General features: G+C 48.9%; 5 protein-coding genes across 5 annotated transcripts in view; 1 reads left to right on the top strand and 4 right to left on the bottom strand.

Moving 5' to 3' along the window:
- LOC131592207 (active regulator of SIRT1-like) overlaps window positions 1-330 on the top strand; it is a 2,465-nt gene extending 2,135 nt beyond the window's left edge. Inside the window, exon 4 of the mRNA XM_058863574.1 lies at window positions 1-330. This exon is cut by the window's left edge and continues 344 nt beyond it. The gene's annotated coding sequence lies outside the window, so the exon portion shown is untranslated.
- A 7,858-nt stretch (window positions 331-8,188) lies between these two features.
- LOC131591936 (cyclic AMP-dependent transcription factor ATF-4-like) lies at window positions 8,189-11,259 on the bottom strand. The gene is made up of 3 exons (XM_058863070.1): window positions 10,819-11,259; window positions 9,656-9,970; window positions 8,189-9,126 (listed from the first exon to the last, which is right to left on the bottom strand). The coding sequence occupies exons 2-3, from the start codon at window positions 9,870-9,872 to the stop codon at window positions 8,279-8,281; spliced, it is 1,065 nt and encodes a 354-aa protein (XP_058719053.1). The 5' UTR covers window positions 9,873-9,970; window positions 10,819-11,259; the 3' UTR covers window positions 8,189-8,278.
- A 10,892-nt stretch (window positions 11,260-22,151) lies between these two features.
- On the bottom strand, window positions 22,152-30,532 carry LOC131591750 (mitochondrial dynamics protein MID51). The gene is made up of 5 exons (XM_058862772.1): window positions 30,379-30,532; window positions 28,958-29,106; window positions 28,644-28,824; window positions 26,387-26,649; window positions 22,152-25,290 (listed from the first exon to the last, which is right to left on the bottom strand). Exons 2-5 carry the CDS (start codon window positions 29,099-29,101, stop codon window positions 24,484-24,486), a joined length of 1,395 nt encoding a protein of 464 aa, XP_058718755.1. The 5' UTR covers window positions 29,102-29,106; window positions 30,379-30,532; the 3' UTR covers window positions 22,152-24,483.
- Window positions 30,533-30,544: 12 nt separating this feature from the next.
- Window positions 30,545-30,921, bottom strand: LOC131591751 (mitochondrial ribosome and complex I assembly factor AltMIEF1-like). The gene has a single exon (XM_058862773.1). The coding sequence runs from the start codon at window positions 30,770-30,772 to the stop codon at window positions 30,560-30,562; it is 213 nt and encodes a 70-aa protein (XP_058718756.1). The 5' UTR covers window positions 30,773-30,921; the 3' UTR covers window positions 30,545-30,559.
- Window positions 30,922-38,712: 7,791 nt separating this feature from the next.
- On the bottom strand, window positions 38,713-62,148 carry LOC131591988 (beta-1,4-mannosyl-glycoprotein 4-beta-N-acetylglucosaminyltransferase-like). The gene is made up of 2 exons (XM_058863170.1): window positions 61,905-62,148; window positions 38,713-45,427 (listed from the first exon to the last, which is right to left on the bottom strand). Exon 2 carries the CDS (start codon window positions 45,424-45,426, stop codon window positions 43,918-43,920), a length of 1,509 nt encoding a protein of 502 aa, XP_058719153.1. The 5' UTR covers window position 45,427; window positions 61,905-62,148; the 3' UTR covers window positions 38,713-43,917.
- Window positions 62,149-69,565: the final 7,417 nt, after the last annotated feature.

Genomic DNA, 69,565 nt, shown 5'->3' with positions numbered 1-69,565 from the left:
CTGAGGTGTGTTTTCCTTATAATTATCTTCCTGCAGCCAGCATGTCTTGCATTCTTGATATAGAAGGGTGGACCAAGCCAAATAAAATCCTTTTTCCCCTTCCCCAGGATATAAGGCTCCTGCTACCAGTGTTATTTGGCAGGGAGCATTGAAAATACTGTATCTGAATGGAGAAATGTTTTGTACCAGGATTAAGAAGGGAAGGATGCTTTGAAAGACTGTTAAACTTGAGTAACTCTGCAGTTTGGGTTCTTATTACAGCCCCTGTCAGGTCAGGTCAGTCATTGCAAAAACTTTTTGTATGTCATTTGATTAAATAATTGTTGCAGACACTGTCTCTCTTTGCCTTTGTAGTAGGGATCATTATGACAGTTGATGAAGATGAGCCATGTCACTTCTGTGATCCAAGCATTCCTCTCTTTAGGATGACTCAGTTGTGTGAATGGCCTCTCCAATTCATGTTAACACATGTATTAAATCATCTCTCTGACATGCTTAGGTCTTTAAAGAGTGCAGGTTGGAATGGAGATGACTCCTCCATTCTGGATACTTACGATCTTCCCTCTCTCCAAGGAACAGCTCTCACGTGGAGAAAGTTGTCCTTTGAATGTTTATAGCAGAATGTCCCACCGAAATTTAGCCAGGCTAGCAGGGCGCCACTGCTGAGTGTTGCCAGGTCCTGTAGCCAGGAGGGCTTGTGACCCAGATGTTAGGTGTTGGCATCAAATTAAAATCTGAGCCTGAGCTTATGGTGCTGGGTTGAAGGGAAGTTGTTTTCCCTCAGACTACCACTAAATTCCCAGCTGTAACAAACAGAAGGCCCAGCAGGTGGGAGTGTTGTTCCAAAAGCTTCCTCGCTAAGCCACTCTAAATGTGTCTCTGGCAAGCTCCGCCACTGCCTTCTCCTGCCCCTTACCTAAGAAGATCGGTAATGTGTTCCCTTGGGAAAAAAAACAGGTAAGGAGAAGGACTAATGCCAAGCTTTGGTTAATCTCAGGAGTTGATTACAAGGGGCCTGTCTGACCTGAGCAGCAGATGCTTGATGCCAGCACAGGCAGGAATTCACTTATCCTTTCCCTGCCCTCTGATTACAGTTACTGGCGCTGTCCTCTTAAGTCTGTGCCTCCTCTGCTGAGTTCTTTTTCTCTTGTCCCCATAAGAGGGAAGGTCACTTGGACATATGAGATCCAGAGAGGGGAAATAAGCAGTGAATATACAGAAGTGTGTGTACTGGGAATTGGTAATAGCATGTGGGAGGGGATTTCTTGTAATAGGATCAGGTTCAACTATCTGCAGCCAAAGAATATAGAAATTGTTCAAGGAACAATTCCCTTTTTTCAGTTTGTTCTTGCTTCCAAAAAAAAAAAAAAAAGCTTCTTAAAAGAATGGAAGCACTATTGTTTGAAAAAAAAAGTTTAGCAAAATGTGTATTCAGCACATGTCTCCCTAAAACTTCTACACTATGTGCCTGCTGCAGTGCATGTGAGCTGGCCTAACACAAGCAGCTCTGTGTGGAGCTGTCATGAGAATAATTAACTGTGTGGAAAAGCTGGCTGTGCCACAACTGGACTGAAAGAGGTAGATTTCTGGGGTGTTATTTTGTTTAAAGCCTTCATCCTCAGTATTTGGCATTTCCTATGACCCCACAGAAGTCCTTCAAGTCCTCTCCTGCTCCTCCTCTACCCATTCCTCCTACGCACCCTTGTTTCTGTGGTTGTTCAGCTCCTGGGCCCTTCTCCCACAGGCTGAGGGAAGCAAAAACATCCTTCCTTGCTCCAGAAAAGGGCAGGAGGGTAATGTGGTTCACTCTCTTTGTACAAAGCCCAGCCTGTTTGTTTGCAAATGTAAGCAACAGGAAAGCTCTTCTTTCAAAGTTAATGAGGAACTTTAAAGTGGGGCCCAGAGCAGTTCTCCACGGGGATAATAACACCCAGATCAGTGGAGTTTCAGAATTGGGTGGCGGCTTCATTACTGGCTGGAAAGACTATTAGGGCCAATACAAGTAATCAACATACTTCTTCAGGCATTATGTTGTTAAGGAGGGTAAAGCTACCTGACAGACTGAATTTTGCCATTTGAAACTAAACTTAACTGTAGAGTCAACAGTATCCTTAAATAAATTAAACTTTATTTTGTGGGAAGAAGGAAAAAGAAGCAGAAGTGAATGGTGGTTCTAGAGATGCCATCTTGCAATGGCAACGATCTAACATGTTGCAACCTTGACTTTCCCCCTCTCTGGCAGGGCATGAGCTCCTAGGAAAGAAGAGCAATGCCATCTGAATACTGGGTAGACAAGGACAGGTGGTACCCTGTGAGGAGAATGTCTTCAAAGAAGGAAGAACAGGTACCGGCCTGTTGCACATGCCTGGTGTTAAGCTAAAGCCAGGTACCTTCTCAAACTCCCAGCAGTCTGTCTAGCCATGCCCAGAGGATCCCAGCTGTTCTGGGACACCAGGAGATGGCTACCTTGGAGAAACCTGCCCCATCCCTGTAGGTGTTTGAGGCAAGGCAGGATGGGGCTTCGAGCAACCTGCTCTAGAGGAAGGTGTCCCTGTCAGGGGGATTGGAATGAGATGATCTCTAAGGTCTCTTCCAACCCAAACCATTCTATGATTCTGTAATCTCTGTTCTTTGTAGCCAGACTTCTCTGCCGGATGGAAGAGACAAGAAGGGGTTAGGGAAACAGCAGCTGCTGTAAAGCTTTTCCTAGCTGGCCTCCAACCTGTTTCCCATGCTGGAAGCTGACAGGCTGCAGGCCACAACAACCTTTGGACCTGCTGGACAGCATTTCTTTCCCGCACATCTGCAAGCAGCAGCGCAGGGACGTGTCCCACTGCTGCCGGGCCAACGCCGCGTGCTCGCTGAGCTCATCAGGCTGCTGGCTCCCTTCCCAGCTCTGCGACACCAGCTGAGCATCCTGCAGCAGAAAATAGAGGTAGCTGAGCTAGGGAATTGTGAGGTGCCATCTTACAGGGCATCTCCACCCACACGCAGCAGGGAGTCAGAATGGGCAGCAGAAGCGGCAGCTTTAATACAAATGCAAGTAAAAGCTCTGGAGTGTTATTAATGTGGTAGAACCTTTCCAGGGAAACTGTTTAGGATAGTTCCCAGATGCTCAGTCATGAGCTCGCTTAGTGTGAATAAGATTCATCAAGCCTCTTAATGGCCTACTGCTTCCTTGTTATGTGAATGGAAAGCAAAAAAAGGAAATTTGTTCCAGTGGGTACAAACTAATGTAAGTCCATACAGCCTCTACTCTATCAGCAAGTCTCCACTTACCTCAGAAAGCAACAGCTACTACCAGAACTATGTGTGTGTCAGAGAGGGGAAGGCTGCAAAAGTAAACCAAGAAAACATGTTAGTTCAGGACATCTACTTCTTGCCTCTGAAATGATATAGCAGTAACAAACCTGGCTGCCAATGAACTTGCACAGGCAAATGAGACTGAAAACATTGAAAAAGCTGTAGGGGAAAATCAAGGGATAGGGGAGGGTCCTACAAACCTTAGCCAGTTTTACCCTCTGAGGGTTTTTCCATGACTGCCTTACATTTCAGTCTTACTGATGATCAACACAGCATCAGCACCTACAGCACTTACAGGTTCCTGACCACCTCAGGAAGTTACAATGAAAGGAAGTCCCTCATTTTGAGGCATCCATTCAGGTCGAAACAAGGAGTGTGAAAGAAGGCAGACTGCCTACTGTCTGCTAACAGCTCAAAATGTGGAACTCCAGCCAGGGCAGGCTGCAGGGTTGGTAGGCTGGAGAGGGATTAAAGGTTTGCGTGTCTATCTGCAGTTACGTTAAATAGGATTAACAGAGCCAGCCGCTATCTGGTGGGGGCAGGGGACACAAAAAGCATGAAGGTTGCTCTGCAGCTGTCTACAGGGTTACACACACCTTTTTCTGAAGGAATAAGCTGTTGGCAGGGCTAAGCAGTAACATAGCCAAGCTGGCCTGTCCCAAGCTGCACCGTTTGCATGCCAGCAAGATGATTTATCTCCTTTAATGGGAGGCAAAGACCAGGGCTCTTTCTCCAGCGGCCAGCACACTGCAATGGAGATGCAGAGGAGTTTCAGGACTAGGAGATTGTCTGCCCTATATAAATTAAGCTGACACATCTGCTGCGCCTGGAACTCACTTCTGCCGTTCCTTAATAGGGTGTGTGTGTGCAAAAGAGAGGAAGAGAGCAGCTGAAGGAGAAATGAGAGGCAGCTGGCCATCACTTGGAGAGTATGCACCTCTGTAACAGGGAAACTGGAGCTTGTGGGTGCAGCCAGCTTCCTTCATTTGATGACTTCATTCACTTATGACACTGCATGAGTGCACTGAAAATAATGCAAAGGCAGCATACCTGGGATATCTGAGCAGCCAAAGTAGTATTGTCTAGGTCAGGGGACTGAATTCCTCTGTTAATTCACAGGGCCTGAAGCTTTCAATGGGAAAGTCAGCAAAGGTGAGCACTTCTGGCCTAGCAAGGGATGTTCATGGTAAGACCCCAAGATGGCCTTTGCACTGGAAATGAAATGTAACAAGAATTTATGTGCAGCACTGCATGGCAAGGCTGTGAGAACAGCAGGACAGAGGAAAGAAGGATAGTCCCAGAGGCTACTTGGACCATACTGAGAAAAAATTAGTATGCATAAGATGAAAATGATGCCTATAGGAAGGACAATTCAGATCCTGTTTGGGTTTTTTGGGGTTTTTTTGTTTTTTTAGTTTGGGTTTTTTTTCTGAAGGCCTAAGTCTATGGGAAGATAAAGAAAACTGGTATTCTTCTGGCCAAAAATGTATAGATTTCCCACCCCCCAAAAAAGGCTATGAATGGACTACCACTGTGTGAAACTGTTTGCATCAGAATAAGCCACATTTTCTTTCTATAGTCCAGCCTGGTAGCACTGGAAGAGCCTTCATCTCCCAAAGGACAGCCTGTCCTTGCAGCTATTTCTGGGCTTTCTGCCAGGGCAAAAGCTATTTGAAAGATTTTATCATCATTCTTTCTTCATTCCCCAACACTGCAGCTCTGGATTTATTTTTGTAAGCGTGCTGCAAAGGTGCATCTAGTTCTCCACAAAGGTGTGTGAAGAAGTCGTCAGCAGTGATGGTTTCTCCTTTTCCTTTTGAAAGAGAAGGGCATGCACCTGGGTCTCTCTAAAGGCAGGGTGAAGAGAAAGGTAGTTATAAATATTGTGATAACAGCAGAAACAAGCTTGTGAGACGGGGCTTTGCGAGCAGTGAACTGTAAGAGGTTGCTTGGTTATGTGGGGGAATATCGGACTCCTGTTTACCACGAAGCACAAAATTGGCTGAGGGATTGGAGACTGAGGGTCACGTACACTGCGTGTGAAGTCTACTTTGCTGCCCTTAATTCAGAAGAAAAATAACTGAGACAGAAATCCCATCAGCTGTGCCAGCTTCAGATTCAAACAGCTTTTATGTAACTCAGATTGGGAGAATTCTGCTGTTTCCAAGGATGTAGAAGAACTAGGCTCTTCTGGGGATAGGTAAAGCCTGCATTTCATGCACTACAATGTAATTCTGGACATGGTATCATGCTCTATGCAAGCTGCAAAGAATCAGTTGAAGCACATTTTTTCTGTGAGGCTGTGAGAAAAATGAGAGGCTCCTGCAGTTTTGCAGTTTGAAAAATATAAAATCAGTTATTAGGCAGGAGGCTATCAGACTTTTTACCCTTGTGGGATGGAGTTTGTGACTGTGTCCTGGGTGTTCCTTGGCTCCTGCTGCAGGCTGGACAAGCTGCTGGGCTGCAGAGCCAAGTGGCGTGATGCTTGCTGCGCCCAACTGAAGCCTGGAGGGAAAAGTCTACATAAAAAATGCAGAGGAAGAGTCAGCCCTGATCTCCAGCCCCTGTGAAATCTTAACTAAGTTACTAAGTATGGAACACAGCGTCATTTCAGCAGGCGTTGCATGAGATTGCCATATGGGCTGCCTCTGCAAAGCCACAAGCTCAGAGCCTCGGCAAGCACTGACAGCGCTGGCTGCTCTTTAAGGGCAGGTTTCTGACTCTCCTGCAAGGAGTTCTATAAAGCACAGCTGCAGAGAGCAAAGCAGCATGGATGTGTCATGCATTCCTTCTTGCCTGCTCCAGCTCTGATCTTCCTTCCCTGGTGTGAGTGTAATTTGGTAAATTGGACCTGCATGCCCTCTGCAGGGCTGTAGAAACCAGAATCATGTACGTACTGGCCAGCTCAGATACTGCCTCGTCTGCCTGCAGAGCATGAACGTGAAGAAAAATTTGTTTTAGCCACAAGTAGCTCACAGACAGCCCTGCCATGGGGTGGGGAGGGGAAAAATGTGCTGACCATTTTTCCAGGCTTCAGGAGAACTGAGTAAGGGCAGCAGAACACAGGAGGTGCTCCCTCAGCCCTGGCTGCTGCCAGAGGCTGCCAGCAGAAGCTGCTATGGCTCTAAGGGTGGTTGCCCTGTGGTGGGAAAGGGGGATCAGTATGAGGAGGGTTTTCCCTAGCACAGGGAAGCCACCAGCTCATCGACTCATAGCAGTTACTGTGTTTTCTGTGGCTCAACTGAAATGTCATCTCAGGTGCAAATTTGACCAAAACCTTGGGGGTTTTCTGCCTCTAATTATCCCCATCCCCAAACTGGCAGATGTAGCTGATTCAAAGGAAACCTATTGCATTGGTCTACCTCCAAAACCACAAGAGTTCCTTGTCCCTGCTTGCAGTCTCCAGTTTGCATCCAGAACATCCCATTCACAGTCAACGGTGCCCTTACCCAGGAGGTTTGAGACTGCTCAAATTGTCTCATGATACCAAGGGGAGGGTGTTACTTATCCAACCCCCCCTCAGCATGGCACAAGCCCTAACTCCTGACAGGGAGCCTTCTTGCTGCAATTTAAATAGCACCCAGCCATGCAGGCACAGCTGTGGGCACAGACAGGTGCCACTGAGGGCCCTCTCAGCCCCCCCATGGCAGCAATCAGCTCCTGCTGCCAGCAGCCACCCGCACCATCCATGGGCTGGAGCAGCCTTCACACAGCAGGTCCCTCAGCTGCTATCCCACATCAGGTAATGGCTTGGGCAAGGAGCAGGGATGAAGACTGCAGCCCTAACTTGAGGGCATAAGGAGCTCAAATGTCAAAGAGACCAGGACCCCCAGCAGGCTGAAACTGGAGAAACCATTCTCCAAGGTTCCCTTAAGGACCTTTTCCATCCAGCACGGGTTGCAGCCCCGATGCCACTGCACTGCGTGTGTGTGCCAGCCAGGCTGGGCTGCCCAGGCACCTGAGCCCGGCAGCTCAGGGAGCCACACCAGCAGCAAATGAAAAGGAATCAACTCCTCAAAAAGTATGTGTGTGCCCAGAAGCCAAAGGGATTAAGCACTGTTAAATGGGGTATCAGTGACAAAAAAAAAGTGCACACATGAGGTAGGTTAAAGATGGCACATCCCAAATCCTAAAGCAACTCTAACCCACACAGAAGTGCTGCTGCAGTACACCAGTACCTTCCCTGCACAGCTGAGGCAGGACTAGAGCTGGTTTTATGACCAACTCAAGCTATACCTTCCTAGAATAAAGTGAATTTTTATTTAATTTTAAAATTTGACTGGTCAGTGGCTGGCTGAAGAAGTGAGGACTTTGACACTGGTACAGGAATATGACCCATCAGTAGGAGCACTACAGTAACCCCATCCATCTGGCCCAGCTCACACCAGCTTGACAGGGCCAGGCAACAGCTCCTGCTCATGGTCAGGGAACTTGGGAGACCCAGATGAGCAACCCAAGTGCACATCACACTGGATCTACTAGCAAGCTTTTTCTAAAAAAAACCAGTGTTCACAACTGTGTTTTGACCCTGGGCCCCTTTCCTCCCTTCAGAGAAATATCCAAGTCTGAAAGTAAACACCTCCCACCATACAGTATCACCGACCTCATCTTCCATCTGCTCTCCAATCTCAATTGTTTCAATACTTACAAATTTGCTAAAAACCCTGAGGCACCTCAGTGTGATCCCCTCTCACCTTTGAATACATGTCAGTTATGGAGGGGGACAGGTCAACTGAGACTCTTTACACACAATCCAGTTCCAAACGCTCTGCACTCGCGCTGCATCCACCGCCCACAACACACAGCACTCTCTAGACACACAATAGCACCCAGGTGTGGTTCAAGTCACGCTGGTTTTACAGGTACCACTCATCACACACCATCATTGCACATTTACTACAAAATTATTTATTAGACAGCAATACACAGCTTTAGCAGGAAGCTTATATACATGCACACAACACTGCTGACTACCCTACTCGGGAACTCTAGTTCTTTTGCCCTTGGCCTTGCGGACCTCTTCTATCAGATCTTTTAAGTACTGAATTTCCTTACTAAGGGAATCTGCTTTCTCCTTCAGGGCCTGGTTCTTCTGCTCCAACTCTCTACACTCCCCAGACAGTGCCTCCTGTTCCGCCCTCTTCTTCTGCCGGTAACGTGTGGCAGCAGTCTTATTCTGCTCCATCTTTTTTAGTTTCTTATCTATCTTCTTTTCTCCTTTCACCTTTGCTGACACTACCTTCTCTGCAGGATGATCGTATGGTTTGGACCGCACAGAGCCACAAGGGGCATCTGCAGGGAACTGGTTGCCATTGGGGGATCCAACTGAATTGGTGGGGCTGTGTTGGGGGGTTCCCAGGTAGGAGTCTGGGCTCATGCATATTCCACTATCATCAGAGTGGTTCTCCTCCTCTTTCTCAGACTTGGTGATCACCACCACAACAGTGGGGCACTCCCATTTTCTTTCTCCTTCCAGAACATCCACTTCACTACCTAGTTCTAAACTAAATGAGTGGTCTGGAGTGGAAGTCAGAGACCCTGGGGAAAAGGGAAGAGACCAAAGGGAAGCCAATGGAGCCATTGGATCTGCTCCAACTGGGGATTCAGGGAGATGGGTGGTTACGTTATTTATCAGTGGAAGTTCTTTGTTGTGAAATTCCTGGATGGTAGCATTAAATAGATCACACGAGTCTTCCAACGTGGCCATCAGCTCGTCTGGTGAGACGGTGGCTTCCAGATGTTCCATACCTAACAGGGCATCAAAATCAAATTCCTTCAGATCCATCTTCTCCACCATCCACTCCATGCCAGAGAAGGCATCCTCTGCACAACACAAAAGGTAAATTACCACTTTAATAAACCATCGCACAGTAAAACATCACAACTAAAGCTTATGAAAACAATCTATCAGTGTATCATCTCAGCATTTTTCCTCTCTCATGTATTAGCACAAAGAGTAAACCACCAGAAAAAAAAAAGCACTCTTTCACTGAGCTCCTAAAAACTGCAGGGTACAATGTAAGCAGCTTTTGTGACATTCCAACCCTCTTATTTAAAGGCCACAAGAATTCAGGGACATTTGCAAAACACAACCATGCTTTCTTACTGTTACCTCTGCCAAGAAACACTACCATTGACAGCTGCTGTGTTATTTCAAGGCCAACACAACTGGCACTTTACCATAACCAGCAATTGTGCATAGGGCAAACAGCACAACATACTCTCTTTCCAAGCATAGGTAAACACACGTGAGATTGCCTTCAGATTTATGAAAACCTAGCAATTTATTTTCAACTGGAATGTTGTGGTAGGATGTAATTGATGTCCTTTATGAAAATAAGTAATTCCTTACCCTGGCTGCTATCTATGGTGTTGCCTAAACTGTCCACAGCAAGCCAATTGGAGGAGACTGCCTTAGCCTTGTCGCTGGAGAACCCATGCGAACCGAGGGGCTCGGCCACCTCCAGGTAGTCATCTATGAGTCCCAGACTTTCCTCAGCCACCGAACACGGCTGGCTGAAGGGGGATATTGAATCCCCCAACAGCATCTCGTTGTTCAAGAAGCTCATTTTCGTCAGCTTTTAACGCTTTGACGTCGAAGGATGTGGACAAGTAGAAGGTTTTTTCGTCGACTACAGCAATGCTGCTGTGGGGTGCCGTGAAAAACCTGTGAACAGAACTTACACTCATCAGTATTTGGTCCGACCAACATCGTAACTTTTTCTAGCAACAGCACCTCAGGAAGTATGGCGGAACTTCACAGATTATCTCACTTCTTTATTTCTGTGCTGCTGCACGTCCCCCGCCTCCCTCAGGGGCCGGCCCCGCCCACCCGCCGCCATTTCGCGGTCCCGCCGCCATTTTGTGTCATGCCACGTTTCCACCGCGGCTCCAGCGCCGCACAGGCTGTGCGCCCGATGGCCAGAACTGGCTTCACGCTACGCTAATACAGTATGTAATGTTAGTACCGGTGCCAGATGAATATCAACCCCTGTTTGTCTATCTGCGATTATACCACGTGGTTCTTATACTCAAAACCCTAAAACCTCTAATGCCCCATTTTCCCCTAAGTAAAAGAGCACTTTCCCTCGTGAGAGCAAAGAAACCCTCCGGAGGAACGTTCCTTTACTCCCATTAGAAAAAAAAAAAAAAAAAAGCCCAGAAAGAAAATATTCTGTAATAAAATTCCAGGTTTTTCGAAAGCAAGGTTTCTCGAACGACAGGAAACAAGACGTTCCTCGCAAATTCTTTCCAAACAGCATTTCCTGCTATTTCTAAGCCTCGCCGCACCCGGGGATACTGAGCTCTACGAAGATCTCCCCAGCTCGCACCCGTTTTGGCGTAACCAGGTAATTTATGTATTATTTTGGTATACCTAAGGATCTCCCCCCCACTCCCCGTGAGATACCAACTAACACCACACGCGTAATAAACCCACCCCAAAAGCCCACTTAACAGGGTAAGAGGGCGCCTATCAACACACAAGAGAGAGCAGCCGTCCCTCGTGATACTCACGCCATGGTTGCAGATGCCGGGGATGTGCTGAGGCCGCCGCCGCTGCTGCTGCGCCTGCTGCACTGGCCGATGCCGCCGCTGGCCCTGCCGCCTTAAAGAGCCATGGCGGCCGGGGAGGGGGGGTTGCTCGTATCCGCGCCGCGCGGGAGGTGCTGCGCACACGGCCACTACAACAACCTCTGCGCTCGGGGACAGGAAACAATGAGGTGGCAGCGGCGGCGCTCTGCTCTTATATATGAGTCGTGTTACCAAATGAGCTGCGGTCGTGAGATATCCTTCCGCCAAGCGTCACCTGCCTGTCACCAGCACCTAGCGGCCTGTGGCCTGTCTTTCTGGGCTTCTCTCCTGTCGTTCTGGTACGAGTTAAACACAGGGGTCGCCGACAAGACGACTTGTCACAGGACACCACAGCTGCACGGCGGGACAGTCGTAGAGGGACTATATGATGTATACATGCGCTCTTGACACCCCCCCTTCGGGCGCGACGGAGCCACGTGACCGGAGCGAATGAGGACACTCCCCCCGCCCCCCCCCCGAGCGTTGGGGGGGAAATTTTACCCGCCAACAAAGACGCGGAGCTCGCGCGGAAGACGTCACGCAGCTCGCCACGTGGGAAGGGCGGCGCTCATTGGCTACGGGCGAGTCGTTCACATGCCCCGTGAGCTGTTATTGGTCAGGGCCCGGAGGAGACCAATGCGGAGGGGAAGGGGGGAGAAGGAGTATGGGGCGGGGGGAAGGAAGGAATAAGAATGATGCTGCCAGCGGGTCGAGAACGAACAGCCGGACGGGAAAATGGTACCCGCCCATGGCAGCCCTGCGTTTCCCCTAACATGCCCTTTTCGAAGCAGTGTGTGCTCCCCACTTTGATGTCCAACGGCCCCCCCCCCCACAAAGCCCCGCTGAGGTCAGGCGGGAGCTGGCGGCTGTGGCCCAGGCTGAGGCGCTGGCATGGCGCTCCTGAGGCGGCGGCAGCCCGCCATGGCTTCCTGCTCCCTTAGATAACGCGCTGCCTTCCCTCCCGGCCTGCCCCACCCATGGAGCGCGTAGGTTACGGGCTCTCGGGCTGTGTTGCTGTGCGTACAGGAGGGCGTCTGCCCGGAGCCTGCCGGCCTCACAGCGGCCGTGGCGCCGCAGCCACGCTGAGGCGTCTGATGTGCCCGGCTGCAGAGCCGCGCCGCCGGGCAGCGCAGAGTATCAGTCTAACTAGTGCCTTCAACACATGCAAAGGCTGAAAATGAAGTTGGTTATTCCACAGCTGAGGAGTGAAAATGTCCTCTCCCGCCATGCAGTTTCATGCTGATGCGGTTGCTTCTCTGTTCTCTGTGCAGAAATCACTTGACTGATGTGAGCATTAATGGATCACCTATAGAGGCTCGCGGCTACAAAGGGCAGTGTCACCTTGGATAGCTTTCAAAGTGCGGTTTTGTGTTTTATCTGTTCCAAATCACCTTGCTTCTAGGAAAGAAGTCAGACCTCTTCCCCCACCCTGTCCCTGCTAAACAGTTCCACCAGCTGGCCTGGCCTCCACAGAGACAGCCCACAGCAATAAACTCACAGGGGTCAACAGCTTTCCACTGGCTTCAGTTCCTTCATTATCCTTTCAGTCGGGTCACACAAGCACTGGACAGCTCCAGTGAACTGAGTGTTTCAATACCTGTGTCATTCCTCACTGTGTCAGAGTTATCCAGCTTCTAAAGATCGATTTCCACTTTGCCAGCCTCACAGCACCATCGGCTCTGAGAGCTGCCGTGGAACCTTGCTTGTTCAAATATCATCATCCTGTAATTCAGCTTCCTCTCAGCTACTTTGGCAAAAGGCTCTACTATTTCCCAGTTAAGGCCTCAGTAGTATTTGTGTAAAGCCATAGCCTTCACTGTATTTGCTCAGATCTAACTGCCTAGAATGTCTTCGACAACTTGGCTGATGATTTGCAAGGATGGAGTGTAACCCAATTTCTACTTTTAGCAGTATGTTCTTAGCACTGTTGCTACAAAGCAGAGTGTGTTGTTCCACATCTGTAACATGAACAGTGTGGCTGCTGAATTAAAAAGGACAGTTTTCCCTACATGTTGGTTTGTTGCTATTTTATTTTGGTTGGTTGGTTGGTTGGTTTTCTTTCTTTCTTTGCACAGAATTTGAGATGACTCATTAAAACAGAGAAGGCAGAGAAAAATGTCCTCCAATGCCAAAAAACACCACCATAGCAGTTGAGCAGTCTGAGATAACTGCTCTGATAGATACGCTACAGAGGAGGCAGGTCTTGCTTCAAAGGAAAATTGAGAGCACGCAGCAGCTTTTAAAGAAGCTGAGTGGGTGATTGGATGGATGGACAGCACTTCCATGTCCTCACTGGCTAAGGGAGAGCTCTCACATCCACTGCTGTGCCTGCCTTCCCCTCCTTTAAGTGAAAAGGGTGATTGTATGACCATAATAGCAGCTAAACAAACAGAAATGCACCCAATATATATACACCCAATCCTTCATCATGAAAAGATAATTATAGATTTCTCTGAAAGGACTCTGGAAACATGTGCGCAAAAATCACGTAAGCAGAAATGAAGTATGCAATGAGGAACTTAACCCAGATCTGCTTGTTTCCTAGCTGCCTGCTTTCCCTTTTGTGTGTGAACTGAGGTGGAAATTTGTCTGTTTTATGAGTTCCAGACAGATTTTCTGTAACAGTCTCCAATCCAGAAAGTGAAATCAAGTAACCAGGAGCCAGCCATTTAGAGAAAAGCATATTTTTCCCTCTTTGCTGCAGGATTGCAGAATAGCTGTTGTTAAATCATTTCATGACCTACCTACAATCCAAATTTCTTTATAAATTATCTTTCTTCTTCTGCAGATATTGTGTCAGAGATATCTCCACTGTGGCTAGATTTTTTAACCAAGGTAGAAGACACTTTTTTAAGCTCAAATAACATTTCTTGGGAATTTTTGTACAGAAAAAATTACAAATATTTTCTAAGCACATGACTACTAGCTACTCTTTGTTAACTCAAAAGTGTCTAAAAAAATAATTTCTTTCCAGTATTACATAATAGATTTGTGGCTCAGAGACTGAGCAGCTCTGAAGAAAATTTAGCACAAAAAAGTGGCTTCTGAGGGGACACCAATTTGTGTGCATGGTGAGTGAAATCCTGCTGTCACGTTAACTTTATAACATCCAGCTTTATCACTGTGGACATTATTTTCCTGCTCTGGGCAGCAAAGGGAACTCCTGGGACAAGTAAGATCCATCCTGACACAGAAACGAGGGGCCAGCTGCAGGAGAAAGGAGCTGTTTTTCCAGAGCTCACTGCAGGAGAGAGGCCAAGGGCCTGTCTGGGTAAGCAAGGAAGTGCCCTGATAAATCCAGCAGTGCAGAGAGCCACCTCCAGCCAAAAAGCATCACCAGGAGGTGGAAAACTAATACTCCTCCATTCACCCTCCTCCTTCATCAGAATGGAAGGTCAATATATGGGCTTCAATAATCTCTTTGGTTTGTTGGTTTGTTTTTTTTTTCCTTTTTAAAGTAAACATTGCAAAGGAAAAGCGGTTTTCTTCTTCCACCAGCAAGAACACAGGAGACAAACATCCTGAATGCCGTTAGGAAGCACACCAAAGACCGAGAGGACGTAAATGTTTCCATAGTAACATCCCCTCACACAGTCTAGACTCGCTGCTTAGGATGCTCCCAGGGACTGTCAGTGGCGGGGAAGCTCGTGGGCCTCTGCAGCAGGGGAGCAGGGGTGGTGGGAGGGGTGGGTATCGCTGGGGCCAGGAGGGGAACCAGCAAAAGTAATAGAGATGTCTGCTCTTCTCTGGAGTGATGGGAAGGTGGGCTGGCACTGCACTGGGACAGTGCATGATGGCCATGGTGGCACTGGGCAGGCAGCTTTGGGCCCTCGCTGAGCCTCAGTGCCCCAGAGAAGGAGCAGATGGGTTTTCTGCTGGCCCTGGACTCTGCTGGGGTGGCTGGGGAGGAGAGGGCACTGCCTGCTTTCCAGAAGGGTGAGTATGAGGGCAAGCCCCAAGGGGATTTTAGTGAGGGAAAGCTTGAGTCCTTTGAACCTTCCGTCTGGAGGAACAGGAAGCCTTACCCCACACTTCAATGAACAAAGCATTTCCAGAGACTAGCAGGAATTTTTCCTGGAGACAGAGTGCTGAGGAAAACACAAGGGAAGAATGAGGCAAAGCAGAGAGACATTTTGAGCAATTTTGAGGGAGAATTTCCTACAACCTCTATGGCACAGACTAATTCACAGTGCTTGCTTTCTTCTCTCCTCATGTGGGTACAAACAGATATCTGAAAGATCTCTTCTGCCAGATTCTCATTGTAAGCTCCTTAGGGATTGTTTTATAGATGTTCCATTTTAAAACTAGATCAAAAAGCAAATATATATGATTAAAGATCAGTCTGGGAGGTATTAACATCCATCTTTTATTACATACAAAATAAGTTATCCATATGCTCTGCCTCGTTTGTTTTGGACTAGTACACCGAATGGAATCTCTAATAAATCATTCACTACTTACCCACCCCCTCACTGTCTTCTGTTTCCATCCTGCTATGTAAATATCCCTGACATTAGAAATGAGACTAATAAAAAAGAGGATTAAATCTGCAATTTACATTTGCAGCTTACAGTTCAATTATTTCACACAGTTATGGAAAGAACCCTGCTTGTCCACCTACATTTTTCTTACTGAACAAACTTGGGCATGTCAAGCACATGCCGATAGCTCACAAAATACATGTCTCCAGAGGCTTAGTTACTCAGAATCAGCCATGCTGTGGCCAGCTGCCACAAGTAAAAACATTGTGCAAATCTGGTAAGAGGGAGGTGAGTTGTAACTTGCCCAAGCATGAGTTTCCTAAGCAAAGCTACAACTGGCTGAAAATGATGTTTAGCAAAAAATATGCTTGAAGGAGGGAGAGGAAGGGGTACTGACTTTTGTTCAGACCATTGGGGGATATTTTTAGTTGTCTCATTGTCCAGTCTTGTTTTATTATGATGAGAGGAGTTGGGGGTCAAGAATAATCCTTTATGTTCATTAGCACATGTGGGCTCAGTTTAGCACACAAACAAAAGCCTTCCAGTTATCCAAGCAATAAAAGAACAGATGATAGGTGTCAATTATCATCCTTCATGGGCCTATAGCTGATGTGACCCCCCCCCGCAGACTGTGTGCTCAGTGTGTATCAAAAATGTACCAACATCTGCTGGAGTCACATGTGCCAGGTGCCTTGTGCCCTTCTGTTCAAAAGGATGAAGAGGAGGGTGACAATGCACGCTGCTTATTCTGTAGCAGCGTGAAGTTAGCAAGAGCTGAACCTGACAAGTAGGAACGGATTATGAGACTCCAGTATCTTGGCCCAGACCCCAGTGAGCGAGTTAATGTCACTGGAGCTCTCTTTCGCTGTCTCAGTGCCCCTTAGCCCAGTCAGCATGAGGGCTCCTTGCTGTACCAGCCCAGCAGCAGTTACACTGCACTCCTGAACCTGGCACCCAAGCCAGCAGCTTCAGCTGAAGCAGGTGGAAAGGTTATTTGGGCTTATTTCAGCCTCTCTGTTCAGTGAGGGGGGGTGCACAGTGAAAGGATAATACCAGGCTGTGCTCTGTATGCTCCTTTGGGGGATTTATTTTTCACTTTGTGTCATTTCAGAGTGTTTTGATGAGGCCAGAAACAGAGACTGTGCACAGGTGTACCCTATGAGTGTAATAAAACAGAGTTCTAGGGATCTTTTGGGTGTGTGAGAGATGTCTTTGATGCTGGCAGGCAGCTTCAGCAAGAACACTGACACAGGTAGTTCAGATGAATCTCTGAAACTCATTTGAGGATAAGTCACTGTTGAGGCTGTAGCTGCCTAGGTCCCTGGGGAGGAACACTGCAGCCATTATTCAGTAATAATTTTCCACTCTCCATAGGCAGCAGCTGCTCAGTGATTTACCAGCAGACTTTGTACTGTTTTAATATATATTTGTTTACAAAGGAGGAGAGAAAAAATCCTGGTGGATGTTGACACAATTGTGAGATCACTGAGTTTTTAGCTTCTTCCTGAAGGAATGTAATTTTCCCTCCTAAGGTCTTTGCATTAGGGGATTTGGCAAATTATGTCAGAAAGATTCTTTCAGAAGACTTTGAGCCTCTTCTGCCCCCTGCACTTGTACATGGACTGACAGGTAGCCTCAGTAGAGCCTCCTCAAGTGTGTTACAGGTGGACTGGCCACAGGCAGGCTGGATAATAGTCCCCAAAGAAGACTTTGCAGCTGAAGTACCATACTGAGTAGGTGCTGTGGCTTCTCAACTCACCTGCCCTCTTACTGCCACTGCTGTGGTGCCTGGTGAGGGAGGTTTGCCGTTCTCTTAATGGGAAGAGGTTTCTATGCTTGACTGCTGAGAGAACTGATTTGAGACTAAACCCAGGTCTGTCAGGAGCCAGCCGCAGCAGCCCAGCTCTGTTGGGGAGGTACAGCTGGCCTGCTCTTCTGGCACTCAGAGGGTGAGACTGTTGAGGCCATGTCCTGGCTTCAAGAGGAGACATCTCTGGGTTTGGGGCAATGCTAGTGCTATTCAGGAAGTTAATATTTGAGCCATTCACCTCAGTCATGCAGTCTCAGTAAGACACATTTGGATGCTGAGCACTTATCAGAAATACAGGTCTCCCTGAAGCAGAGCAGGCTCACAAAGGGCAAGTCTGTCCCAGAGCACAAAGCTTGGGAGTCACCAGTCTGCTGGTGACACCAAACATCCTCCTTGGCAGTGCAAAGTGATGGAGTCAAGATGCATTATTCTTCATTCATTATCTTTCTTTTTAAAAAAAAAAAAAAAAAAAAGAAAAAAAAAAAAGAGGAGAAAGGTTCCTAGCCCAAAACATAAGCTCATTGCTCCCCATTCAAGAAAAGGCACCAGACAAGATGCTTTCTACTGTCTCTCTCACAATCATAGGCAGTGATTTGGAAAAGAGGAGGTTTGTGCCTTGGTCACGTCCCTGCCTCAGCAGAAACCAGCTTCCCTGTGAGTGCCAGGGAGCTGGGGCCCTGCCAGCGTGCTCTCTAACAAGTACCGTGGGAGCTGCAGCTCTGCAGCCTCTGGGACTGTTGTGCCTTGTACTACCTTGGCTCCAGCACACCTCGGGGCCTCTGACAGCGCTTCGCTGCTGCTGCAAACAAGCAGCAGCTAAATATGATTCACATCTTATTATCCATATAAGTGCTGGTACTTACTGTCTCCAAGGTCCCCTGTGCTGAATAAATTCAAGAATCTGAAGGCAAAAATGTCATTCTGCCATACTGCTTCCAGGAACAATTGCTTCTTGCCTTTCAAGGGAGGTAAGGAGCCCGCCAGGGCCTTACGAGTTTTGAAGTAATGCCCACTGTAGGAGCGGAAAAGAGGCAACACAGTCCATCATTTGCCATCTGTGCCCTCGTGTCTGTTGCCTCTGAGGCCTGTCCTTTGCAATGCTGAGCAGAATGAGACAAGAGGGCTGTGCAGGACTGGGATCATTGTAGTGGGATGTCTTATGGGACAGTATCACCCCTGTGCTTCTGTAGAACGGTGACAATTCTACCACAGAGAGAGGAAGGGGAAGGGTGGAATTGCACTGGAGCCAGAGAATTGTTGCCTAACAAAAGAAAATCCTAAACAAAACGAGTAACACAAGTGAGCAACTTTTGCCCATTATTTGTATGGAGAAGGTTTTTCATGAAGAATGTGGTTAGAATTTTTATATATATATTTCCCCAGAGAAGCTTAGCACTGAGTGTTAATAGACAGATCAAAGAGCTACTTAGCCACAAGAGCCAGGGAAATTGAACCAGGGCAGCAAAATAAAAATCAATCTGACTTTTAGTGTGTTTAATGTGATTTTGTTCAGAACTGACTTCTGCATGAGTACTTAGGAAAGCTTAAGATCATAAGAAGTTTGAGTTACTTGAGCCAAACTCTGTGTCCCACTCTCTTTGCTTTTTGTGAAATGACAAGAATGTTTCCTAGCTACAGAATGATTTCAGATCTTCCCTGCCTTACCCATTAGTCTTACCACCTTCTTCTGCCTTATTGTTTGCAAGATTATTCCACAGGATCACATACTATAAAGAAAGAATAATAGCCTGCTCACCAGTACATTTCTGGGTCCTTGACTTGTGAGTAATGCTGTCCTTCTCAAAGTATGCTCGTAAAAATTTTAACCTTGCCTGTGTAAAGGACACATTTGTTAAATGAAAGCTATTCTAAGAAGGTGTTGAATCTTAAAAAAAACAAAAACAAAAACAAACCAACAAAAAAGAATAAAAGGGAGGTGGAGGATATTTCTTGAATCCCTCAGATCATAAACTCAGATAATAACTCAGCCTGACAAGGATAAAGAAGATAAAATCCAGATATCTCAAACAGTTCCCTGATTGTGTGGACCACAGCAGTTCTTCCAGTGCTGGAAGCCAATACAAGGTTTCACGTAGGAGGTAGAATCTCCCATTTCTTGCTTGCTGCTTCTGTGGGCAAAGCCCCATATTTCAAGATCCAGTCCCAGATTCAGTGAGCCATTGAATGGTGCAGGTAGTGAGCAAACATATCTGGAAGAGAAACTCCTCATTAGGAAGAGGCTCCTCTTTTTTTCTGTGAAACTAAAATTTGGAAGAGGATCTTCTTCTTTTTTTTTTTTCTATGAAACTAAATTTAAAAAGCAGCAGCTGTCTGCAGCTTTTCTAAAGTTTAGAATATTAAAATAAACCTTAAAAAACATGGATTCAACTAGGTATTTGGGAACTAAAAACAACTTTATTAATGCAGTTCAACAGTTTAACATGATAATCTCAAATCTGGGGTTCAGTCACCCTTTCTTCCCCAGTTTAAGATTAGATACAAAATAGGCTAGAATTTATGTATTTATTTCTAAAATTAAAAGACGCAAAAATAAATAAGTAAAATGTAAGCTCAGCTACATTGATATCCAGGACAGGACTGTGGTTATATAACAAAGTGGGCAAAATATTTTGCTTTTTCCAAAATTCCCTCTCCTCCTAAGCTGTTTGTTCCTTAGGCTAAGAACAAAAGAGATTCTAAGCCTTTGCAGCCTGGAGAACTACTTGTGCTCTTTTTCTTTGTAGCAACTTTTTCCAAACTTTCAATAATTATAATCTCTCCCCTCAATTATTTCATCTTTACATTAAATAGACATTTATCTTGGGATCTTTCCTCCCTATTCATGCCAGGACTGCTTTTATGGAAAGGTGCAAACCGCTGCATGTATTAACCATGTATTGCAGGCTCTAGGCATTCCAGGGGCTTTAACGGGTGAGGGTAATACCTGTCACAGCTTATTTTAGCTGCTCCTGTAAGACTCTGTATGGCAAGAAATGTGCCTCAACTCATCTGATCTGTTTCAACCATAGGACAGATTAAAGGAAAAAAAACAAAGCAATGCAGACAAAAGGATATTAGGAAAAAAAAAAAGAAGTTGGAGATGTAGACTCCCTTTGTTTCATAAAATACTCTCCAAAATAGTTAATTACAGAGTCTTCATTAAGACAAGTCTTACAGGACAATGTTGCCACTGTAGCATGTCTTCCAAGAATTAAGAAGCCTGGGACCCATCAAAAGCAGCATGACTTCACACTTATTTGACATCCAACATTTCCACTCCACCTTTCCAAGCAGGCACATAAAACTGGGTCTTACTGTAAAGAACTTAAAACACACCAGACACAGGTCCCTGGCAAAGCAGTTTCCCTGCTGCCTCAAGGCTGATGCCTGGATAAGAGAGGAGTCCATTTGGGAGGGGAGAGGCCTGGCACACAAAAACCAAGGTGTGACTGAACGAGGGTGGAGGAGCCCACACAGGAAAGTTTAATATTCCAGAGGCACGGAAGCCTCTGAAGTCTGGGCAGCCACATGAAAAGCAGGTGCCTGTCCAGGCACGCGGATTATTGGAGAGGATGAGAAGCTCAGCACCACAATTACGCATCATCTTGTGACTGGTGTGAAAGCTGCCAGGAGCAAGGACGCTGCTGCACCCGAGCTGATGGCTCCCTCGAGACAAGCTGCAAAGTGCTGAGTGCCCAGAGCTGCAAAGGGAAGGCAAGTGAATCAGCAAGGGGCAAGTCAGTTCCTAAGCACTGTGTGGTGCAAAATTATATCAGCACGAAGGTAATGCGCCAAGATGAAAGCAAAGAGAGATGTTCCTTTGTTTATAAACATGCCAGAGACGAGGTTACTGTGGAAAGTAATTTTATTTCAGAATTCCACACACTCTGTCACAGATCATGCACTTGGACTTTCCCCTTTGCAAATCCACAGCCTCCAGGCCTTAGAGAGATGAGGCATCATCTCTTCACTTCTCACTGTGTGCCCACATGCTATGAATGAGGGCCCTAATGGCAGCTTGCCAGGGGGCAGAAAGCAGCCTCTTGTTTCCATAATTGCCTTTAAACATGGGAAAAAAAATCCATCTGACTTGAAAGATTAGCAGTGGAGCTCAGCAGCAGTGAAACCCACAGCTGAGCAAGTTGGTCCTCACCCTGTGGTTACAGGGAGTAAGACGACAATCTTATGGGAAGCTTGTGTGAGCTAAGCTACAGCAGAACACACGGAGACATTCTTGGAGCTGAGGCAGCCACCAGCCCAATGCGTGCCCTGGGCCTCTTACAATCAATCTGTCTCTGAGCTGCTCTGCCAGGAAGGTGGCCAGGAGCTGCCCTTTTCACATTCAGCTTTAGGTTCTCCTGCTCTGTGCTTCAGGTTTGACCAGGAAGTAGCCTACCTGTAGGTAAGACAGCCCTCCAGGCTGTACATCAACACATGTACTGCATTTAATACTGAAAGGTGCCACTTCAAAAGACTCTGCAACGTTCTGTTTGACCCACAGGCTGGGTGCAGCATTACTGGAAGTTTCCTGCATACTTACCCTACACCTTCTTCTCTGCTTCTATTGCCCCTTTTACCTGACCCTGCTCTCAAATTATTCCTAGTTGCAGTGTCCCTGTGACCCATCACATCTTTGGCCTTTGTCAAGACTGCCACTGCCAGGGCAGCTATTGCCTGCTGTGGTGGCTGCCTGTAGGAAGTGATCATTTGCCTCCTGAGAACAGGCTCATGGCTAGCTCAGAGGAGGGCAAAACTGAAGGGAAGAAATGATGGTGATGGTTGATGCAAGTGAAGTGGAGCAGAGTCTACAGAAAAGGCAAAAAGGCAGCTTCAGTCTCCATTTGATACACAAACTGAGCTCAATAGCAGCAAAAAATGGCCATAAAATATTAATTCATTAGGTTGCCAGGAAGAAGTAAAAGCATTCATGTAAAAAATTATATATACAGATATGTATGTGACAACTGTTCTCAAGTCATATCTCACTTTTTCTTGTTTTTTTTTTTTAATCTAGAGTTTTAATCATTTCCAACCACACTGCTGTTAAAATGTGAAGACCACAGTACTGGAGTCAGCACCAAGTGAGGGGTGACATCACACTGAAGAAATGAGCTTTGGGGGAACTCCTGACAACCCAGATATTTTAATATTTTTGTTGACCTTCAAGTAATTAAAAACAAGGGGAATTCCCCCCAAGAGTCTGTAGGCTCCGAGTCTCATCTGTCTGCTTTTAGGGTAGGAAGGCTGACATCAGAAAGGCAGTGGGGGGCAAGGGAAGGAAGAGGGGAAAAAAATCTGGGAACCAGAGTGAAGAGCAATCAACAGTTGACCAACACTGACTGCTGCAAAACTTACAAAACACAAAGTCATACAAACAGGATTCCTGTTAACTTTGATAGACTATAGACTTTTATATACACATACAGACTTCAAAGTACACATCTGGCAGTCTAGAAAATACCAGTACCCTAAGGATTAAATAATTTAAAATGCAATGTTGCATTATCACTGTATACAGAATGCTATCTGACACATTGGTTAAAATGGACGGATTGTCTGAGAAAGATGCTCCCTCCCCCACCTCACCAGCACTGCCTCTAAAAAGAACCCAGTGTGAAAGACTTCCCTCTGTGGTTCCACTCCTAAAATTCACCTTGAAACTTCTCTGTCAAAGATGGGGGAAGTTCTGAGAGGAAGGGAGGGGAAAAGGAGAAAAAGATTCCTACTCCCTCCATACCCTGCTGCTGCAGTACTCCACTGGCTAAGGAGGCTGGACAGCAAGGGTGAAAAAAGTTGCTAAAGCAGGGAAAAGGCAATTATGTTTCTGAAACAACAGTTAAGCTGGTCTTTTGAGATAGACACAGAGCTCCAGACATGGGGGACACCTTCTCTCCCACTTTTTGAAGACCGCAGGTGGCTTAATGCAGAGTCCACAGCCTGAGAGCAGCCACAGAAGGAGTGGGCAGAACTGCAGTGCCAACAGGTCCAAACACACGGGAAGGTGTGCCCTCACCAGCTTTCTAAGAGTATTTGTAAAATGGGAGCACTGGAAAGTCAGCACATGGGAATGAGGAAGTGGATGGACAGCCTCAGTTCTGAGGAGGAGACCAAGGCACACAGAGCAGATGGCAAAGCTAATATATCCCTAAATGCCAGCTTTGTACATGTATCCTAATACCAGTGTACAGGACAGAACCTTGCTGATGACACCAGTTCAGTTCTGTCACCTTCACAGCCTTTAGAGCTGGTGAGAATCTGGCTTGTGTGTGCTTATTCCAAAGCCCTTTGAGGCATGTAGTCTTGTTTCTACCTTCAGTAAACCAGAACAGCCCTAAGGTCTTGGAGAAAAGATGAAAAAAAAATCCCCATTCCCATGGGTGTCTCCCACCCCTTCCCTATAATCACCCTCTCTTCCTCTAGGCCAGAGACAACTGAAGAGCTGCCTTGTTCTCCACTCCCGAGGCCATTCCCATTAGATCTGGCTAGGCAGGAACAGCAAGCTCTGCTCCTTCAGTCTCATCACACAGCCAGACCACAAAGGTTCCTTCCTCCCCTGTGACAGCTTCAACAAGAATTGCCCGTACAGGAGGTTGTGCTGAAGCAGACTGGACAAATTTTGGCCCTTAATCCTGAACCCAGCTTGCAAAGGATGAGAAAGCTCTGTGGGAGCAGGAGCTGTGGGAATTCTCCAATTTCAAGCTCTACAGCCCTAAATATTGCCAGTGTAATCATTATCCACTCAAAAATACAAAAAGAACCCTATCCAAAATATCTCACTCAGTCTGCCCTGCATGACTGGGCCAAAAGACATAAAAGAAAGGAAAGTGAGACAGTGTGGGAGAGCAGAGAGAAAGAAACATGGGGCAAAGTCAGGCTGGAGGAAATTAAACAACCTCAGTGCAAGTTTGCTAAAATCATCACTGGATTTACCAGCCCAGTTCCACCTTCTTCAGACCAAAAAGGGTTTGCTGCACTAAGTGTACTACAGAAGAAAGAAGTGCATAGTTTGGTTAATTTTTTGGTAGACACTTAAACTCACAGAATTTATGTGAAGATCTCAGAGCAGTTTTAGCCTCTCTTCCCTAGCCAATGGGTACCTGTTGGGGCAGAGATGGTGGAAATGGACCAGTAGCACCAAGAAATTCAGTGGGAGCACCAACTCCATAGCAGGAATTACTAATGAACCAAAAGTGGGGAGTGATGAAGAGAGGGAGAGAGAGAGAGGGGGAGATAGGGAGAAGTGGAGGAGACATAATTCGCAGTAATCAAAGTCTGCATTGGCTAAACCCTATCAACACTTCCCTAGGTAAGGCCCCATTACGTCTGCAGCAAGACCTCTGGCTCTGACAGAGAGCTGTAGAGTGTGTAGCCCAACTCATCCACTTCTTCGGGGGTGAGCTCTGAAAACAAGTTCACCTTGGGGTTCAGGGCACTAGGGAGGACACCTGCCTCCAAGTAGCGGATCAGCCCCTTCAGTGCCTGCAAGAAGCGATCAGCCAGCATGTCCTGGGACCAGTCGGACTCCTCCTGGGAGAGGTGCAGGATGACATTGGTGAGCTGGCTGGCAGTGAGGTGTCCCAGAGCTGGGTTTAACTTGCATACTGCTTTGAAGATCTTGAGGCACAAGCAGCGACAACCAGAATCGGCCTGGTCCAGGGCGTGGAGGCGAGCCGTTTCCGCTGGCCGCAGGCTCAGTCGCCACAAGTTGTCATTCTGGGCCAATCGGTGAGGTTTGGCAACGAGGACAATGTCCCCCAGTGTCAGGGATGGTAGAAAGTCAATAAAAAGATGTCGATCTGCATCATACTGGACTTCCAGTGTCAAATCTGCTGGGGGAGCTGCTGGACGGATCACATAGTCCAACAGACTCCCAATTGCTGGCCAGTTGATGGACCCAGCTACAACTTTCTCAAATGTGTCTGCTACAGTTTTGGGGGAAAGGTAACCTCCCACCACACAGCGGTCCCAGTAGCTGCTCCCGCGAGGAAAGTACTCTGGGTTTTCTCGACGCACCAAGTAGAAGCCAGGAATGTTCATGATAGTGTCCTCCCCGGGGATACACGACCACAGGTTCTGTTCCAGCATGAGAGGTACAATGAGCTGGATGTGGTCAGCTGTCACTACCTTTCACAAGAGAGAAAAGTCAGTAAGAATAAGCTTTCTCTCTCCACATTAATTTTATTCACCACCTTTAGATAGCCTTCTGTCCAAATGAACCTGGAATAAGGATTCAGCTGTTTCACTCTCCTCTCTGCGTGGGATTCCCAGCCTCCCTTTGTTCAAAGGCATTCTGAAGGACTATTTCCAACAATCAGTGGGATAATTCCAAGGTAAAGCTGAAGCTAGTGCTTACGTGGTATGTACTATTTAGAGACCTGACATGGACTGAATATAGATGAATCATTCTGCCTCATACTGCTCTAAGTCTGCTCCTTGGTCGTGAGATGCAGCTGGCCTAGGGCACGACAACGCCACATGACAATTTAAACAGGAGACAGAATATTAAGTTTCTTGACAAGCTTCCGTTGCCATGGTTTAATAATCCAATGCTACAGCTAGGTACACTGCCCTCACCTGGTCTGCCACATTGTTTGGAAAAAGGTCATTAAAGATCCCTTTTCACCAATGTGATTAAGACCCCAGGTCTAAGTTTCACTGGACATTCCATGCTCCATTCCAGAGCTCTGACTCAAAGAAAGAAGTGTGCCTCTGAATCACTCACTATAGCCATGGGCATCTTGCCATCAGGGAGATATTGCAGCAGGGACTGCTGTCCAATCCAGGTCTGTCATGCATTTAAAAAAAAAAAAAAAAAAAAGGGTAGGAAAGACCTACATGAATATATGGGAGATCTGAGAGAATATAATGTATTTGGATGGTTACAGAAGGATGGAGAGAAAACAGATGTCTACCAGAGAAACAGCAAGAAAAACACAGCTAAAAGGAGAGACAGAGGGGAAACAAAGAAGGACTGAGATATTTTGGAGAAATAAACCAGCAAAAGCAAAGGCTTTGCAGACAATGACAGAGCAGCCCGGTCATGCCTGTTCAAACAGCACTGTGGAAATCATCGCCTGGCTCCACAGTGGGAAAGGCAGCACCAAGGGCCTTATTACTGAGGAATGCTGTGCTGAGCCAGCAGTGCCAACAGGGAAGCCTGAAACGCCGCTGCGTGGTCAGCCTCCTGAATAAGGAGCCGTGATACTTCCCCAGGAATTACCTGCAGGTCATCGTAGAGGCTGCCGCTGAGGTACATGTCCCGCAGGGGCATGTCGGGCAGCTTGGCGCGCAGGAAGCTGCGCAGCTCCGTGCAGATATCCACAGCCGCCTGCTTGGCCCGAGCCTGCTCGTCCGCCGGGATCGCCACCCGCCGCCGGTAGTACGCAAACAGCTTCTCCTGCAAGGACAGGCGAAGGCGGGATTTCTTCAGCTCCACCTGACTCCTCCTGGCACATGGCTTGGGCTTTGTGGGTCGAAAAACGTCTGCAAGACAGAAGGAAAACTGTTGAGGTTGCAGCTGATTTCTCTGTGAAGCGTTCCGCAGAACAGAATCTGCAGCGCGTAACTGCGGTCTCCCAGGTCTCAAAAAGCCCTTGGCAGACATTTTGCAGGCTTTACGCAGGTACCAGTCCAAAGGGGCATGCTGAGGAACTTCAAAGCATACTATAAAGAACATCAAAACGGATGAAAACTAGTTACTAGATTCAAAATTTAGCCACACTAATATTGTGTACAAGGATCTTTTTTTAATTGCTAAGTGGGCAGTATCAGGTCAACTTCATCAAAAATTCAGTGCTGTTACCAGTTTAAAAGCTTTCAGTGTGATGCCACAGCAGCGAATAAAACACTTTTGAACAACCATCATGATCTCTTTGAGTTTTTAACATTGAAACAGATTATTACAAATTACCAGCGAAATCCAGTCCTGACTAGCATATGAGATCAGAGAAGACTGTGCCACCTGGAAATTAAATAGCTGTTGGGAGTCTGATCAGCACAATTATTGGGATGATGAGCTGACAGATCCTGGGGCCATCCCAGCTCAGGCCATCATAGTTCCAGTGATACTCCCCTGAAGCCTTCACTGGAAGAAGACCAGAGAGCCCACTCAGAGGCACAATGCCACAACACAAGGTTTACACTGCCATCTGCATTACTAAACTATGTCTGACCTGCACAGATTCTCTGAGCCCCTTTTTTTCTGACTAGTTTCTCAAAGAAATGAATCAGTGCTTCTCATCCATTTCAGATTTCTCTTAACATGGACAAAGAGTCTCAGAAGTTAACAATGAGAATTAAAGGGGAATTACAGATCTAAGAGAACTTGGGAAGGGCTGTGCTACCTAAGGGGTGCAGCAGAAGTGGTCCCATTAAAGCAAATGGCTGTTGCAGATCTGTTTGGTGTGGGCCACACAGCACTTGAGTAATGGCTGACCAAGCTGTACACATACCCATCTAGCCCAGCCTCAGAAGCTGGGTGCTGTCTCTTGTCCCACTGGGTTCTTTTGGACAGATTTGAGCATTTTTGTGTTGAGGAAATAATGCACAAAACCATCGGGAACTGGATTTTATTGCCTATTTATGAGAAAAGGTTTTTTTCCATACTGAGTTTTAATTTACTTCTAATTGAAGAATTTAGAGACACCATCATTAATGTTTTTATTATTCTGTCCATATGCTTGGGGACTCCAATCAAATTATCTAGGCCCCATTTAACACAGCTGTCTAGTTTTCAATGTTTCCTCAGCAAAATACCTACTTCCATCCCAAAGATAACTTCCTTTAAAATAATCTGGAAATCAAGTTAATAGCTTGATTCTGATTTTTAGTTTAAATCTCAAAGTGTAAATCTCCTGAAGTGAGTGAACAGGGATAGAAAGTAAAACCATTGAGAACAAAGAACAACCACATGTAACAAAACATGGTTGGATTCTAAACTATTGATTATCCCACCCAGAAAGAAAACTTCAGGACACTTCCTATAGAGTACTGAAGACAGACACAGTGATAAGCAGCACTAAACAGGGAAATGTCGATCCAGAAATTATTTGGAAAATGGTAGCAATAGAGGAAATAATTATAAATTGTTAGTAGATCTACAACTCGAATACTCCCCCCTTAAAAAGATGCAAGCAAACTGGAATAACCCAAAGAAAGGCAAGAGAGTGCCTGAAATGAAGGGAAAAGCTTTCTATCAGGAAAGATTAGATATTCAGATTGAAAGAGAAAAAATGGGGGAGAATAAAGCTTAATACCATGAAGTCATGAGAGGAACGAAGAGTGCAAATAGATGACCCATTACTGACTAGCTCCCAATGACAGTTATGATTCTTGAAGTTACCAGTGGACCTGCTTAAAAGAAAAACATAAAAATCTGGGACAGACGGGGTATTTCCTTCCCTGCATTTCTTTAAACAAATACAGGGTTTATAGGCCTGGAGGATTCTGTGATGCAGGAGGATGGCCATGCCTCTTACCTGCATCTGCAGCTGAAGGATCAGTGGGAAGGGTCTGCAGGGAGCGGCTGAGGCTGGTCTTCATGTCCTGGGTCAGCAGGCGTGAGGAGGAGCCCAGCCAGTTTGGCTCTTCCCAGCTTCTCTTTCCTGACTGGCTCAAGCGAGTGGGGCTGCTGGGAGCACTGATTGCCCGGTCGTACATCTAAACCAGGAAGAGTTTGAGTCACCGAGGGCCCAATGCTTGCATTTCACCCAGGCCACTGCCGGTGCCCCGGCTCTTTTCACTGCCCCTCCCCGCTCCCGGAGCCGTTCCCGGTGCCAGCCGTGGCACTCACCCGCTTGACGGCCAGCGTGGCGATGCCCAGCATGGCGGCGCCCCCCACGCCCAGCACCAGCCGCGCGTTGGCCAGCACGAAGTCGATGGCGGTGCCGATGCCGTTGTCATCCTTCTTCCCTTTGCGCTGCCCAGCGCCTGCCATCTTACCTGCAAGGAGCGGGAACGTTACGCGCCCGGGACAAAACGCCGTACGGATGGCTCACCCCCTTCTCCCAGCCCTCACACCCGCTGCTGCCGGGTTTCACCACAGGCAGGGCCCACCCAACCCTGCACCCTCTCTAATTATGTTCCCTCAAAGAGCTGCTTGTTCCCAGCAGTGCCAGGACAGTACTGACCAAGCAAAGTCCAATACCTGAGGGAACACATCCAAATTTGATGTGAGGCTACTAATAATTGAATAGGTTTAATGAAATAAAGTATTTTGCAATAAAATTTCCACAGTATTTTGCAATAATTGATTTCTAATGTAACAAGTGTGATTTTGCTCACAGGCAAGGCAATACAGGGTTGGTCAACTGTATGGAACAAAGTGGAATATTCCCCAGGAACTGACAGGCAAGGCAGTCTCAGAGCTTCCATTCACAGATTAATTTCTGAATAATGCCCACTCCCAGACACTTCAAAGACACCCAAGAATCAACAGCAGAGACTGTAACACATGATAAAAGGAACAGCTAGCTCCCTTGCCTTCATTTGATGTTTATTCTTGCCCTCAAGGCTGGTGGGTTTGACTCTCAGACAAATCATGTAAAACACTGACATGAATGTTTTCTTACATGTGTACTTTTGTGTCCTCAAACTTCCATTTAACCTGACCTTGAGATTTAATTTATATATAATAAGAGTCTCTCTGGCCAACATGGCCTCAAGCTGTGCCAGGGAAGGCTCAGGCTGGACATCAGGAGGAATTTCTTCACAGGACAGGTGATTAGGCATTGGAATGGGCTGCCCAGCAGGGTGATGGAGTCACCATCCCTGGGGGTGTTTAACTTGGACGTGGTGCGCACTGCTGTGTTTTAGTTACAAGGTGGCCATCAATCAGAGATAGCACTCCGTGATCTCAGGGGCCTTTTCCAACCTCAGTGATTCTGTGATCTTGTAAAGCACATTTTACCATCACTGTACCCATATGTGGATCCCCAGTGAACCTACATGAAAACACCAAGACACTCCTCCACTGTGACTTTAGGTCTGCTTTCTGAGTCTGTGTCCAAGGTTCTGAGCCTGCCTGCCTGACTGAGGTGGTTTAAAACTGCCCTTTGCTTTTCCTAAAGCCAAAGCAGGGGGGGATGTTCCTGCTTGGATGAACCAAGAATATATTCACTTGTCATCCCCAAGCAGAAAAACCCCTGCACTTTCACAAAGCTCACTTGTAACAACAGCATGAAGAACACGGTTATATCATTGTAAATGACCTACCTGTGACCTAATGCATTTGTGAAGAGAACAGGAGAGCCCTCCTGGTGTGCCTGTGGAAGCACCTTCAGGACTTCTTCAAGAAAGTGGTGGGTAGTGAGTGTTAATCATCTCTTCTGGCTGGCGAGGGGATTTTGGAAAGAAGAGGCAGGTAAGTGGGACCAACGGGAGCTACAGGGAATCTCTAAACCAGGCCCCCGAGCCTGCTCTGCAGGAAAGCCTGTCCCTTCTCCAGCTGCCTTTCCTTGTCCTCCAGCCGCTGCAGCCCCTGGTTCCGGCGGAACTCGCGGCGGATGGAGGCGAGGTAGAAATCCCGGTCGGTGTAGCGCAGGCCGCGGCCGCGGCGCAGCAGAGCTCGGTACAGAGTCAGCACCGCCTCCCGGGACCACGCGGCCATGGGGGACAAGTGTGCGGCGCGGGCGGGCGACCTGCAGAGGAGTGACCGAGGGGCGGGATCCGGGTCAGCTTCTCCCTTCCCGAGGGACCCGCCGGCAGCCGCCTACCGCTCCTTAGCGGGCCCCGCGCGGTGCCAGGGCCGCGTGTCCAACGGCGGGGGGTAACGGCCGGGCCGGGCCGGGGCGCGGGGCCGCTGCAGCCCCGCGGGAGCAGCGCGGCCGCCCCGTTCTCACCGGGCTCCGCGCGCGGGGCCGCTCCCGGGCCGCTCCCGGGGTCAGCCGGCAGCGCCGCGCTTCCGCTTCCGGGCCGCGCCCCGCGCCCGCCAATGGCAACGCCAGCTCCGCGGGCAGCGAGCCGCGCGCGCCTGAGGCGGCGGCGGCGCGGCGATGCCGCCCCCTGGCGGCCGGGAGGGAGCTGCGCGTGCCCGTCCCAGCCCGGCGGCCCGGGATACTCCCGGCCGGGAAGGGCCCGCTGGCAGGCCGGGCTCCGTGTGCCGTGTGGGGCTCCGTGTGCCGTGTGGGGCTCCGTGTGCTGCGGAGCTCCGTGTGCTGCGGGGCTCCGTGTGCCCTGCGGGGCTCTGTGTGCTGCGGGGCTCCGTGTGGGGCTCCGTGTGCTACAGCCCAGCGCGCTGGGCTGCTGGCCCCGGGAGACAGCGTGTCTGCCGTGCGCGATGGAATCACGGATTCCGTGAAGTTGGAGAAGACCTCTAAGGTCATGGAGTCCGGCCTCTGACTGAACAACACCTTGTCAACCACATCATGGCACTGAGTGCCACGTCCAGTCCTTCCTTAAACACCTCCGGGGACGGTGACTTCCACCACCTCCCTGGCAGCCCATCCCTAATGTCTAATTCCCTTTCTGCAAAGGAATTCCCCGTAATGTCCAACCAGGCCCTCCCCTGGAAGAGAGCAGTGGGTCAATGCTGCATCTCAAGGTACTTCTGACTTCTGGGATGCTTTTTACAGACTAACTTGTCAAATTCAAGCTCTTTATCTCCAAGGAGCCCCCAGAGACCAGGGCCTGGTCTGGAAGTCTCAAGGCTCTAGAAGGGCAGTAGCTTGCAGTCTCTCTGTGGTCTGCCTTAGCTGATGGAAGGAGACTCCTAAAGCCAGAACTCTTGCTCCACTGTCTGGGTGCAAATCCCACTTTTCCATTTTCACCTTCTCTACTATGAGGGGTCTCTGGGGCATATATATTTCTCCTTAGCCATCCCCTCCTCCCTAGGTCCTACCTAAATATAAAACATAATGTGCTGTGCCTCCTCTGGAGGGGAGGGTGAAAGAGCAAATGGTGTGTGACAGAGGAGAGCCACATCACTTCACACAATTCTCAGCAACACTAGATATGACAGTGATAGAACTGAACAGGAAGAAAAACAGAAGTTCTGGACTGGCTCACTCTGTGCCAATCTCCTCTTGTTCATTTCCTTTCTGAGATAAACAACCCGATCGTTTTGATCTCTCTCTGAGCGAATTTGCCATGCCCCTAATCAGCCTTTTCTGAGAAGGGCTTACTTGAACTGCAGACAGTATTCCCAGAGAGGCCGCACTAGTGATTTACATAATAGCATTATCATATTTTCCATATTATTCCCGCTTTCTTCCTTCTGCATGCTAATATTTTGCGTGTGCTTTTTTTTTTTTTTAACCTGCAGCTACTCTCAGAGCCAGGGTTTGTGTGACATCCTTATTATTTCTTGGTCTGCTGGAGAACATCTGGAGCTTTGTAATTCTTATGTGCAATTAGTTTTCCCCTCTTCTGACCTTGCACATATCCAGTTGATCCTTGGCAAATATGTGGTGTTCCCCATTTGCCACATTTGCATTTTACTCAGTCCTTTTTGATCTCCTTAAGAGTCAATAGCTTTGAGTCATCTTTAAAAAAAGTTCAATATATTGCTCGTCTTTGTTTCCAGATCATCAGTTCATATACTGGGCTATCCAAAACCTTGGAGGCAGCATTAATATTTCCTATTCTTAACCTGCTGCCAGAATGAAAATCAGTCTTTGGACCTTCCTCCCAGCTTCCTTCCTCCTCCTTGGTTTCTTAGTCCTCAGAAATACTTCCCTCCTCACAAGTGAGAATACTTCCCTTCTCTGTTACCCTTGGGCAGGTGTGCTGATAAGCCCAGTCCCCAAAGCTCCCAAGTCTGGGTCAAAACTTGAGCAGCCACATGTGGCAAACCCCTGGTGCACTACCAATGGGATCTGCTGGGTCAGGCAACCAGTGATGGACTTCCCTGCTGTCCTCCTGCCACAGCAGCCAAGGACTGCCACCTCCATAAGCGCCCCTTTCTCAGCCTGGCCTGCTTGGGTTGTGTCTGTTTTGGTGTTTCTCTCTGTTCTTTCCCCCCCAGGCTGGCTGCCAGCTCCCGGGCCCCTCGCCAGCAGCTGCGTGTGCGTGTTGTGAGCTCCTCCACCCACACTGTGCATCGTCTCCAGAGTGCCCCAGCCCCTGCAGGGACATCACTCGCTGTGCCCGCTGCCCCTGTGGGCTGCCCACGCCTGCATTGTGTGGGCAGGGGCCTCAACCTGCCCCTTCTCTCTTGCAAAGAGGAGGGTGAGTGTCAGGGCTGAGCAGCACATGACTGACACCGCTCCAGCTGCCCTGCGAGTGCCCGGCCTCTGATGACATGCTGCGGGTTGAAAACTTGAACTCTGCCTTGAGACAGTGAAGCAGGATCCCCCCTGCCTCCAGGGTTTCCCAAACTCCGCTGACCCACTGCACACAGCTGGTGGGACCCACCCAGCACCCCCAAAGGCTTGTGCTGCCCTGAGGGCCCCAGGGCCCTGTTGCCTGCAGAACCCTGTTGCCTGGTGGCTTTGCCCTTGGACTCACTAGGAATGGGGTTCCCCCCTGATTCCAGCCTGTGTCCCTGTATGAAAGGGAATTTACTTGCTCTGACCGAGCCAAGTGCAGGCAGAAAGGAGTGAGCAGACCTTTGTTGTGCTCCTGGAGAGCAATAACAACCTTTGTTTCTCAAAATAACCAAGTGAGCCTGAAATATCAAAGGCACCATGTGTGACAGGGAGCAATAACCCATGCTGTTACCTGGAGTAAGATTAAGACATTTCCCCGTCCTCCGCCTCCTTGGAAGTCTCCGGAGCCACCACTCCTCTGCTGGTCTTCTGATGCTTACAGCCAGTCCTCCCACTCAAGCAGCCACTGCCACAGGCTTTGCTGGCCACCAAAAACAGCAAATGGCTTCCCCTGAGCCTGGCTTGCAGCCTCTGCTCCTGGGAGCCAAGTGCCATGCCCAGGACTTCCCACCAGCCATTTCTGCAAGGGCAGGACCATCCCTAGCCAGGGAGACATCCCTGTGCTGCCTGTCACCAGCCAGCAAACCCTCTCTGGGCAGCAGGGAGGTGAATGTGAGCCTCAGATCTGCAAATGGCATCTTGGAGGGGCTCTGCAGGGATGGGAAACAAACTGTGCTTGGAAGCAGAAGGCTGGTCTCTTAGGAAGAGCCTGGACAGCAGTTCTAAAATGCAAAGAGGAAGATGGATAGTGACCCATTAATTGTATCTGAGCTTGAGCTTAATATCCTTAGTATCTTCTAGTACATGTACCTCGTAGGGGGCCTTTTGGCAGTCTCAGCCCCGTTCAACAGCTCTCTCCTTAATTGCAGCCCTGTTTCTTTACTTTTTGTGAGCAGTCACAAGGATTAATGGCATTTGGGCTCCTGCTCTGCAGCTGTGACGAGCTGTGGGGGCAGAGGCCCAAGAGTGGTACACGTGGCTTCCTTCCCTGAAGCCCCAGCAGCTTCAATGTTGAGTGCATATGGGAAGGAAGACAGGTGGTGTGGGAGGAGAGACCACTGGTACATAGCCACCTTTCAAGAAGCATTCCTGATTTAGAGCTGAGATGCACATTTTAGTATGGACAGTAAATATTTGATCTGGAAAGCCATGCTCAGGGTATGTTTTGGGTATGTTTTTGACAGGAGGAAGAAGGGAAAGGTCCCAGCCTTGCTGCAGCTGAAGTGGGGCTTTTCAGATCCCCAGACTTCCATCCCTGCAGTGCAGGGGGCTGCAAACACTGTCAGCATCAAATGTGTGAAGCAGAGCTGCTGTCCCTGTGAGGGGCTGCACTGACTGTCACTGAGGAGGCTCGGTTTTATTACCTAACACATTGAAATTGCTTCTGTAGTACTTTCACAATTGGTCTGTGCTCACCTTCACTCCCAGCGCAAATCCTGTTTCTTCAAACAAATTTCCCTGTGGCTGGGTTTGTTTGGGACTTTTCTCATTATTCCCTGACTAGTAAGATTCCTTCCCCTGGCCTCCCCCCCCCCATTTTTCACTTTGCACCTGCTGCATGCTGCAGTAGGTTTACAGAGCCATTCAGAGACCCTGCTTTTGTGAGTGCTGTTGTCCTTGCAATCTTGCATCCCTACGACAGCCCCTATTTTCTGCAGGGAGTGTCGGCAGAGAACAGAGGGCTTGCAGCTGGTGGTACCACCTGCCTGAGCTGAGCTGCACGTGCTGACCTCAGGCTTTCTTGTGCTCCTTCACCTGCTGTGTGCTGGGATGAGGCCACGCCGAACATGGGATTTTGATTTGTGTAAGGGTCATCTGGACTCCAGCATCAGATGTGGTTTGGCCCCATGTATGTATAGACTACCTGAGAAGGGCATGGCAGCTGTATCCTGCTGCTTCTCTTCTTTTTCTAAGCAAAGGCACCTATTGCACACCTTGCTCCATTAAATAATGGGCACTTAGATTTATTTCTGTCCCATTTACCAGGTTTTGGTTTTGCTGTGGTCTGACATTCACTTCTGGGTAACAGTTTTGAGACAAATGCTTTAAAAACACTGCAAAGCAAAAAGAAGTGGGTAGATGTTTTCTACATTCTTTTATTTTTGTGTGTATGCCTGGTTCTTAGTAAGTGTCTGAGGGAAAAAAAAAAATATATATATATTTATATAAATGATGATTTGTTCCTCTCTCTCTGGAAAAAGTCCAGATTGTAGAACAGGGCTAAAATGCCAGGAAAGAGTTTGCTGCATAGAGACAGGCTTATGTTATTTTATTTTATGCATTCCTTGGATAACATATTTTCTTTAATTTCAGATCCTGGAGAAGTCATTTTAGACCTTTATTCAGCACAGCTTATTTGCTCTTCTTCTCAGTTTTCCTTATTTTTAGAAAGGTGAAGTGCATTCCCAAATTAAATCGTTACTGGGATGGACTTCAGCCAAGAGGATCCATGGTTCAAGCCATAAGGCACAGGAAACACAAGAGTAAAACAATGGAGTTTTACATTGTGTTTCATTTGGCAGGGTGAGGAGAGATATGGCCTTGAAAGATTTGTATTCTTACATAGCTGTAATGTATTTTAAAAGACAGTAAGGACTATTTTCACTTCTCACTTTGCTTTAAAAAAATAAGCACACACAGAAATGCTGAAAATGCTGGGATTGCCAGATGTCCCTCAGTTCCAAGTAAAGGTTCATGTCTGGGGATCTCAGAGATGCTTACAGTAACATCCCAAACATTAGCTGAAGAGGACTGATCCTTTACCTTTTTGCTGATGCGCTTGTCCCTGCTGCAGCTACAGAAGCAGAGCTTGCAGCAGCCTGGCCCCAAGCCAGGCTCCTCAACCAAGCATCCATGGATTATATTCCTAATGTCAGCCTCTCACTTCAGTGATCTGGAGCCCTTTCTCTAGATGGGACAGTTTTGCAGCGAGGAAGCAAAGCCCTGCAAAGCTCACTCCCAGGGGAAGGGTTGCCTTAGCCCAGGAGCTTCAGGAACACCTGCCACTGCCAGGAAGCAAAAACATGCCTCCCTTCTGCCATGGCTCTGGCCAAATCCTCTCTGTGGCAGTGCTCTGGGAAGCAGGGCAGCCAGTGCCTGCAGCTGTGGGCACGTGAGCATGAAGCCATTTGCTGGCAATACTCTCCAGGGCTGGGGTGGCTCTCCCTAGCTGCTCCTCAGGCTGCCTGTCAGCCAGCTAAAACCTCATTGCTTCCCCAGCTGAGCCACTAAAGCAGCAAGATTTAGAAGCATAATATAAAATTGGATTAATACTTAAAAATTAACTGTCCCTGCTAAGCAGCACATTAAAATGTGTCTTTACACAGGAAACGAATGTATCCCAGCAACAAAAACAAACAGCTGGCAAAATGGGGTCTGGTATCCCATTTCCAGCTTTCTGAAAGGTGTCTTAAGTTTATAATGAAGTAATTTTGTTTCCAAGCACCCTGGTGTTTGGAAACAGCATGTCCATCCCTTTATCAGCTAGCCTGATGGACATCAATAAGGAATCAGCTGGAGCCAGCCCCTCCATGAGCCAGAGGGTCCCTCGCAACCTCCCAGCGTTGCACAGTGCCCAGGATGAGCACCAGGCATCCATGACAAAGAGGAAGATCTTGGGAGAAACCACTGGCTTCCAGGCAGGTTATGCCAGAGCTCCTCCATGATGCACCACCCCAGCTAACACCTGCCAGGGTACTGAAATTCTGGAAAACACACAGGATTTGCTTGGCATCAGATGGCTTGCAGGCTCCTGATTCTGTCTGGTGCTTAAGGCTCTGTATCCCTACCCAGGATGCATGCTGCACATACTAATATCTCTTTTGGTGTGTTGAGGGACCCTCTGACATGGTAAATGGGGCTTGTGGTGGGGCCACATGCTCCCCACTGCTCCTGCAAATGAAGGTCTCCACCCGAGACTGGTTTGTCCAAGAGTCAACCCCTTTCACTCACAGGGGCACTTGAATCTCCTGCAGCAGAAGCTGGTGCTTTCCAGGGAAAAAGATCTTTTAAAAACCTCACAAGAAACAAAATAAATGCCATTTATGTTACTTTTAAAAATAACATAAATGTCAGTAAAGATTTTGTGTTAGAGGCAAGAAAAATAACGTGGGAGAACCTTTGACCTAGTCAACTCTCACATCCCAAACTGTCTCATTAAATTGCCATTGGACTATGTTTATAGATTTATACTTCCCCTCTTGAAAAATTGAAATTTCAAGCATGCTGGTCATCAACTATTTTTAGATTATCCTCTGTTCAGGCACAAAAATACAGTGATCACTAAGAATGCTAAAAATTCTAAACAGAAAATTTTAATTGTTGATTTTGAGTGGCAGGTTGCTTTCATGCCCTTTGTTTCAGAGACAGAAGCAGCAGAATTGCATTCAGCAATGCACAACACAAGCCTCTAGTTTGATGAGACCCTTCCACAAGAGTAGAATTAGACTGGTATGGATGAAAGAAAGACGATGGAATTCACTGGAGCTAGTAATTATGAGGAAAATAACCTATGATGCTTACAGTCACTATTTCTAAATGGAATCAGTAATGAACCTGAAACATAAGACACTTTAAAAGGTAAAAAAATTCAATAGCTGTAGATGGCACATGAGCTTGCAAAAGGCCCTTGCCAAAAGCACTGCAGAGGCCAGATGGTTAGGAGGATTCAGAGCAGGACCAGGCTTTGATACCAAGTAATGGGAACAGCCAAAACTACAGCAGACAGGTTTAAAAATAAACCAAAACAAGGAGGTCATGTTGTCTCATGCACTGTGCCAAAAATCAGCCACCAGAGAGGCATTTCTGCAGTGGGGAGGTTTAATTTGGGGCTCTGGTGTTTCCAGGTCTTTACCTTGGAAAAATGGATGCATCCAAATGATTAAAGATGGTCTCAAGGGACCATTTTATGAGATGATGCTGGTTCCCACATCCACCAGCTCTTCTGAGAGCCACATAGCAGCCATCATTCCCCACTCACATGCCTTCACATGTTCATACTCACCTAACATGCAGATTAGGTCTGACATGGGCCTACAAAACCAGGAATCAGTCCCCAGACCAGCTAGGCTCCCCTTCAATCTCCCTTCTTAGGAACAGTGTCCTGCCAAGATGGGAGGCTCCCCCACTCCATTTTTCCTCTTGGCCAGGCAATCAGAAATAAAAGCAGTCACACACATCTTGGTTTCCTTTCATACTTTGTAAATTTTTTTTTAATTTTTATTATTATCTCCTCCTTTTAAGCATCCCTTTAAGGGTGAAATGAAATCCAACCATTTACAGAGAAAATGATTTCAAAATGTACATTTGATTTATCCTTACAAAAAGTTCATTATTACTTGCTGTTTATAAATTACAGAGTTGAAAGGAGCTTTGCAGATGCTCTTATTTTTTTCTTTTCTTTTTAGTTTTTGGCAAGTCCACGCATTCTTTGTCCAAAGCAGGGTGTCCTGGAGCCCTTCCAGGAGCAACACCAGCAGTAGGTCCAGGTGGACCCCAGGCTCAGAAGTGCTGCTGGACCACCTCCAGGATGATACTGCATCATCATCCACACAGGCAGGAAAAAACAGTGGTTTGAATTCTTAGTCTCAAAGTATTTCAGATCCCTTCTTAATCCATTACCTGTAGTGCCCAAAGCTTTAAAATGTCAGTGTATTGCATTAGAAACAGTTCTTCTTTCTCAATGCTGGATCTGAGCCCCTCCTGCCACCCCCCTACCCTCCAGCTCCCCTTCCCTTTCCATAACAGGAGTGAGTTTGTCCAATGTCTCAGAAATCAGAAAGGAGGGGTTTAGGGAGAACACAATGATGGAAGGATACAGGATCCATTCTCCCACTCACTTCCCTCCTTTCTCACCAAGGTTAGAGGTCAGTGAAGCCAGGACGAGGCATCCCTTCCCTCTTCACCACCAGTGTTCACTAATGGAACCAGGAATGACCCTGGACATGCGTCTTCACAGTGCGGAGGCATAGCAGCCACAGAGATTGCCGGCAGGAGCTGGGACACAGGGAGAGAGCCCTGGGGATACTGAGGACGGGGACAGACACTAACCCACAAGGAAACAGCAAGGCAGGCAGGGGGGAATGAACAGCCATTCTGCTCTGACACTCTCCCTCCATGCCAACTCGGTTTCCTTGTTTACTTGTCACAGAGACAGAGTAGATTGGCCTGGGCAGCACAACAGCAAACACCTCAGCAGGACACAGGGATAAGAGAAAGCAACAGCAAGAATGGGCTTGAGCATGTCATCCTCCATACCAACCACAGGCACAAAGTCACCATATCTTTTCTGTCACTTGGGTGTGGCATTACCCCCAGATGAGCATATATGTATGACTTGCCCTACTCCCTCTGCTTTAGCAAGCTCACCTGCTACAGGTCCACCAAATCTCACGTCCTTCCTTCCTTTCACTTGGGGCAAAAGAGGAAGAGGCGTTCTCCAGACCAAAGCCATGCATAGGCACACAATCTCTTTGTAGGTGGGAGGCACAAAGAAAGACAACAAGAGACAGAAAGAACAATAGGGCTTGGGTGTGCCACACACTGCTTCACCTATTTCCTGGTCCCACTTTTTACCAACTTGGAGGTAAAAAATCTTTTGGGAATGAAAAGGCTAGTGATGTATTTCCTCTGTCCACTAGACAGTTTGGTCCAAGAGAGACAGCAGGATTCACTGCCCGCTGTCTGCAACAACCCACAGACATCAGGCTCTGGTGGTTTAATCCCAGTTCCAGCCCAGTGCCAGGACAAGGTTCTTGGTCCTTCCCTTCTCAAATTCTAGAACCCGGTTCAGATAAGATGAAGGACCTTCAGTGCTCACCACAGAGTCCAGCACTGGGAAACAAGGATCTGACACAAACCTGCTTCCTGCTTTGCCCCTCTCACCATCTCACACACCCACATACTTTTGACTTCTCTCCTGTGGCAGTTCCCTGGAGGAGTGGTTGTCCCACCAGGAGCTGGCTGCAGAAGTCCCAACAGGCAGCACAGGCAAGGCTGAGCAGAGGATAAGCCACCACCTTGGAAAATCATTGTGTGAAAGCCAGCTTAGTAGTGTCTGTTCCCTCCAGGGACAAGAAGGAAGATTTTTAATGACAAGCACTCTAGCTCCCTAAGGATAATAAACACAGGGTTAGCCAGACAAATTAGACAGAAACATTGACTGGTTTGGCCTTAAATCAAAAAATGTTCAAACAATTCTTGAGAAAGAGAAACAATAAAGAATGCAAGTCATCTGTAAAGTCCCTTCCTCCCACTACAGCAGAAGTCTGGATTAAATTTAATTTCTTAAGAATAAGGAAGTGAGTAAGTGCAGGAGGCAGGCAGGGCAGGAGTCCTGCAGAAGAGCCCCAGAATTCCTATTCCAGCAACATCTTCTTCTCCAGCCCAAGGGAGCAGAAGGGAAAGACAAAACAGAGAGAAGAGGAGAATGGTGGAGCAAATAATGGAGGAGAGAAGGCAACAGGCTGTACTTCAGAAACAGGAGAAGCAGATACTGCAGCTATGGGCTTATCAAACTCCCAAGAGACAAGGGCCCTATCTCAACACTGAAAACATGACTGCTGTGCACTAAAAATCCCCAAGGATGGTTGTGCATGGGAAGGGCTGATATCAGAGGAGAGGCTTCTCCCACTGTGGGAGATAAGGAGGTGCAGTCCCAGCACACGTGAACTTCAGCTCCTGCTGAAGTGGGGCTCTGCTGATGCCAAAGCACCCATGCAAAGACTGGCTTGTCTTTCTCCTCTGTATCCAGCAAAGCCTGGTATTGGCCTTGTATTATCACTGAGACAAGGTAAAGCCAAAAAGTCCAAGAGCAGACCTCAGGCTCCTTCCTCAGGGTAAAAATGAGAAATGGCTTCTTTCTTCCGTACTTTTCTGCTGCTAAATTGCATGAGCTAACACACCTGCCCTCCTCCAGCTGTCCCTGGGGAAAGCATCTTCCCCCTGTGCTGCATCCTCAGTGCTATGGCTTTCATCTTGCTCAAAACTTTCTCAGCTGGGACCCCATTTCTCTATAATCTCTCTACACCTAAGACCTCTGCACAGTTGCTCAGCACCAGAACCCCGTGACTGTGACAGGAGTTCCTTGTGCTACATCATTAAGTCTGGACTTTAAAGAGCCACAACTTTCCTTTGGGGGAAGAGCATTCTGCCTAGCAAAGTTTGTCCACCCAGTTCCCAAAGGGGCTCCTCTGCCTGTGGGGAAGACACAGCAGCACTGAGAACAGTGATTCTAAAGAAACCAAAAATTATAACAGAAAATAAGTTCCTTCAGTTCTTCTAAGCAGGCGTTATGGCATACAACACGTGGAAGGAGCTAAGGTGAACTACATCTCAATTTGAATAGAAAAAGACATTAATCTTTCTATTACAGTCTCAGCCTTATTAGGGAAGCAAGTTATTTTTGTTGACAATTTCACTTTCTCTGGGGAGGGGACTAGGAGGGAAAAAGAGTGAGACCTAGGTAGGAATGAAGCACAAGAATGGCAAGTGCTGGGCAACACAGGACCATGGAGCCCTGATGGGGTTAAGGGCAATGAAAACCCTCCTGCTTTAGAACAGCTGGCCAGAAGGGCCACACTTCTTTGTGCCAACGCATTCCTCTTTATCCTCCTCCATATGATTTCTGCTTGGAACATGAGTCAGTCTTTCCACTGCAAGGCTAAGAGAGCAAGTTCATTATGTTTTTCACCCTCTGCCCACTACGACCCAGGCTCTGGGCACCCTGTCAAGCCATCTGCTAAGGACGGGTGGTGGTAAGGGTGGAGACAAGAATCTGCCTCCTCAGTGAGCTGAATGATCCGATACAACAGCAGGCCAGATCCTCACTGCCCATGGCCTAAGCAGACACCAGCCCAGCCAGCTGCAACTAGCACCCTCCTAAATCACTTCTCCTCTCCATGGTCTTGTCTACGTGGCCCAGGCTGCAGATGTGGGCTGCACAAACTGGATTGCACAGTGGTCCCCAAAAAGTCTCTTGCCCCCAGGGAGAATCTGCCCATAGCCTGTTTCTTCATGAGCTCCCTCACACCCTAAGGGCAGACAGATTGATCCTGTGCCTTGACAAGCTTTGTTTGCCCACAACAATCAGAACTTTGCCATTCTTCTTCTCCCTTTTATTACCCCATAGTAAGAAGGAGTAGCCAGCATGTGTAAGCAGCAGCCCTGCAACAGGCACAGCCTGCAGGGCTCTAGAGGCAGCCAGAGAGGCATGCAACAGTCCCACATGCACAGCACTGCTATGCAGAGCCACTGCTATCCCTGGTCCTCTCCTCTGAATTTCCCAAAAAGTCATCCATGCCAACACCGACACGAGAGCTTCTGGATACCACCATTTTCTGCAAGCACACAGAGCCAAGCCCTTTTCCCCCCCAGTACTGGTAACAAACATCCAGGTGCACACCAAACCCATGCATGTGAGCACTCATGCACACAGGCAACCATGCACTTGCAAACATACACTACCCACCATCTGACTGAGTCCCCTGCAGCTTATCCCAGCCCCAACAGAAGCATGTACTGCAGGGGAGATGCTTTGGCTTCTGTAGGACAAGTCCATGCAGTGTTGTGGGGGCATGGGGAAAAATGAACAGAAAAACCCCTCAAACCCAGCTTTCTCCTGTGCTTCCTATCTATCTCCTGCAGGATTGTTAGAATACTGGGGCAAGACGTAGGACACAGCCCAGGACAGAATGCATTAAGCCTGTGCAAGGGGCTGCAACTTGAGAAGGACACCTTGGAAGCAAAGGATTTCCTTTCCCCAAAATACCCTCTAAATACAGAGGTATTAAAAAAAAACCAAACAAAAAAAAAAACAAAACAAAAAAAAAACCAAGCATACCGAGATGCTTTTGCACATTCACTCATCCAAAAAATGCCAGTGACACACATCTGCACACACAACCACTCACAAGAGTTTGTGCCTGCTGACTCACACGCACACTGAATAGCCCAGGCTTGCATCTATGCTTGCTCCAATCCACAAAGGATGAGGGTGGATGGGAACAGCTGCCCTCTCTCCCCATGGGACCCTCTCAGCCTTCCCTGGAGGAAAATCTGCCAGCTGGCTGCAGAGATTCTCTCCAGCCAGCAGGAGAGGTTCAGAAGATGCAAGAAAGTCCTTATGCTACTACAGAACAGGTCCCCAGCATCTTTCTCCCTCCTGTCCAGGCCTCCCTTCATGTGACTGAGGAATTTGGGTTCCCAGGCATCACCCTGGGATGAAGGGAAGAAGAATGGGAAGTGAGGGAGGGCAGAGACCGCAGAAAAACGGCACACCCTGCCCATAAACAAAGGAAACTAAAGAAGAACAGGAACAGACGAAAACACCCGACTCTTTCCCTTTGTTCTAAAGTTCTGATTTCCCACCCAAGCTGGAGCCTCGGTGGCCTCACCCAGCACCCTCCACCTTTCGGTAGGGGTTCTCCAACAAGTAGCGGAAACGCTGGTAGTTCTTGAGCAGGTACTTGGGAGCATACATCTGCTCCTTGGGGTCAGCAGGGGGATACTCCTGCATGGTACCATCAAACCAGCCACCAGTCCGGATCAGCTCCCGGATATAATTGAGGTCTCGTTTATCCTCGTAGTCACCCCAGCGGGGAAAGTCCCCGTTCTGGGCTGACACCAGTTTGAAGTAGATCCCCTCTGGGGTGAAACACCAGGAGCAGTGCCAGCCAGCAAAGTGGAGGGGGCTGCCCAGCGACCACTGCACCAGGATGTGTCCTGTGCTGTTCTCATACTGCCGAAAGCCAGGCATGGTGTAGTACTCACGGCGTCGCAAACGTATCCCGTCGGTAGCATAGACAGCCTGGAGCATCCCCATGGTGCAGCCTGAGACCACCTCCAAGGTGCCTGGTTGCTTCCAGAAGAAGCCATAGAGCGATTTGCGCATGTGAAAGGCGAAGGGCTCTGTCCAGCCATCGTAGAGCTTGAGGAAGAGCACGCCATCACGGGCTGGGATCTCATCAGCATCATCGATAATGAAGACGTCGTCTGGGCGCAGGTTGCGGAGGCGAGAGATGCCATCCCGGGTGAGGAAGGTACGCAGGTAATCGTCAGCAATCCAGCCGTCCTGGCGGCCGCCGGGGGGGAAGTGGTCCAGGAAGACATAGAGCACCTTGTGGCGGATGTAGTCGAAGGAGCCATTGAGGAGCATCTCGCGGAACTTGAGGGGCCGCGGCTCTCCGTAGGCCGTGAAGTTGGACTCGCACACCACGAAAGCATCCACCACGTCTCCCAGCTCATGGAAGCGGACATCCAGCAGGTCAAACTCGTGGTTGACGTTGATGGCGTTGATGACCCGCCGAGGGATCTCCCGTGGCACAAGGCGGTCCTTGGTGGGCAGGTTGGAGTACTGGACCACGGTGGGGACCCCACAGCTGGGGCCGTGCCAGCCCGGCAGACACACGCATTCCACCCACTTGCGGCGCTTGGTTCCGCTGGCACTCAGCGGCTTCCGAGCCGGCCGCCCCGAGGCTGCGCCATCCGCTCGCTCCTCCTGCCGACCTCCCACAGGCGGCTTCTCCAACACCTTGGTGCCTGGTTTAAAGCAAATGCCACCGGCTTTGGTACGGACAAAGTATTCTGTTGAGTCTTCTGGCAGCACGAACTCAACCTTGTGCAGCTCTTCGCTGGCTCTGCTGGGAGACAGGGGCTGGAGCAAAGGGGAGTGGGAATACAGGGGTGTGCGGAGGAACTCTGCACCCCCCGGCTCAGGGCTGACCTGAGGCGTGACAGGGGCATTGTTCCAGAAGAAGCTGGAGACGAGGTTGGGACTAAGCGAAGCCAGCTCCCTAGGGAAGGTGACATAGGAAAGGGCCTTGAGGAAGTGCAAGAAGGAGATGAGGCAGAGACCAGCCATGCAGAGAGTCAGAAAGAGTTTATGGCGTCTCATCTTCATCCTGTGGAAGAGCCATGAAAAGGAGAGTCACATTCAGTAGTTACTGAGGTGCAAAAAGTTTACCACTGTTAGAGAAACAGATTTGGGGAGGTAGGAATGCTGGTCCAAATTCAGCATGCATCTTTACAGACTTTGCTCCAAGAACTACACCCCCATCCCCTGCCATTTTCAGTGGACCTTTTGTTTCAGTTGGGTTACACCAAGCTGAACCTCTGCTAGATCAGTCTCATGAATCCACAAACACAATAAAGGCACTGGCAACACAAATACCCAGAATAACAGGAATCCATGATCTAGTGAACTCACCACACTTGGCAGATTTGTCCCTGTTCACCAATGGAAATTAAATTAACATAAACCTCCTCAGAGGTGCATCACCAGAGGGTTGGGGGAAAATGAAAAGAGCAGAGAGCAGGAAGGGTAAGAGAGTTTGGAGGGCATGGTTGAAATGTGACTGGCACAAGAGAGGCAGTTTTAAAGGACCAAGATCATTAGTCAGACTGCCAGAGTTAGCCTACACTCTCCAGATCTTTAGACTATTTGTTCAACACACACCCTAAAAAAATCATCCTTGTTCTTAAGAAATACTAGCCAAGTTCACATGGAGGACAGGAAAACAAAAATAAAATTAAAATCCTGTCACATTTACTCTTCTCCCACCAGTGATTCTCAGGTCCACTGTACCTCCATATGTTACTATTTGCTTTTTCACTTTCTGTGGACCAGATGCTGAGATTTTTCTGCATCTGGATCAAGGTGACAAAAATAAATGCCTAGCTGTCTCTGCCGGTAATACTGTGCCATCATGATGGATCCATGTCAGGCCAGGAAGAAGCCAGCGGTGCAGAGCCCTTCCCTCCAAACAACATGAAATATTGCCTTCATCCTCCCCTCCACCACCTCCACTCCTCCAGCCCAGGCAGGGAACATAGAGCTGCTGTCAGGCAGAGAAGTGATTGAAGACTACAATTCAGAAAAAGGACCCAAAAAAAATAAAAAAAAGAAGAAAGACAATGCTTCACCAAGGAAAAGCAGAAAAGGTGCTCACTGTCTGCTGTTTCAGGAAAGGCAAGCTGGGGCAAAAGTGGGCATGGATAAGAGGTCATCTAAAAGTAGTCTTCAAGGCAGAGGCTGTCCCGGAGCATGACAGCCTTGCTGCAGTGACAGACAAAGAGGCAGAGATCCCCATGCATGTGCCACATACCATTTCACCCCCTTCACATGCTCCATTCTGCTGGTTCTCTCCCTGGCACAGCCTCCCTTCCAGTGCCAAAGTTCCTGAGAGGCACCACCACTTATAAAAGTTCCACCTGGCATACAGTGGTGCCAGCAATGCCTTCACAGGAGGCGGTCCCTGCTCCTGGGGGTCATGGGGGTGCTGCCCCACACCACCAGCCCCACAGGCTCCTCAAGGTTGATATGTGGGCAGGTGTGGGGACAGAGGGAAGAAGAATGCAACCCACTCTTGCCACTTCAGAGGGTATTAGGTAAAATACAGCAAAGCATGTTTATTGATTAACTTGAGGAGAATTTAATACTGAAGTGAAAAACGATAAAGCACTTAGACAGATGGCAACTGCCCAAAGGAAAACTTATCTGGCTTCCCACAGATGGCTCTGACATGGACTCTGGTAGAGGGGCTGTCCACAGTTGTACCTTACATCTCAGCAACAGCATTCCTGGACACTTGGTTTTCAGTGGAAGTCACCATCTACTGGCATTGACACCAGTGCTCAGGTGTGAGGGCAAGGAGTCACAGATTAATCCCTGGCTGAAGGACTGCAAGCCTGAAGCTGATGGAAAAGTTACAGCATGGCCATGGGAGGGGAAAAAATTGAAAGAAAAACAAGAAAAAATGAGAGAGAGCTTGATTCTATTGGTTAATGTTTGGTGGGGGTTTTGATATACTTTGCCACAACACAAGTCAGCAGCAGGGCAGGGTGCTGGCTCTGGGTGCCACTGGGAGATTATCTTGTTAGGCACGGGGAAAGGGAGGAAATGGCTCTCCTCAGGGGTCTGCACCACAGCAGACCCTCACCTCCAGCACTCATCCACCACAGTTCCATGGCCCGACCTCACACGCTTCTGGTCATTGCTCAGCTGGTGGTACATCACCTTTGTAGTGGCCCAGCCATTATGGGGCTGGATATTCTTCTGTTAAGAGCAATAAAAGATCATCTTGGGGCTTGTTGTCAAGCTGTCCTCATGGGGGCAAAACAAGGGGCTGCAGAAAACCCCATGAGCATCTCTTTCTATTCATGATCATTTTTTTTCTTAAGGCGCTGTTAATGTCTTGCAGAAGCAGCAAGATCACTTGTAAGGTAAAGGAATATTCAGTGCCTTCTCCTTGCACATGACCAGTTTTTAGTCTGTCTTGAAGTATGGGGAAGAGAAGAGCACAAGGAAGCCAAAAACCCACTAAAATAGCTGTGACTGGGTATCAGTAGAAAGCATCCCTCACTGGTAAATGAGTACAGCTTTCTCCAGTCAGGTGTTCTGTGACTTCTCCAAGGCATTACTTCCAGACATCAGGCTGCCCTCTCAGATGCTGAAACCTGGGCAAGATGAACAACTGACCTGCTCTAATACAGCAATTCCAATGACTGCCAGGTAATGCTGGTATCGCTCCAGTTCCTACAGGACACACAAATGCAGGGCAGCCAGCTTCCTCTGGGCCAGCCCATGGCTGAAGGCAATCACACAAGACACATCGTCTTCTCAGATGGCTGTGATGCTCTGCATGCCACAGTAAATTCCCGGACAAAAAGCCATAACTCTTGACAGTCAGCAAAGCGCTTTGCTTTCTGAGATGTAGTGCGCCGTGTCAACATAGCAGGACGCGTGGTTTTAGGAAGCAAAGCATATTTTCCTCACTTGACATTTGCATACATCAGTATCTGTCAGGCTCAGCATGTGGCTCTGCATCTCTTCACCCACCGGCACAAAGAGCTCCGGGCAGGGCTGCGCTGCCTCCGTTCCTGCGCCGGGCTGGTGTGCACAGCCCTCCCCAGCTGCTCTGCCAAGCAAGCTGGCCCTGCAGTACCCTCTGCTGTTCCACTGCTGACACGGCCCAGGAGGCAATTTTCACTGCTCAATTGGTTTACTTAGGGAGCAGGAACAGGAACCCATTTCCTAACCCCTCCTGAAGAGGGGAAGCAAAGAAGCAAGGTGTGTCCTTTTCAAAATATCTTCTCTGGGAGCCACCTTCCTTCTCACATGCCAGGGATTCTTCTGCCAGGGAGTGGAGAACACTCATGCACCCCTGGGTGAGCCAAGACACTAAATACTATCAGTCATGTATCCCTTCCCACATTCTCTGATCAGCCCTGCAGTCAAAGACGTGCCTGGTGGCAGCTAGTAGGAGACAAAGGCCAGCAAGGGAGATTACCCACCCTCCCCATCCAAAACGTTTACATGTGATAGAAATGAGAAAGGAGGTACCAGTCAGGGAGACATCTCAGTCTGTCACAGAAGAACCCAGCTGCTCCAACACAAAGCAGCCATCAGTGACCAGGAACACAGAAAACAGCAAGAAGAGGTATTTCTCTTCTGACAACTTTGACTGAGGAAGGGGGGAAAAAAAGTCAACTTGATCTCTGGGAGAGTGATCAAGTTGCAGCTGGGTTAAAAATAAAAGTAAGAAAAGCTTTAATGTTCAAGTAGAAGAAAAAGCCTGAAGTAGTATGGACAGTCGGCTCCATTAAGACAAAGCTCTTTAGGGAGCGCACAGTTACAAACTGCTTCAGCAACACTCAGTCCTGGAGAGACAAGCTGAAAGCTTCTTTTTGTAAGGGATCTCTTTGATATTTCCTTGCTTGAAGTTCTGTCTCTACCATGCTTTCAGAAAAGGAGGAAAGCTGGAAGTGTTATGCACATGAGTTATCCCCAGGCACCTGTTGCCATTTTAGCGACCAGTTGATTTATACCATCCTGAAATAATATACTTATTTTTCAAGAAGCCAGAGAGAAAGATATGCACCGATAAGAGTTGGCAGTTCACCAGCCCCAATGTTCTCTTCTGGAGAACACTGGCAAGAGGCCACACCACAGGCTGCTGGATACAGGCTACCCCATCTTGTTAGGGCATGGGACTCAAGACTCCTTAGACCTCTCCCATGGTTACAGGGAAAAAGCAGCTGTGGAGAACAAGTCAGAGCAAAAGCTTCTGGTTTTCCCCTGATACCAAAATGCTCATCTCCTCTGCCTAAAGTTATCCCTTAAACACCCATGCAGTAACGTATTTGCAGATCACTCAGACACTTCAACACAAAGCAGAAATTCAAATTAGAATTGCTTTCAGATGGCAGATTAAAACCCCGGTATGACTTCCACCCCCCAATCCACATGGAGGGCCCAATTCTCGCTGCTCCAGCTAGAGACAAATGGAACAGACTCCACATTTCTGGAGTACTAGGTCTACCTGCCATCCCCAAGCACAGGAACCTAGCAGGCATCAGAGCCACAGTACCTCTAAACACTCTGAAAAAATCTCAAGTTACTTTTGTCCTGCAAACATCCACAGAAGGAGAACACATAAAACTTAGAATTTGTCAACAACTAAAACAAGCTCAGGGACAGCAGGACTGCACTTTGCTTAAGAGCAGGAAAAGAAGATTATCCTACATTGCAGGAAAATCTGAGAGAAGCAGGATGTACCAGAAGGTAGCTATGGCTCAGCATCTCTCACATGAAGGATGCCACTGTGTTTTCAGTGACTGCAAGCTACAAGGACATCACCAAGAAGCCCTGGCAGTCACAGCACAAGGTGGTTTGAATGTAAGCAGGTCCATATCTGATTCCATTCAAATTCCAAGGACAGAATAAAACATTCTTCCATGTCCTTCATCAAGAGCTGCTGCCCACAGCACTAATGCAAAACAGCAATACCTCACACTCTGTGTTTCCTTTGCAGCCTTGAGGCAACCAGCCTCAAGGTGCCACTGACTTGGTGCCAGCGCAAACAGCTGGATCGAGCCATCCAGCACAGTCACACTCCATGCAAGGTCAGGCTGAGGGAGAGCAAGACTGTCCTAAGCACCTTCCCTCCATTTCTGCAGTCAGGCAAGAAGAGTGGTAAGGTAACCACTCAACAGCGTGCCACCACAGCTTCCGTCTGCCTCCCAGAGCTGCCATCACGCACCAGCAATAGGTCACATCATGTCAGAAAGAGAACCGGATTGAGGAAAAAAGATAGCTAAAGGGTGAATCCACACAAAAGTAAGGTTTGAGGTTGACCAGGGAAGGGTGACTGCACAGCACAAAGAAAGACATCACCTTCCCCTTCCCAGGGAAGACAGGCACATGATGTACATGTCAACCACAAACCTCCAGATTGTGTGCAAGACCTTGCTAAGTCCCCACAGACCTGCAGCATTTACAGTCAAAAAACAAACAAACCAAGTATCTTTCATGCATTCCTCTAGGACACCCAAGTGCTCCACACCAATAGCTACTATCTGCTGCACAGAGAATCTAAGATGGGTGCAACACAAAGTCTCCGGCTCCTTAAGTGCTGTGGCTGCTCACCTCTTCACCTCTGCAAGAACAGTATCTTCAGAATCCACACTTCCCATGGACTTCCATTGTTTCAACTGTTCTTCTCAAGTGCCTTGTCCTGCCCTTCAGTGGACTAAGCCCTGGTTATTTTAGATGCTACACCTCCAGTCACAGCGAGACAGCTGCACACCATGGGACAAAGCAGCTCTTAACCCTCTACACAGAACACATGGGACCTGGAGATGAAGTGGCCTTTGTAGACAGGATTTTGTCTCAAGACTGATCTTCCAGAAGTCAGCAGAACAGACCAACATCTGAACGCCTTCAGAGTCCATTATAAAACCCTCCACTCAGACTATTCTTACTGTAGCTACCATATTACTAATAGCAGCATAATTATATAATTCTCCAACCCCCAGTTTAAAAGAAGATCTCAGATAAGACTAGAAAACTCTAGCGAAATCCAGTAATGGCCTACAAGACACCGATTTAATTTTATCCAAGAAGTACTTGGACGTCACAAGGGTGCAGTTCTGCATGCTAAAGGAAACTAAGCTGGATTTCCAACTCCACTGAAATCTATCAAATATTCTTCTCAGAATCCTTCAGATATGATGGGCTCCCTTGTAGCTAATCTTCTCTCTCTCCAGCTAAATCCAGTCTCACCATAGGAATTTCCACTGCTTCAGAGATGCTTCTGCACACTCTAATCCTTGAGAGGCTCTCAGAAGCTGCACCTTTAATTTCTTAGCGTCACTAGTCTGAGCGTTCTTTCCTCTACAAGAGAAGCAGCACCTCTCTCCCTCGCTTATGCCTGATATCCTGGAAGGACTCTTCCTCAACCCTGCTTATTGCCTCCTCAAAACATCTGGTTCCACAAAGTCTGCTGTGATGGCCTTGGAGATTGCATCACCACTTGGCTGCAAGGTTGGGCCTCTCCTCACATCAGAGGGTGAGCTGAGGCATTGCTCACTGCACTCACCCAGGATGTGAGGCCCCTCTCCCCAACAAACACGGCACTGCTGCTGCTCACTGCTCCAACTGCACAGCAGCCAGTCACTGCAAAACACAGCTGGTCAGGTCTTCTGGTGTCTTACAGGGCAGGAATACTCCATCAGGAGGAACAGGAAAAGGAGAAGGGACAACACTACACAAAAAAGCAACTTTTGTCTTCAGACAGACCATGGGGTAACCAAACAAGCATGTAAGATATCCCTGGTAGTTTTGGTGCCTTGCAAAGAGGGACAAGTCAAAACCAAATCATGCTTTCAAGTGAGGCATGTGACAACACAGGCTGTCATGTCAGAGGTTCTCTCCCCTCACTCACCACCATCGCAGCTTACCCATCCCTCAGTTGTCAGTTTTATGAATTCAAGTTGTCAATCACATGAAAGTCTGCTTTTATAGCCATATCAGCAGCAGATCTAACTGGGTTAAAAATAAACTTGAAGAAAACGCCTAGGCATGGGAACAAGCAGCTGACCAGCAGAAACTTTCTAAATTATTTCACCAGTTCACTTCTGATCAAAACATGTAGATGTAGATACATCCTCAGACACTTGAAATTACAGAACTCTAGGCACTGTTCATCTAACCAAATATCCAGCAAGGCCCCCATTCAACCACCATGAGCTCACTAATTCTTTCCAGCAGCATCAGAGAAGGAGCACATCTCAAGGAGGGAACTGGAAGAACCAGCAGCAGCAGAGAACTGCTTTCAATGCAGATCCTGGCAGGCACTCCATTAGGCCAAGCAAGTGGAGAACAAGCCACAAATGCTGAGAACAGCTCCAAGATGAACAGTCCAGATTATCCACAGACCTGTGGGTCCACGGGTGTAGAGCACGTGGCACACACACTAGATCAGGCACACAAACCCCAAGCAAAGGGAAGCAGGGACTGTGTGACAGCCCAAGCAACAGGGAGATGCAGGTTGAACAGCCCAGAGGAAGGTGAAGTGTGTGCCCTGTGGGCCCAGAGCAAGGCACTTGAAAGAGGAAAGAGGCAAGAAACATTTGATGCCATGGTGATAGGTGGAGTGTGCAGACCCACGCAGGCAGGAGAAACCACGTTAATTCCAGCTATTTTTGAAGCGGGTGGAAGTTGTTCGCGCATCCCCAGGATAAAGGCTCTCCAAGACGGCTCAAGGAGAGGAACCAATTAAACACCAAGAAGACAATAAATAAAGAGAGGCCATGGAATAGCAGCATGATCCTAGCGGCCAGGAGAAGAGCTGGCCCTCCATCCCCACCCTCCTTCCTCCCCCATCCATCACCAACTACTTGGGGTTTGGCAGTGTGCTCACTTTCCCACAGTAGCCGATCTATTACTGTTTGGAAGAGCCTCTTCCTTCCCCTCCTCCCCTCCTTTTCAGGCCACAGGGGTCCTGCTTGGCAGCCCCCGGATCCCCCTCTACTCTGAATATCTGGTGACCAGCCAATCCCATGCAAAGAGCATTAACCCCTCTTCACCAGGAACAGCCGGAGAAACCTGACTCCATGCTGAGAGGTTTCTCTAGGGTGTCTCTCCCTCCTTCTCTCCTCCCCTTCCCCAACCCCCGCTGCTCACTCTCTCGCCTTTTTCCCCCCACTTTCATTTCTCAAAAACTAACTCCAGCCCAGGGAGTGTCACATTTTCCCGAGAATGTTACACAAGCCCATGGGAATTTTTCTTGGACCATGAACAGACCCTTATTTATTTGTCTCTTCTGCCTTTGTTCTTCACTTCCTCTTTCAAGACTTAGGCAAGACCTCGACACAGTGCTGCCTGGATCCCCCGCTGCCACTTCACTTTGTTATTATTTTCGGAAAGAAAGTGCTGATAGGCAGAGAGCTCTTCAATGCCTTGCCCCAAGGCAGGAATAAGTCAGCCCAGACACCCACCTCTGTGGTGGACAAAGGGCATGAGCTCAGAGGCTCTGGTTTGCAGAGACAACCCCCTTTTGATCCTTTTGATTGCAGCCCCTTGGATTAAATCCCCACGAATCAATTCTGCAGTCACGGCTCTATGCTGATAACAGGCGTATGGTACCACGAAAAGGGGCATTTTCCCAGAATGAAATCAAATGCCTCCTAATGCACTTAACTCAGGGCCACATAAACCTCTCTTCTGCCTCCCCCAGACAACTGGATCTTGTTTACAGGCATTGCAGCAGGCCTGGGTCTCAACAATATGTTTACTACTTCTGCACAAACATTCCCTTTCACTAAGCAAAGCAGTACCCTGATCTCCAGATTAATCCAAGCGGAAAGAACTGAGAGCAGGTCTGTGGGGAAAGAGGGAGAAAGTTCATCTTCATCAGCAAAATCAAATGCTATCCTGGATATCACACAGATTTGGGGATCACTCGTCTTCACATTCTTCCTTTAGGTTGCTTTATTTCTTGAGAAGGATGAGGAGAAATTTTGTGTCTAGCCAGATGGTGATGCCCCTGACAAGAGGTAAAACTATTTGATGAGAGAATGTTGTTGTTTTTTTTTCAGGCTGATGAGACCAAGAAGCAGGTCAGGGCAAGGTGGGACAGCACAGCTTGTCCAGGGAACATACAGTGATTACTTGTCCAGCTTTGCCCCAAACACAAAAGCCACAAATGGACACTGTGCAAATAAAAACAGGGAAGCTGAGAATTTCTGCTCAACTCTACAACAGACAGAGCAGTTTACTACCACAATCACATGATTACAGGCCAAGATTCTTTCTTTCTTCCTCCACCCTAGCCCTTTTCCTCCCCTTTCAGGTCTTCAGTAACACATACATTTATATTGAACTGTGTTTCTGAGAAGTCAGCTGCCACAAACAGGTCAAAAAGGAAGGAAAGGAGAAAGACAGAACTAATGTGTAAGCACATTATGAAAACCGATTACGAACAAGAGGATGTGTAGTGCAGGAGGGGAGCTGTGGTCACGTTGAAGTCAACAGGACAAGCAGGGCAGAAGCAGGACAGCCCACCTGTGTGGTACAGCAACCTGCCACAGTGAGACAGAGGGACAAAGAGCATTAAGCTCATACATAGCTGGGCTACTCAGCTCATCTTCATGATGTTCCACTGCTGCAAGAGCCTGTAACAAGCTGCCCCAGTCTGCCTCTGCCCTCAGTTGGCTTCTCTTCAGGGTTTAATCACTGAGAAGTGATGGGAATTTCAGCTGCACGGTTTGCTACTCAACCACCTGATCTACCCACTGCTCAGGTCCTGATGATCTTGTGTAGAGTCCAATGAACCGTGTCATGACAAATCAAAAAAACACTTTGGCAAGACAGGATGGGCCTTTGAAAGAAGAAAAATGCTTTTAAGCATCTAAATATTTCAGAGAAGAGTCCAGAAGATTCCTGCCCCAAATCCACAACACAGCACTGTAATTGAGTGAGGGACCAAATCCAAGCACTAGATTTATTGTCTCCACCTTGACACAGTCTCTTTACTGCACAGACAAGGCTCTGAACCCAGGAACCTCTCACACAATCCCAAGCCGCAGAGACGCTCAGCAGTATCACACACCTGAGTGATGCGGAAACCAGAACTGCATTTTCAGGGCAGCTCAGCTGCACAAAGCCATATACAAACAAACATGGGCAGAAAGGAAGCCCACAGCACTCCTCATCACTAAGTGATAGACTCTGGACGCCTGACAAACTCCCCTTCCCTCCCCCCCAGTGCTCACGGGAAGCGAGAAGACTCTGTTCCAGAGCACAACTGCACTATAAATAATTCAAGAGACTGCTAAATTATGCAAAAGCAATCCCATCGTCCCCCCAGCCAAGCTGAATGCAGGTGTGGTCAACCCTTCCTCCAGAAGTTGCTGCTAGATAGGGATTCTGAGGCCACAGAGGCTTTGTGCCAATTGCACACATCCAAGAGCACATCAGCCACTCGCTCACACCAGGCCTGCCCTGAGCAACGGCACGAGAGGAGGTATTTGGGGACACGGGGCTGATGGGGAAAGAGCAGCTCCTTTAACCCACCTCTTCTCTAGAGACCTCACATGGCCCCAGGAGCAAATGTAGAAAATCGTATCCCCTTCAAGCAAGGCTGCTCAGTAGGTCTTGCCTCCATGGATCGGATTAGCTGGCAAAAGCCGCAGCTGGACAGCACTGACACAGTAAGGCAAGGAAGAAAGGACTGCTGGAGCAGGTGGGAAGGGAAAAGGGAACAAAAAACCAACTCTGGAGTGGTGAAGAAGGAAGAGTTTTGCTAGCACAAATAACATACAGGGAAGGCTGAGATGAAAGCAGAGAGAAACACAGTTAGTTCTGCTGCCCCAATCTTCTGCCTTCGGGAGATCCTGCTTCCCTGAATATCAGGGCTTCCAAAGTTTCCCTTGGAAATGGGGTCATTAAGCAACAGAGTGCAGCTCACGCTGATCACTCCAGGGCACTGCTCTCCTCATTTACCCTGCCCTTTGCTCTGCCTCAGAGCCAGTCCTCACACTACACTCTCCACAAAAACACAACTTCTTCACACACAGTGAGCACCATGCACTCTCAGCCCCTTCCACCAAATCCTTCTTCCAAACCCCTACCTTTCCTAGCTGCTGCAGCTTCCAAGACCTGTCCATGCCCAACGTGCTCAGCCTGCACAGGTCTGTATCCTCCTCCTTTTCCCAGCTGCTCAGCTAGAGCTATCTGTGTTAGAAGAAGGAAGAACTGAAAGCACTACTGTCACCCTTTTCTTCAGCTTCAGCACAACCAGCTTAAAATCTCAGGGCTCTAGCCTACTCTCCCCTACTTAAAGGGCTCAGCATCTAGGAGAGAGTCTCCCTTTCATGACTCTCTGCCATGCTGTCTCCCTGGCTTTCTGTTCAGTTCTGTCTGCATGCTAAGACAGGGGATACCTGCGTGTAGATCACAGGTTTCACAGCTGTGAGCCGCTATGCAGCGGGGCTGATCTGCATTAGTCTCTCAGGTGTGCTCCAGATCTGCTTGCCACAGCTTTGCCATCACATGAGAAACATGCAGCAACATCCCAAGGTAAAAATTACCCCAAAGCCTTGATGACTGCATGGAGTTTGAGCCTGCCCACTAACCCTAGCCCATCCTGTACAGATTTACACACCCAGGGGAAAATGACACTGAGGAAAAGGCAGCAGGGAGCTGGGATTATAGATTAGGCAGCAGATCAAGAAGGAGATGATATCTACAGTGAAAAGGGCTGCAGAACACAAGCAGTGACTAGAAAGTTATCGACAGCCCCTGGCTAGCACCCACACCCAGCTGTTCTCCAGGATTTCCGAGACAGCCAGCAGCAAAGCAAGCACAAGAAGCGTGGTACTTCAGTTGCTACTCTCCTGACAAGCCTCTGCATTCGCCACTGGGCACAGTACAGCCATGCTCCATGCCTCAGTTTCCCTGTGTGAGAAATGTGAGAGACTCTTCTACTCTGGGTAAGGACTTACCTAATTATAAGAAGCTTAATAGGTTGCTTCAAGGTCCTTGGAGAGAAATTCTGTTAAAATGCAAGACAGAGATGATCCTCAGAAAGAGGAGAAGCCCTCTCTGCTTTTCTCCCTTCTGGTCAGCCACATCCACCTCTCCTCATCTCTCTTCTTGTTGCAATTTGTGCATTACAGGCAGAAAAAGATTTCTGGCAATGCTCAGCGTGGTCATACCCCACAGCCACGGCTGATGTTTTGGAAAGAGCCTATTTAGACACAGACCTCGGCACTCCCCTAGGTGGGGAAACAAGGAACCTTAGCTGAGGTCATCAAGCTGCCTATTCAGCTTGGGGGGGGTTATCTCGGTACCAAAGGCCAAGGCCCCAACAGGTGAGCAGCTCACATAACTTTTGCTGTCCTAAAGCAGGGAATAATCACTTCCAAAATCACAAGTCTAGAACAAGCCCTTGCTGTTTGTAAGGCAGCCAGCTCCCTTCGTGCAGCTTCTTCCCTCAGCCTGCCTGATGAAAGCTCAGTGCAGTGCTGCACTCCCTTTCACCTATCAGCTCTACTGAGCAAGTTTCTGAGCACAAAAATACACCCTCCCTGCTACAGGTGTTCAGAGGTCTGAAGAGCAAGAGGTACCTGTTGTACTTCAGGAAGAGTTTTGGGAAGTAAAGGGTCTGCATGCCAAGGAACACAAAGAAGTCAGAAAAAGAAGGTAAAGGAATCATGTTTCTGCCTTCCTGAGATATGTAGCCAGAGTTTATTCCACGGGGATGCAGGCATAGAGTGCTTTTCTAAATCCTACACCACTGCTCCAGCACAGAGCATTTCTCTTCACCTTCCCCTGGAGAAGGGAAAATTCACCAGCTCTGTGACAGCAACTCTGCCCTGGCCCCTGGCACAAGCAGCTGGTCCTGGCATCCCACCCAGCACTGCTGCTGTGGCACAGCCCAGTCCTTGCAGGGCAAGCAGGACAAATGCTATCAAAGCACCCCAAAGCCGACCCAAAACTGCCCACAATGCCAGGCTTGGCCTCTCCATGCAGCTCTGTCATGGCTCCTCAAGGCCAGGCTGCATCACTGACTCGACAGCATGGTCCATGTGTGCACTGCAGATACATCGCTACCTTTCTGAGAACATCCAGGATGGGGAACAGCAGGCATTCATAAGAGACCCTCCACATGCCCCTAGATTGCACTGCCCCACATGCCTACCTTCCCCAAATTTCAGATCCCACTGAAATGTTCCATTGTAGTGTCTTGATGGCATTTTGTGCTACTGAAGTGCAGCCTGACCTTTTGTGCCAAACTGATGGGTGACAGGGGCAGAAAACACGTGGGCACAACTACCCACGCTCTTCTGCTTCTGTAGCCAGGGCTGATAACATGGACCAGCCCTTTAAGGCACCTCTACTGACCTAAAGTCATGAAAACATCTCTTGTGCCAGTCAGTACACCCTCCGCCTTCCTCTCTGCCAGAGTTACTGACAGCTGTACCAGTCTTCGTTAGCACCACCTCCTCCAGCTACATCCCACTGATTGGGTCACAGATTCCAACAATGTACAAAGGACTCATTTTAGAGCAAATAACCCCACCTAAAACCTAATCGGCCATCAGGAATGAATGCTGGCCCAGCTTGCCCCCTCTATCCATCACCAAATCCCCTCACTTCCTTCCTCCACCTTTATGACCCAGCACAGAGGCTGGGGGGGCAGGGGTGTCAATTTGCAATAGCAAGCGCACCTTAAAGATGCTGTTCTCAAGAGAGGAGGAAGCTGACGCAGCAAGCTGAAAACTCAGCTATAAACCCTGCCACGAGACAGAGTTTATCTCTGCTTGCTGACAGCTCAATGCAAGGGAGGGACAGAGAGAAACTTGTCTATCCTAAGGTGCCCTTCACATACTGGCCACAACATCATCTACGTGCACTGCCCTGAACGATTGCCATACCCATGCCACGACTGCTTACGTGCTCCACATTTATAAACTCTGCAGAAGTGCCTGTGTTCCATGGTAAGTGCATCCAGCAGGACCCGTGTGCATTGCTACACGCACCCAGCAAACAGCCACCCACGTTTGTCACACAAGCATCCCTCAAAGGCATGCAGCAAGCATGTCACACCAATCTGGCAAGCCCCAGTGTCACACTGCACTTAGCCAGTTGTGCGTGGGAGGAGAAGAAAGGTAAACACAAGGCACACGGGAAGCCCACAAGTACACAAACCTCACAGGTACACTCCTCGGGCAAACACGCCAAGTGCGCCTGTGCCTGCCATGTGCCTGGTCGAGGTTCGATGGGCTCTGTGCTCACCGCGCAGCCCCAGCAAGCCTCCAGACCAGCTATCCATGTCTCATGTGAGTTCACAGTTGTGAGCATCCACTGAAACTAACACTCCTGCAAGTACACTATTTTCCACTCACTCTTCTTGACCTCCTTGCTAAGACAATCTCTGCGTGCCACGCATCTTTCTGCAATCTTACCAGCGTTTGCAGGGGGGGAAGCAAGCAGGCAGGCAGCTCAGCCACCAAAACCACTTTGGAAACAAGAGTGTGGAAGGTACCTCCAATGGAGATGAGCCACAGCAGCACCTAGGACCAAGGGTATACTAGACAAAAAGCAGCAGCTGCACTACCAAATTAGGAACTGGGCAAGAAAACACATCTGCAACTAGCCAAAACCCATCTTCTTTCCTAAGGATATAATTGTCATATCCAGGGTATTAATAAGCAAGCTATGCAGGTATAACTGAGTCCTCAAAGAGAGGAATGCTGTACCTTGCAGTGGATTTCTTACCTCTACTGCAAAATCACCTGAGGGTGTAGAGGAACTATAAATCTTTGCGGGACTTTTATGACATGCAGTAGAAGAGCCACGGCTTCACTCCTCTTCTGCAGTTTGCAATGGCTTTCATTCAGTGCTAGTTTTATAGTGCTACCAAGGGGCTGGAGACTCCCTCCCCAGCAATAGCTCAAAGGACTGCTCTTCTCCCACCCTAGCTCGGAGAACGTGTTCCCAGCACTACTACTGGGGCTGAAAAAAGCACAGGTGCTAGAGCAGTGTTTGGGCAGGCTTTAGAAACTGGAGGTTTGATGGAGTGTAGAGACACCCATAGTCCTTCCTCCTCTCAGAGATGTCTCTCCATGAGGGTCAAGCAATAAATGATAGAACCTGCTTGATTTCTGCCCTTCTCTGAGAAGTTGGCAGCAGCCAGGCTGAAGCAACAGGGTCTTGCAAGTGCTTCCCAAATCACAGGTGCCAGCTGGACTTACCACTGCTGCAGGTGGGACCCACAGAGCACAAGAGACACCCTTTGGGGAGGGAACCTGAAAAGTTCCTGCTGACTCACACCCTGCCAAGGTGAGGGACACAGGGACAAGAGTAGGCAGGAATTTGAAACTAAGTTTGCATAGGCTTGGGGGTTCCTGGTGACTCAAGTCATATTTGTTAGCAGAGGTGCCACCGAATGTTTTCACAGGCCTGAACTTCCCACTCAAGAAGAGAAATTTGGAATTAACTGGAGGGTAGTTCTAGAGGAGGAGAGGTGCTCAGCACTCACATTATGCTCTGGAGACAGGGCAGGCACGTTCCTGACCCAAGCTCTGCTCCAGGGTGCAAAGGAGATATGCAAGTCTCCAGAATAATTTCTGGGAAATAAGGCAGCATTCCCGTGCAACCCAGGCGCGGCTGGAGGAAACCCAGCATATGGAACTCCCCAAAGGAAAACCACGAGCTGAGGCACTGCGAGAAGCCTCTCTCCATCCCGCACCATGCTCACTCCCTTACAGAGCTGTCTGAGGAAGTCTAGAGCTGCAGCAAATGCCGTGAAGTCCATCAACCTTGTCACACTCGTCCAGGGAGCAAAACTCTCGCAAGGACTGAGGTACACCAGCCTGTATCACTCCGGTAGGACACACAGCTCTTCCAGCCCAGAAACAACCCGAGAGCCCTGCACGAGCGGGGAGAACTCGGGTGCCCGCATCCCTTCGCGGCCAGCCCCGATGGGGGGACCTGCAGCCATCTGACATGGAGACAGAGCAGGGCACAGGGGACGTTTGACGATACACATTTATTTGTATGGATGTTTTCCCTCCCACGCACGCACTCCTGTTACTCCTTCTCGCTTGCTGCAGGCTTGGCACGCATCCCCAGCCCGTGCCCTCCTCGCAAGCCGAGCCCGGGCAGCAGATGGGCCTTCGCTGCAGTGCCCCGGCCGGAGGGAGGGTGCCTCCATCCCCGGCGAGCCCTCCGCTGCGGGCAGGGGGCTGGCAGCATCACCTCCCTCCTCCCCACAGGCGATGCTCCCTAGCAGGGGATGCCGGGATTATGGGGGGGGCGTGGGGGGGGGGGGGGGGAAGAATAAAAAAATAGCACTAATATAAATAAATAAGGAGCGCGAAGGTGGGGGCTCGGCGGGGGAAGCCTCTCCGGCTGCGCTCGCAGGGGATGACGCCGCACCCCCGGGCCGAGGCACAACTTGCAGGTGGCGGCAGCGGCGGGGGGGACGGACCGATGGGGGGTCCCGCCGCCGCTGCCCGCAGCCCCGGTGCGGCTCCCCCGGGCCGGGCTCTGCCCGCCGCCCCAGCCCCGCTGCCCGCTCGCTCACTCACCCCCGGCCGGCGCGGTGTCGGTGCCCGCCGGGCCCCCGGCGGGGCGAGGCTGCCGCTCGCCCCCGGCCCGCCCGCCGCCCCCCGGCATGGCTCGGCGCCGGCCGCGGAGAGGCGAGGCGAGCCCGGAGCCCGCAGCCCCCCGCCGCCTTCCTCCGCCTTCTCCTTCTCCGCCGCGGAGCGGCCCGGCACCTCCTCCCGGCCGCGGGAAAGGATGCGCTGCGGAGCCGCGGCGAGCCGAGCCCCGCCGGCAGCAGCGGGCAGGGCTGCAGCAGCCCCTTTTGTGCCGCCCTCACCGCCTGTCTCCTCCCCCGGCGCGCCCGCCCGCCCCCCCGGGCCGCCGCCGCGGGCCGCCCGCCCCCCGGGGCACGGCCCGGCCGCCCCCCGGCCCCCGCACAAAGGAGCCCCGCCGATGGGGCCGGCGGAGGGCTATGGAGCGGGCTGCGGTGGCTAGTGCCGAGCCAGGCGGTGACCCCCGAGGATGCTGCGGGGCCGAGGCAGAGCTGCCCGCAGCCCCGCGGCGGAGCCGCCCCCTCAGCACCTCTCGCCACGGCCCGGGGGGCGAGCGAGGGCGGGAGCGCTCGCTGCTTGGCGGGAGGGAGGCGAGGTGGGGATGGGATGCGTGAGCTGCCTTGCCCAGCGACATCAGGAAGTTTTGCTGCGGTGCCAGAAATAGAACCTGCGTCTGCTGACTCCCGGTCGTGCACCCTAACCGCAACAGCTACCGTTTCTCAGTTCAACTTTTCCCTGCCTTCTTCCACACAGGGCCCATCTTTGGAAAGGAAAACAAAGCCAAGCCAAACCAAAACACCACCACCACCTCTCCCCTGGCTGAACGGCACCGCTACAAACATGCCGAAACACGGCCGTGGGACCTCACCCCTCGCAGCCAAGAGCGAGCGAAAGGTCAAAGGAAGCAGAATCAGAGTACACCCTTCCTCGACATTTCATGGGAATTTGGAAAAGCAGCACATTACAAACAAAGCCTTGATGCCAACGCCTCTCCAACTTGCCATTTATCATGTGGGCACTCGGGGCAGCTCGCTGGGGAGAAGATGAGAAGTGATTCCATCAAATTGCTGCCACCTCTTCTGAACACTTTCAGTATCCCAATGGGGATGCACAAGCGTCTGCTCTATGCTCTGATCTGGCCAGCACCAGAGAGGGTTTCCATGGGAAAGAGTCGCGCTAATTTTGAGTTTTAAGGCCAAGATGGAGAATGTGTCAGAGCTCAGCCAAAGAGCATAATTGAAGGGGAATTTTCCCCGATGCAAACTCAGCTAGAAGGATGAGTAAAGACAGCCAGAGGTCAGCTGCATTCAGAAGTGCCTCTGGAGTATTGTAGAAGTATTGAGGGAAAGGAATGAGGACATAGGAGGAAGACAACGATACAGCAAGGGAAGTTCTCACGACATGAGGGAGGTCATTTTGTGGCAGACACAATACTGCATCAGCACAAGTCCTTGATGAGGATGCTGAAAGGCTCCACCTCAATGACAGCAATATCACATTGGTGAGAACACACTGGGAAGACAACATCTCCTTCTCTGTGGGTCTGGGATGAAGTTGCTCTCTGACAAGACTATGGTCTTCAAGGCAGTCATGGGTTCCTAGCAGAGAACTGGGCTTGAAGGGAGTCCCCAGCTCCTACATCCCCAGGAAGAATTTGACAGCCGTGATTCAACTTGCATTGAGTCCCTGACTTTTTTTTTTTTTTTTTTTGGTTTGGTTTGGTCTTTTTTTTTGAGATGGCTGGCAACTGACAGCATTAGCCTTGTGTCTGTAGGTGATTTCAGCTCTGGGAGTATAAATCCTATTAGGGATGAGCAGCCATCACCAATTCATTTCCCCCAGCCAGTGAACACCCATCGCAGAAGGGATGGTTGGCACTAATGGGAAGAAAACATCACTATTTCAGACCTCCTTTGCTCATAAAACATTATCCCTTTGCTTCACATATTGCCCCTGGGGTGATGTGAAGACAGCTAACACTTTTCCATGTTAATGTGATAAAACCAAAGGCTTACGGGCTCACCCAGAGATTGCAAATGTTCAAGAGCATCAGACCACAAACCTAGAGGTAGAATAACATCCTGTGCACAGAGAGACATCTGCAATACCACAGCTCCTCGGTCTTGTGACTGTTTGCCACGCTCAGTACTCCTAACCAGAGAGACAGGCTCCTGCAGCCTCCCTGAGGTGTCTGTCCCTCTGCTACGCTACACAGCAACGTGAAGGGGAATGTGGGATTTTAGCTTTGCCTCTGAATCTTTGTGTGAGGAAAGACAAGATTTTGCTCTTCTTTCCTGAGCTAACCCCAGAGCAGAATGATGCAGAAGGCTGTTGTTGCAGCATGTGCTAGTGCACTGTCAGGTGCAACAGCATGCTGGTATCTCCTTCACACCAGTGCAACTGCATCTGTACCTCTTCTAAAGGGGGACCTTGTTTTCAAAGCTACGTGGTTCTGGGTTTGCAGGTCCAGACACAGAAGTTGGGGGTTTTATATCTTTTTACTAACGGTGTTATGTGCTTTGATGGCACCAGAGTGAGGCTGTAGCCTTAGATGTAATTACATATCCAAGTACCTCATGATTTCTAATTTACTCAATTATCATCCCTTCTCCTAAAGGTAAAATCCCAAACCTTTTGGAACTTTTTTACATGAAAGAAATAGAGGATTAGAAAAGTTATGTGATTTGCTGGAGGCCAAACAGAGAGGTTGTGGTGGGGTAGAAAATCGACTGTGGATCTTGAATTAGCACCGCAACCATTGCTGTCTGTGCAGTGTTTTCTCTCTGTTTTGTGTACTTCGGTTTGAGGCGTGCTGGACAGGCTCCCTTGGGATAAGGAGTCATTTTTAGCCCGATTCCTTACAGAAATTAAGCTCTCACAATCATGGTGTCTATCTGCCTGTCTATCATCCGCCCACAATACGGTTTGAATCCACTGGCCGATTTCAACCCAACCCAGCAGCAAGGAAGGGATTTTACAGCAAAACAATTCAGATGAGCTCCGTGATGAGCCAAAAGAGGGGAGGGAAGAGAGGAAGGAAGAGAACGTTCATGTGTGCCTGTGGGCTGCATGGCATCCAAACACCACTTCTGGCATGGCATGTAATGCTTCCAGCCCTTCTCCGGGGCAAGAGAGAGGGATTGAGCTCAGGTCGATGTGTGGGGCTGGTAAGGCCAGGAAGTAGCTGAGATACTGCAGGGATGTCCTGGGCATGCAGCAACCCCAGGCATGAATGTAGCAGAGATGATCATCCTGCCGCTGGCAGAGCAACTCCTGCTCTCCACGCTCCCTGACGCCCCGCCGGCTGCTCCTCCGGGGAAAACAGCCGATTAACATATGCAATGAGTTAACCTTAAATGGTCTAAAAATCCAAATGTCTGCATGCAAATGAATTCTGATGGAAGCAGCAAGATAAAACACCAGCCAGCCACAGCTGAGCCTGTTTACTGACTGAGACACTTTTGTGTTTGCAGCTGAAGCCGAGGTGGTGCTCTCAGTCCTGTGACAATTTGCACCTCCCCACTCCATGCGTCTGCCTTGCCAGGTACAAGGCTTTGAAGCAAAATATTGTTCTATGTGTTGTTTGGGTTTTTTTCTTAAATTTTGGTGGCCATGATCTGTGCCATGCCCTGTTTTCTTCCTCTTGGGCAGTGCCAAAAGTGGATGGTGTGGGCAAGAGCCTCCAGGCAGGGTGTCAGGCTTATGTTGGGCTTTACAAACCCAGCTGAGCTGGTAGCTCCAACCTGCCAGCCAAAGGCAGGGGATGGAAGGGCCCTTCTCCTCCATCACTTGTAGGTGAACCTGGTTTGAACCCAAGGGGATGTACTCAGTTGCTGTTAGGTAACTTTTCTTCACCCTGTGGTTAACGCTGATAAGCGATTCTTGGTCTCTCTGTGTGCGAGTCACTGACATTTGGTTAACTCCTTCGCACTGAGTTACAAAGTGGAGTTAATGGTGGCAGAGCCAAACTTTCACTGTCACCCTTTCTCCAGAAGATCCCCAAAAGGTCACGTCTTTCCCGCCCCCCTTTGGAATTAGAGTCCTTTTAATGCCCTCTGGAGCTAGACTCTGCAAACAAAGTCCTTCTTTGAGCCAACCAGTCCTGAAATCCGATGCCCTTGTTCATTTTGCACTGCTGGTGGCAGGGAGGGAAACAACAAAGTGACATTTCTATCAGACACAATGCAAACGGCATGAGACAATGATATTTATCTCCTCCTTGAGTGCTCTGAGGCCTTTTATCCGAAGAAAATTACAGTCACGGGCAATCAGCATTTCCAGCAATCAAGCTGTAGTTGAGCAAGTGGGAAGATGAACAAGTGCTGGTACAAATACTCAGGGACTAACCCTAATAGCAGGATCCGCCCAGAAAAGATGCCTTGTGTGCAACAGAAACAAAAATATGCCTTTAAACTTGCACTGGTGTTAAGTAACATAAAACTTCACCAGATAAGGACTGTTTGCTCTCATTTAGGGGTTTCTGGCAGCCCTGCTCCCTGGATTATTTGCTGAAATGCAAATAGCATTTGGCTATTTTTCAGTTTGAAATCTTAAAGGCAAAGAGATTGAATTTCATCCTCATCTACTACAGAACAATTCTGGGCAGCATGAAAAATCCAGTCATTCTGCAGCTGGGAGGGCAAGGGAGGACAGTGGGCATGGAGACAAAGAGTGTTTGCTGCCACCAGCATCCTGACAGGCCCAGTTCACACCACATGTACCTGCTAATGGCTCTCCAGCCTGCAAACTCCTTAGCATGGAGCTATATTTTGTGGTAGAGTTTCAGACCGCGCGATGTATCAGAGCTTCCACCACTGCCTCTAAGAACAGCAGAAATGTAAGTAATACCAAGTCAGTGATGGCTTGTCGGAAAGGTGAAGCAAAAATTTGGTTTGGCAGCAACTGAATATGTTTCAACATAAGTTTGATAAAATGCTCCACTGTAAAAAAAACAGAATAAGAAAGTGGATTCAGAGACAGCTCTGCAGCAAGGCAGAGGAGGTTTTTAACAGCAATTGAATATAAGCAGCTCAGAGCACTGAGAATCCTGATGTCACTGCATGCTCCTGTTCTGAATCACCTGCTCTGAGTATGACAGCAAACCCTTCTTGTGGAAGAAATGCTGTTTGGCTGGGTGTTTTCTGGTGCCCTCCCTTCAGGAGCAACAGAGAACAGAAAAGGAGAATGCTGTCTGCCTTCATTTCTCTAGCTCTTTCCACTTCTTGAGCTTGGCTTAGCCTGTACCCTCTGGAGTGCAGGGGGTCAGTAATTGCCTGCTCTCACAGTGGTGGACACATGAGCCAACAGCTAATCACTATTTGGCTTTGGAAACCGGATAAGCCGTAGCATTTTTTATTTTCCCAGTGTGCAGAAGTGGACAAAGCAAAGGTGAAGGTGAGGTCAAAAGGAATTCATCTCTGTGAACGATGCAACAACAGGGGATGGAAGGATTCTGGGAACATGTTGGAATCCATGTGTACCCCAAAGGAATGGCTGGGAGCCTTGGGGGTACATGGAGCTGTTGCTGCAGTCAAGGAGAGGTAGATGACCTCTTGGAAGGAGGCAGTTTGCTCCTTCCCTCCTTCCCAAAGCTGAGTTTTGCTCTTCACACTTGAGTGTTAATTTGCTTTTGCAAACACAATTATCACAACATGAGGGGAAAAAAAGCAAACCTGGAGAAGAGTGAACTGCACTTCTCTCTCCACACACAGCATCCATGGCTGTCACCTGTCACCCCTCTCGAATCCCCAATTTGCAGACACTCCGTGTTTCTCCTCACTAAACCAGGCTCAGGTTAAACTGACCCGCTTCCGTGCTTCCCTGGGCCTGCTGCCTCCCCATCTCACCTGCTCCTCTTATCCCCCCGTGCTGCAGTTCTGGCCTGCTGGGAGATCCCACAGGAGAACTGAGAAGTACCATGGAGAAGGCAAGGGCAAAGGGAGTTTTCTCATTTGCCACTTGGGTACAGTTTCCAAATCCTCTAAAATGGAACTGTGCCATCAGAAAAGGAAGTTCTGGTGCCATGGAGGTCCTGAGGGGGAAGACAAGACCATTGCATGCTCTCTTCAGTCTTGCTGTCCTTAATCCTCAGTGCAGGGCCTCTTCCAGACCTGAATTCCAGCACCTACGTGTCAAGTTTCTCACTGGTCACGGTATCTCTAGGCATATTCCCTCCCACCATTGTCCCAGGCAGTAACCACAGCCAGTATGTTGAGAAATGCTTTTTTCAAAGGCTCATCCAATGCAGCACCAGCCTTGGGTGGTGCTGGGCATACTGAGATGTGTGTCAGAGTTCCTTTCCCAGCTTGGGCAGCAAGGAAAATGGCATGCTGGGCTGGTCTTTGTCTGGTGGCCGTAATCTGGAGGAGTTTTACTTTGCTGTTTGCACTCATTCCAGATTAATCTTCACCTCTGTCAGATTCTGGGGTGCCCTCCGGTGTGTCTGCTGCTGCCCATGAGGAGGAAAAGCCCTGGTTCTACAGCACTGTAGTGGCATGTGCCTCTGACCCAGAGCCTGGCGCTGATCTCAGTGATTACCTTCATCAGTCAGTACCTTCTGGAGCCAAAGGAGGAAACTTGGGGAAATGCAGGAAGGTGCTGTCAGACTGGACATGGCCAAATCCCAGAGCCCACATCCTCTCCATGATGTGAAGCCCGGGCCATAGCAGAACTCTCACCTGTACCTGCAGCTCAACTGCTTGGCTGCAAAGCCGCTGGCTGAGCGGTTGTGCTCAGCTTGCAGCCAGAGGGATGCCAAGAGCTGCTTGGGCAGCACATGAGTGAGATAATCATGAAGATATGGATGGAAAACAGTGAGAGAAACCACAGGAAGCTCCCTGTGGTGTGGTGAAGCAGCAGTTAACTCTTCTGTGCATGCTGCAGGGGCCTGAAGTGTTCACCAGCTGCTGGAGATTTACCTTGGATCCCGGGAAGGGATGCTCGCTGGGCCTTTTCTGTGGGAGTTGGGGCTGTTGGCCAGGACCAGGCATGCTCACCTCAACCTGTGGATTTTCTCTGGCTGCCTGTTGCTTGGGGATACCCCCAACACCTCTGAACTGTGACTTTTCCTCCCATAAATCAGAGACAGGAGAAACACATTAAACCATAGCCATCCCCATACTTGCAGGATTGCTCCTGGGACAATGTTTTCTGGAGTTAGCTTTGAAACATTCCCCTCGGTGTGGTTTCCACCACAGCCTCCCTGAAAGCACATCTTTGCCTTGAAGGTCTCAGGTGAGGTGCCAGTCCATCCATCCCTTCCGCTTTCCCTTGCCCTCCCCTCTTAGACCTTGACGTTGACCTGAGGCTTCCTTGATTTGGCACCTTTTTCTTGTCTTGTTGTGAGCACATCTATCAAAAAGCCACAGGCTGGACTTTAAGCCTCCCAGACATGCAGAGACATGGCAAGTGGATTTGGGAAGGGGGTGAGGGTAGGGCCAGAAGTCCCACAGCACCTGACCAGCACAGCCCCATGCCAGGTGAGGCTGGCTCACACTGCAGCCGACCTCCCCTGGGAGCACAACAGCTGATGCTCCCCTCACCTGGCCACATCCAACTTCCAGCACAGGCAAAGGCACCTGGGACTTGTAGCCAAATGAGTTAAACTGACTGAACGGGTTTTGGCTGGGGCCCAATTGATTTTCCTGGCCCTT

This window comes from Poecile atricapillus, chromosome W (assembly GCF_030490865.1).
Source record: "Poecile atricapillus isolate bPoeAtr1 chromosome W, bPoeAtr1.hap1, whole genome shotgun sequence".
NCBI lineage: Eukaryota > Metazoa > Chordata > Aves > Passeriformes > Paridae > Poecile > Poecile atricapillus.
This window is presented reverse-complemented; position numbering and strand designations above follow the sequence as displayed.

Excerpts from the sequence above, each read along its gene's own strand:
- LOC131591988 (XM_058863170.1), bottom strand. The coding sequence starts at position 45,426 with ATGAAGATGAGACGCCATAAACTCTTTCTGACTCTCTGCATGGCTGGT.
- LOC131591750 (XM_058862772.1), bottom strand. The coding sequence starts at position 29,101 with ATGGCAGGCGCTGGGCAGCGCAAAGGGAAGAAGGATGACAACGGCATC. Across the intron at positions 28,825-28,957 it reads CCACGCTGGCCGTCAAGCGG|ATGTACGACCGGGCAATCAG; the intron begins GTGAGTGCCACG and ends TTCCTGGTTTAG. Across the intron at positions 25,291-26,386 it reads GCCTCTACGATGACCTGCAG|GTAGTGACAGCTGACCACAT; the intron begins GTAATTCCTGGG and ends CTCTTGTGAAAG.
- LOC131591936 (XM_058863070.1), bottom strand. The coding sequence starts at position 9,872 with ATGAGCTTCTTGAACAACGAGATGCTGTTGGGGGATTCAATATCCCCC. Across the intron at positions 9,127-9,655 it reads CACCATAGATAGCAGCCAGG|AGGATGCCTTCTCTGGCATG; the intron begins GTAAGGAATTAC and ends TGTGTTGTGCAG.
- LOC131591751 (XM_058862773.1), bottom strand. The coding sequence starts at position 30,772 with ATGGCCGCGTGGTCCCGGGAGGCGGTGCTGACTCTGTACCGAGCTCTG.